Here is a 72,089-nt window from a genome sequence, read left to right on the forward strand (position 1 = left end):
GAAGAATAAGGTGAAGATAATTCCTGGCAGTCGAGCTGAGCTCACATTCTGAACCCTTTCCAGAGTCTGATTCCTTGAGATAACCAATGACGTCCCATGTGTTCCATTGGTACCTATGCCATCCCAAGAGCATAACATCCCATATCCCATAATAGCAACAAGCATCATAGCTAACATTTATATATGGTCCTACTGTGTGCCAGAAACTATGCTCAGTGCTTTGCAGATATCTCATTAGATCCTTACAACAACCCTGGGAGATAAATGCTATTGCTGTCCTTATGGGACAGATAAGGAAACAGGCAAATAGAGCATTATTCTGAGCATTATTTATGTTTATTTTTGTGAAGGCATTTTTGATGAAGTAGGTGGATCCCTGCATACATATACATCAGTGGGTTTAGGAATCTAAGCTAGAGGAGGCAGTTGAAAAATTTATAAAAATGTATATGCACAAGCAGGTACATTGGTTCAATGCTCCCGTAGCTCAATACCAAATCGAGCAATTGGAAACATCTCAGTCCCAAAAATAATTACTTTAGATACTCGGGGACTAAGTAAAGGTAGTCTTTATGGGAAGTTTTTTCATGCTTTTAAAAAAAATTTATTTAATCTGCTTTGGGTAAGAGTGTGGCTATTCTCCTTTACCCTTCTTCCCCCACCCTGATAGCTTGGATGATTTTTTAGCTTTAGCAATACCCAAGGATTGGGTAGCAAATTCTTGGTCTACACAGAAACTGAGACTGGTGAAAATTGGTGGTTCCATATCTCTCTCTCTCTCTCTCTCTCTCTCTCTCTCTCTCTCTGTTTGTCTGTCTGTCTGTCTGTCTGTCTCTCTCTCTCTCTCTGTCTCTCTCTCTGTGTCTGTCTGTCTGTCTGTCTGTCTGTCTCTCTCTCTCTCTCTCTCTGTCTCTCTCTCTCTGTATATATGTATATATATATATATATATGTATATATACATATATATAAAACAAGTTCATTTTATAAAGTGCTTTGGGATTTGAGAAGCCCTTTGTCATCAAGAATTTAAAGACTTGTATTTTCAAGTTTAATAATGTCCCATTTTTGTGGTTTCCAAAGTTGGAAACTTGAAAAAAAATAGCGGTTACTCACTGAAAATAGACAGCATTTGCAATAAAAGACAATTGGGGTGGAGAAACGTCCCCCCTCCACCAGATCCATGGAATCCATCACTCCCTGGGGAGAGACTCCTTACTTAGGTGGTGCTTCTGATTTGGAGGCCCCCTGCTGATCTACTCCCAGCCGTGCACTCAGCTTTGGTTGAATCCTCAAAACAAATTTTCTACTATCTGAGAACTTAATTGAAGGAGCAGGATCAATCCTACACAAAATTGCACCTACCTATTTCCCCTATTTTCATATGACAATAATAGTGAATAACATGATAATAATTAATTTTTGAGCTTTACCAACAAAACAAAACAAAACATGATTTAGTGAAAAATTGTACCCATGAATGACACACAGGTCATTTCAAATATAAAATGAATTGTTTGGATTAAGTCCCTCTGAGAAATAACATTAAGACATTTGAAATTAGGTTGGGCTTCAGGTAGAGGTCATAGGATCTTAGGGTCATAGAGCTTAAATGGGAAGAGACCCCAAAGATCACAAAGTTAACCCCCCTCGTTTAACAAATTAAAGGATGTCTAAGGGATGTTAAGATATTTGCTTAATGTCACACCTGTAGTAAGCATCAGTGGTGGGATGGCAACCAGATCCCTTGATTTCAAAATTACTCTGTTCAAAAGAATTAAAATCACAACTTACACTAAATGTAAAATAAAAGATTTATCAATATTTTAAAAGAAAACATTTATTAAAATCATTGAAAAGAAGGAAAGAAATAAGCATTTATAAAGTGTTGCTATGTGCTAAGCCCTATTTTACAAATATTATTTAGTTTGAACCTCACTACAATCCTGAAAATGAAGTATCATTCAGGGAAACTGATGACTTGGATTAAATCTTATAATAATTTAGATAATCTAAATATGCTATAGATTAATATAATTCAATGGTAACACAACTACCTTCCTGTCTCTATCGTCATGGAAGAAAGCTCTGGGAAAAGATAGAAAATTTTATTTGTTTTTGTGAATCCCAAGAGTGTCAGAGTTAGAATGGACCTTCTATCAGGAGCATTCCTAATTTTACCCACTACAAATACATACATATACAAAAATGCAGTGGATAACCTCAGCAGGGTCCTCTCTGTTACTTGCTGATCCTATTCTTCTTTGTTAATTTTCTATCTCATACTCCAGTGATTCTTCCAAATCTTGTCCTCTTTCACAGATTCCCAAACAGATCCCTTCTCAACACAAAACATAGGCATAATTCTAAGGTTCCTGGCTTTATGGATTGTAAAGATTGCTATCATCAATAGGAAGTCAGTTCCATCAATTCCTTACTCTAAAGACTTTTCTGCATTATCTCTCCATCTTGTTAGTGACAGAAATATCCCTATTCTGTAATATGCCTAATTTAATAACTTTAAATAAGTTTCTGATCCTGTTTGTTCTAGAATCTTTCATAATCTTGTTCCATCAATCTTCCTCCTTGTCATTTAAAGCTCTTTTATAACCTAGTCTCGTTTACTTTTCCACAGATATCTTAAATTCAGAACTGAATTTGTAATCTTTCATCCCAAGACCTCCTCTCTTCTACATGTCCCTGTTGATGTTAAAAATACCATCATCCTTCCAGTCACCTAGGCTCGAAACATAAATTTAATAGGTTAGATAGAGCATTGGGCTAGATCTATAAAGATGGCATCTTTTCAATGATTTTAATAAATGTTTTCTTTTAAAATAATGATAAATCTTTTATTTTACATTTAGTGTAAGCTGTGATTTTAATTCTTTTGAACAGAGTAATTTTGAAATCAAGGGATCTGCCATCCCACCACTGATGCTTACTACAGGTGTGACATTAAAGGTGTAGTTATATACCTAATGTCAAAAAAAGTTAATTTTACAATTAGAATATGGGGAGACATTGTTAAATAGCAGTTTGTCCACAAAGACCCTAGAGGATACAGTGAACTAAAAGTAAAATAGGAATTAACTGGAAACCAATTATTGAATTATCAAATAGGAATTATTTTGGAAGATAAAACCTGAGGCTACATCAAGAGAAGGCCAATGACCAGAACTAGGCAGATAATAGACCTATTGTGCACTCTGACTTGGTTGAATCACATTTGGATTATCGCGTTTGATTATGGGTATCACAGCAGCAAATCAGAGAGTAAATCAGCTTGGGAAGAGGTTCAATCACAGGTCAAGCCATGATGATTGGAAGGAACCAAGGACCTTTAACCTAGAAAAATGTAGTTTTATGAGGGACATGATAGCTATCTTTAAGTCTACAAAGGCCTTTCATGTGGAAAAGTCAATTAGAGTTGCTCTTCCAGGGCCCAGAGGGCAAGAAGTAAAAGCAATGCATTCAAGTTGGGCAGATGGAAATTGGGGGCTGATGCAAGAGCTTCCCAACAATAGGACCTGTCCATATAGGAGATCGGACATCCCTCCTAACTGGAGATCTTTTAGTAAGGGTCAGGTGGCCACAAAGCCAGCATCAAGTTCAAGTCCTGTTTGGACTGCCAAGCTTCCTTCAAGGCTCAGCCTTTCAGAAATTCAACCCATACTTTAAGTACAAATTTCCTTCCCAAGATCCTTTGCAAGTGATCATCCAGCCTCTACTTGAATATTTTCAGTACTAAGAAACTCACTATCTCACAATGCAACCCATTTGGACAACTTGAATTGTTAGAAAGTTTTGCCTTTGTTCAGAAATTGGCCTTTCTGTAACTTCCACCTCTTATTTCCAGTTCTACCTTTTGGAGTCATGTAGAATAAATCTAAGCCAGCTTTGATATGATAGCCTTTCAGACATTTGAAAAAACTCCTCTTGTCTCCTACTGGTCTTTGTTTCTCCAGGCTAAATATTCTAGTCTAATGAGTGAGCCTTCAGGGCCCTTCATCATTCCAGTCACCCAGTAGGTGGTAGGATCATTTTCTCCAAGATCTACTAGGAGCATATGGCAACAATTTCCCCAAAACTCTAAAAAAATAACTACTGGTCTCTTGAAATAGCATTGAAGTTTTAAAAGAAAAAAGTTATACATATATGTATATACAAATATATATATATATATAGGTGTATGCATATATGTGTACAGGTATATGTATATATGTGCATATAAGTACACACAAATACATATATATTTATATATTTCTAACTATATACACACATATTTGTAGGGCTTTGGTAGAAGGTAAGGATGAAAGGAAAACAATAGAAAAAAACTAAGTTCTTTATACTCATTTTACAAAAGAGGTCTAAAATAATGGTAAAATATTACTTCTAAACCATCCCCATTCACTCGTTTATTCATTCAACAAACTATTCAACCAGCATTTATTAAGGTCCTACTGTATGCTAGGCACTAGGGAAACACACCAAACCCCAAGGAGCTGACATTGTCATGAGGGATTCAACATATGATCCAGCTGATATCAGTGAACAGCAGCAAGAATGTAATCGAAGTTTAATATAAATATTACGGATCCACTTTTATTACCTTATTTCTCTCCAGATACCTTTCTAATTTTCCCGGAAATTCTACCTATTTTTTGCTTCCTCAATACCCTGCTCTAACAACACTTCTCTAGTATTATTTCCTCTTGCTGCTCAGTAAGATTTCCCACTCAAGGTCTTCCCATCTAAAGATTTCTCATCTTCCACCACTGTCCCCATCCTCCAGAAGGCCCTTCCCCTCCTCCTTCTGTGTAGTCCCTTTCACACATCAGGTCTGAAATCGAATTTCCAATTGTCCTTTAAGAATCCTGAGCAGTGATTCTCTGCTTGCTGCTCCCAGAAGTAGGTGGGGCCAATTCCCAGCACCCCAGCCGGAGGAGGACTCACAACTGCTGTGTTCAGCCAGGTTGTGCAAAGTCCATGTGGTTATGGGGAATCGTGGCTCCCTGTTGTTTAGTTTGCTCTCTACTCTGCAAAGGGTCTCCCAGGCTTTTTCTCCTATACTGTTGACAATCACTGAGCTGTAAAAAATGTATTTTCACATCTGAAATCTTGTCAGCATTTTAGGACCTTTCAACACAAACAGAGTGATAAAAATTCAGCCTCCTCATGGCTTACTTGCCTTGATAGTTATTGTACTTTGGACAGGCAGGGCCTTGATGATAATTAGTCTTTAATTAGTCATGGTAAAACTCTTCTACAATATTGGAGTGCAAAGAGTAGCAGTAGATAGGCTGTTTCCTCCTCCTACCATATTGCTATCCCATCTCTATGCACAAACCACTCTGAATTCTAATTATAGTTCCAATATCTACTAACTAGAGTACATTTTGTATTATAAAATATAATATATATATATATATATATAAACTGCTGGAAGGATAGAATTTTTCCTTTTTTGTCTTTTTATTTCAATAGTTCACATTTAATGTGTGCCCTTTGAACTGAAAAACTTCTACATTTTCCTAGATCATTAAATGGAGCAACATGGAATTTTCCTTGGCCAGATCACCATGTTCTATTTATTGGTCAACCAGGAGTGAACTTCACATTCTGCCTATCGCTTCTTCCTGGACTTTGTTATTTTTTTCATTTTGGGTCTCTTCCAAATACCAATACTATCTATTCTTTTCAGTTCCTGGTCACTGTCTTATCCTTGCGCTCATACTATGATTCTACTTGGTTGGCTCCAGAGTATTATAGCTGAAAATTCTATTTATTCTTCTCCCACTATGGGAAAGTCATTATTGTAGAACCTGATCAGCCACATTCAGGTTTAAGTCTTAAAGCTGGCTGTACCCAGGTTTTTCCACATGAACTGTTGCCTAACTTTATTAAGGATAGCCCATGTTCCAGAACCCAAAGCATTTAACCCTGTGTGGGTTAACTCTTAAGAGAGTTTCAAAAGCTTTCTTTTTGACTCATGTCCCAAGGGTTTCCCAAATCTCAGAATCTTTCTCTTTCCCCCCAAACCCAGATTTCTCCTGGGAATATTAGAATTTTTTGCTCATGTCTAAATCTTTATGATTCAGGAGTATATTAAAGGATTTTCTGTTTTGATGAAAGCACTTAAGCTAATGCACACACACACACACACACACACAGAGGGACACACACACACACACACACACATACACACATGATACAAAATGATTTTACTTCACCCCATGGATCATATAAAACACAAAGGATGCATTAGAGTTCATCAATAGCTGAGTCAAAAATTTGTTTCCTTTTGATGAAGCCAGCTTTCTTCCTAGGAACCTACTCTCCCACCATGTATTTGTACAATTGACATTTTGAAAACAAGTATAAGATTTATACTTATCCTTATTAAATTTCATCTTACAGGCAGGTGGTAAACTGGATAGAGTGCTGAAACTTGTCAGGAAGATAAGTTCCAATCCTGCCTAAGACAATTAGACCCTGGGCAAATCTCTTAAACTCTGTCTACCTCAGTTTCCTCATTTGTAAAATGGTGAGGAAAGTATTAATAGTCTTTACCTCCTAGGATTGTTGTGAGATTAGGATGATAATATTTGTGAGAAACTTTGTGAACATTAAAATGCCAAATAAATGTTGACTATTATCAATAATAATTGATGTGAACTCTAACCAGGCCATCCTATTTCCAATGTCAGGGATGATGTGAACCCTAACCATTGTCAAACTTATCACACACAAAGGGAGGCCAAATTCCTGGGACCTTTTTTATCTTGTCAACATGACTAAGACTTGTTCAACTCACCAAATCAGAAAGGATCTTGCAGATAAAGGACCCATCCCACCCTGAGCAGGCACGTTGGAGATATTATTGCCCTACAAATGACTTTTGTTACCAAAACACCTTCATTATTCAGTATTAGCATACCCCCACTTTTTGATGCCCTATCATCACACAGTTGTTGACATGGATGCCATGTACTTACGGAAGTTTGTTCTCAACTGGGACCCTCCCTAACTCTCTAGAACCTGCCCTTACTTCCTTTCTTCCTCTTCCCTCTGATCTTAAAATGGCATGCCTGCACTCAGAGCCTACTGCTAGATCAATTTTATCAGCCCATTTTGTCCTTCTTATGACAATAAAAGGGACTCCTTGTGGCTGTGATAATGCGTTTTGTGAGTTTTTCACATTCCGACCCACTCTCCCAGAACCTAGTGCTTCATCAATAATTACATTTGTTCCATTGTACTTGTACATGAATTGCTACAGTATTTCCATATTGTGCTAAGGTATAGTGATATACTATTTTTATCTTCATGGTTACTGTTATTTAAATGTGTTATTTTTATGAAAGACCCATCTGATTACAGATTTAAAGACAGTTGACATTTACAAAAAAAAAAAAAAAAACTTTTACATAGCTCTTTGGATCTTCTCTGTAAGAGAAATAGTATAATTCTCTCCATCCTTTCCACCCATTTTCCATGCTCCATTTTGCAGATAAGAAAAGAAGGAGAAAACAGTGCTTTGCATATAAGTTAATAATGAAGGATTAGTGGTTGTGGTTTTGTCAGCATGAGCTACTACCTGAATTGGAATTCTTTCCACTGACTTATCTGTGACTTAGTAACATATAAGCCCCAGGAAGAGGTTCAATGACTTGCTGACAGTCCTGCAGCTAGTAAGGGCATGAGAAGTGAGATTTGAACTCTGGTCTTCCTTATTTCCTAGCTTTATACCTTACACAAATGTATGTGCTTAATAAATACTTATTGAATTACAAACAGAGAAGTTGACAATAACATTTATGTTATGCTTTAAGATTTGCAAAGAAATTATCTCATTTTAACCTCATAAAAACACTACAAGGTAGGTAATTTATTATTATCCCCATTTTACAGTTGTAGAAAGTAAAACAGATCAAAATGAAGTAGTTGCCTAGGCTTATACAATTAGTAAATATTTGAGGCACAATTGAAACTCAGATCTTCCTGACTCCAGATCCAGTAGTTTATCAACTATAGCACTTAATTAGCCTAAAGTTAAAGTAGACTGCCATTAATAAGCCAATATGCATTTATTAATCTCTTACAACTTGCCAGGTATTGCATCAGGTATTGGGGCACACATCAGGGTGTGGAGATGAGTGAAAATTTTTTTTCCTTTCTTCAAAGAGCTTATATTCCACTGAAGGAGACAATACATATGTTACTAAATATATACACAGTAATTAATATCAGGGAAAAATACTAACAGTTGGGATGGGGGCCAGGAAAAGCATCTTGTAGAAAGTCTCCTGTAAGTAGAATTGGGAAGGAAACGAGGGATTCTAGAAGGATGAAATTAGGTGGAAGTGTTTGCTAGATAGTGGGAGAGCCAATACGAAGTAGGTGGGAGGGTTAGGATCAAAGCTACATATTTTGCTTAGAAACACAATTCTTCCCACACTAAACTGCCTAAGAATTAAAGGACAAATGGATGGTAAGAATCCCAGTCTCACCTGCTGGCCTTTCTCACCACTTTGCTCAGTGACTGCCCAGACACGAATAAACTCTTTGGAGCTAGATTTTCTGGAATGATGGTAGAAACACTGTTAGTGTTCCTGTCCATCAGGGGGCTAAATGTGCATTTTGAGTCACCCTAGGTCTCACAGCATGCCTGATTCTTATTTGAATCATTCCCCTCAGACTTGTTGGATTCAAAGAGAAGTTGTCCAACTTTTCATTTTCCCCTTTTGCTGTAAGGTCTCTTTTATTTGGGATTATGAATCTTAGGACTGTGGTATGAGAAGGGATCTTGTTCAATTGTGTCCAACTCTTTGTGATCCCAAGTGGGATTTTCTTGGCAGAAATACTGAAGTGGTTTGCCATTTCCTCCCCCAGCTCTTTTGACAGATGAGAAAACTGAGGTAAACAGGGTTAAGTGACTTGCCCAGTATCACACAGCTAATAAGTGACTAAGGCCAGATCTGGCACTCTATCCATTGAATCACCTAGCTGCCTCTAGAAGAGATCTCAGGGATCATCTATTCTCGCTAGAGAGCTAGATGGAAATTTTTTTTCCTGATGGAAAAATTCTCCCTGATGTTTCAGACATCACGTGACCTTGTCATGAACACTTTCAGTGTTTGCAGTGTTCCATTCCCATAGTCCTCCACCTCTCAAAACAACCCATTCCATCTTTGGATAGTTCAAATTATTAAGAATTTTTTCCTTACAATCAGTGTAAACTTGCCTCTTTACAATGTTCATCCATTGCTTCTAATTTCCTTCTGGGATCAAGCAAAACTCTTCTATGACAGATGCTCACCACCTCCCTGGCAAATCTTCTGTTTTTCAGACTAAACATCACCATTTCCGCCAGTTAATCCTGATTCAATATGAACTCTACTCCTCCCTCTGTAACTCTCTCTTACCCACTGCTGACATTGTTACCTGTGTTCCTAGCCTTCCCCAGCCGTCCCCTCTCTCAGCCTTTACCATCTGCCTGTCTAAACACCTGGTTCCAGCCAGCCTGGTTTCTTTCCTTCCCTCAAAACATGCCTTTCATATTCCTAACTCTATTCACATTCCTCCGACTTCAATCAAAACCCCTCTTCACCTTCTCTTTGGCTTTTAAGTCTCATTTTAGACCTCCCTCCCTCCAGGAAGCCATTTCTAACCCATCCTCTTTTCCCATCATTGTCTTCTCCTTCCTTCACACGCCCCCTAGCATTTACTGCTAATTTTATATGATTAAATTCTCTGAATCTATTAGTCATCTCTTTATGCCAGATTATATTCCATTTCCCAAATTAAAAATATAAGGCTTGGGCAATACACATGATGATTATAGTGCTCATATTTAAATATTGTTCTATGGGCTATGACTTTGGGCTTTGTTTAGCTCAATGGGCAGTATTTATACCACAATAGAATGATACCAAATGTGAGGTTGAGATATTAATAATCATCTCCAATAGGGATTCTTAATCATTTTGGGATTATGAACTCCACTGAGAAGAAGTTTATTCCTTTCTAGAACAATGTTTTTTTTTTTTTTTAATTTATTTTTTTTTATTTTTATATATATATATATATATATATTTTATAATATTATCCCTTGTATTCATTTTTCCAATTTACCCCCCCTCCCTCTATTCCCTCCCCCCGACAACAGGCAATACCATACATTTTACATGTGTTACAATATAGTCTAGGTACAATACATGTGTGCGAATATCATTTTCTTGTTGCACAATAAACATTAGAATCCGAAGGTACATGCAACCTGGGCAGACAGATATTAGTGCTAACAATTTTCATTCCCCTCCCAGTGTTTCTTCTCTGGGTGCAGCTACCTCTGTCCATCATTGATCAACTGGAAGTGAGTTGGATCTTCTTTATGTTGAAGATCTCCACTTCCATCAGAATACATCCTCATACAGTATTGTTGTTGAAGTGTACAGTGATCTTCTGGTTCTGCTCATTTCACTCAGCATCAGTTGATTTAAGTCTCTCCAGGCCTCTCTATATTCCTCCTGCTGGTCATTTCTTACCGAGCAATAATATTCCATAACCTTCATATACCACAATTTACCCAACCATTCTCCAACTGATGGACATCCATTCATCCTCCAGTTTCTAGCTACAACAAAAAGAGCTGCCACAAACATTTTGGCACATATATGTCTCTTTCCGCTCTTTAGTATTTCTTTGGGATATAATCCCAGTAGTAGCACTGCTGGGTCAAAGGGTATGCACAGTTTGATAACTTTTTGGGCATAATTCCAGATTGCTCTCCAGAATGGCTGGATTCTTTCACAACTCCACCAGCAATGTATTAGTGTCCCAGTTTCCCCACATCCCCTCCAACATTTGTCATTATTTGTTCCTGTCATCTTAGCCAATCTGACAGGTGTGTAGTGGTGTCTCAGAGTGGTCTTAATTTGCATTTCTCTGATCAGTAGTGATTTGGAACACTCTTTCATGTGAGTGGATATAGTTTCAATTTCTTCCTCTGAGAATTGTCTGTTCATATCCTTTGACCATTTATCAATTGGAGAATGGTTCGGTTTCTTATAAATTAGGGTCAGTTCTCTATATATTTTGGAAATGAGACCTTTGTCAGAACCTTTGTTTTTAAAAATATTTTCCCAATTTGTTACTTCCCTTCTAATCTTGTTTGCATTAGTATTATTTGTACAGAAACTTTTTAGTTTGATGTAATCAAAATCTTCTATTTTGTGATCAATAATGATCTCTAGTTCTCCTCTGGTCATAAATTCCTTCCTCCTCCACAAGTCTGAGAGGTAGATTATCCTCTGTTCCTCTAATCTATTTATTATCTCCCTCTTTATGCCTAAATCATGGACCCATTTTGATCTTATCTTGGTATATGGTGTTAAGTGTGGATCCATATCTAATTTCTGCCATACTAATTTCCAGTTTTCCCAACAGTTTTTTCCGAATAATGAATTTTTATCCCTAATGTTGGAATCTTTGGGTTTGTCAAAGATTAGATTGCTATAGATGTACCCTTTTTTGTCCTTTGTATCTAATCTGTTCCACTGATCTACAGGTCTATTTCGTAGCCAATACCAAATGGTTTTGGTGACTGCTGCTATATAATATAGCTTTAGATCAGGTACACTTAGACCACCTTCCTCTGAGTTTTTTTTCATTATAGAACAATGTTTTTAAAGACACAAAATCAAAATATATAGAAAACCAATTTTATTAAAATACAATTATCAAAAAGTTTTTAAAAAGCAAATTCATGGACCCCAAAATTAAGAATGTCCCGATATGGGGCTTTTGCTTTGGAAGGTGAATACTAAAGGATAGGGCCGAATTACAGAAGGAGTTGAGGCAGGCTTCAGTAGCTGGGCCTTGAGAACAGCAGTGGTTAGTATCAGTATCTGTGTCAGGAATGGAAGATAGTCTAGATCCACCAAGGACAGGCATCTAGCTATAGGACAGCAACCCTTAGAGTCTAGCAGAGACTTAAAGGGAATTTCATGGACTCCTCAAAGGGAGAAGAAAATTTTAATAATCAGGAATTACATGTGCTTTCTATTTTTCAATTTATTTATTTATTAGTAATTTATTGTATTTTCAACTCAGGACAAAACAGGCATTTCCATCACACAGTACAAAAAAAAAAGGTGATTGTACACAAAACTTCAAATTTATCATGTCCAACTTGCTATTTCCTCTAAATATATAAAAGTTATCATGTACATTTCTTTTTTTTTTAATTTTTTCTCTCTTCCTCCCTCCTCCCAGACGGCTACCATTAGATATAAAATCACAGTACTCTCTATGCTTGAGTCAATTCTCCCCATAGATCTTTGTGGAAGAGGAGAGTATGTCCCAAACTTTGGGAGGGATCTTTTTTGTATTAATTGTTCTTATTATATTATCTCAGTAAATATGACCTTTCTAAAAGCTAACTAATTCTAGCCAATTATTGCATAATCAATGGGAGGAGCCACCATTTGGGAGTCCATGAGCAGCAGAGCTAGAAAAGCCCTTAATACTGAGGAGAACATTAGGCAACCATTTCCAGGGCTTCAGTCCTCCTATGTGAATGAGAATTAGGAGAATGAATCCAGAAGGGGTCTTATCTTCAGAAAAAATGGAATTATTTTAAAGATGGACAAAAGCAGAACAACAGAGAACTAGAGCAAGAAATACCATATGAGGTTAAAAAAATTTGTTTTAAAGAACTCAAAGCATCAGCTCTAGATCTATGAGCCTAGGAGCTATATCACTATTAATGCTTCTATCCAGTACCCTCATTTTCACCACTTCCCCATCCCACTTAGCAGGTCAGACACAATTAGTCCAAGAAACCTTGAAGGCTTTGGCTTCAGTCTGCTTGTTCGAAGTTCCGAAGGCGCTCCATGTCAGTGACTCAGCCTGAATGCCTTCCATCCACCATCACCCTCATAATAGAGAGGAGACATTAATTATATCCAATCATAAGCAAAAGAGATGATAGGGTGATTGAAGTGGGCAGAGGACGTGGGCACAAAATAGAGCTGCAGGCCAAAAGGGAAAGGGTGTCTGTGCCTCAAAGAAAGGGACCTGGAAACTCAACAGGCACCAGCACTCATTGCCCACAGAAAACTCTGGGCAGAGAGCCAGGCCAGCTCCATGAGGAAGCGGAGGATATATGGCCTTGCATGGTTCTATGCAGCCTTGGGTGAGGGAGGAGGAAGCAAAGCAGGGAGGAGGAAAAGCAGAGGTAAGGTATTGACAAAATGAATCAAAAATTCATGAAAGAAAACCTGAATAAAAATCTGGCTCATATGCAGATAAACTAACAGAATAATAGAGACAGCAGGAAGGATGACTAAAACCTCAAAGAAAAGCCAGAACATCATAAATAAGCATTATATTAAGAAGGAAAATGAATCAAAATTCCCTGCTGAAAAAGAAATACTGCAGACTCCCAAGAGATCATGAAACAACAACAAAAACTCTGAGTGATTCAAATGAGAAATAAAATGGTTAAGAGAAGATCTGGCAAATGAAATTAGTTCAGAAATTGGAGCTCTCTGGGCAGAATTGGGAAAAAAAAACATATACACAAATAATAGAATTATTTTTTTAATGAACAAATAGTAGGGAAGTTCTCCCCCCCCCAAAAGGGGATATGTTCTGATAGAATAATAAATTCAGTACATAGAAATAATCAAATGGAAGAAAAATTGGCAGAAGAAAAACAAAAGGCAATAAAGTCAAAAGGATATATGCAATTCAACGTATTTTATTTTAAAGATGAATACACTGCTGATGGAATTGTGAACTGGTTCAGTCATTCTAAGAAACAATTTGGAATAATAATTTTAAATAACTAAAATGTTCAATGATCTTTTAGACTTCCACATATAATCCCCACAAATGGGTTCTTCTTGCATGATCTCTGTGTATACTCACTCTCCAAAATGATGGTGTATTGATTTGTGAAAGAGTGCCCTCTATATTTATGAAGGAAATATTCTATTGCAAATATGCTTTCTATCCCATTAAATATATTTTCTTTAAGACATTAGATTGCAAGCTCCTTGAGGGCAGGGACCTTTTTGCTTTGCTTCTTTTTGAATCATCAATGCTTAGCATAATGCCTTCACATAGTAGATGCCTAATCAACACTTATTAATTATTTTAATCTAATGATGTTCTCTGGTCAGTTAGAGAGAAAGTAAATACATCAGTGGGAGCTTGTGAACTAATTTTTTTTTGTTTTAAATAAACTTATAGAGTCATTTGAAACTGAGGATGAAAGATAGTAATAAATGATGTATTAATAATAATAATAACAAAAACAATAGTGTAAAATAGGCATCTTCCCCCAACTTTTCTTCAAAGGAGACTTTGATTTCTTCCAGGAGGGGAAGCAAGAGATTGGAGACTAAAGGTTTGATATTCTGCTCTCCTCAGAGGGGCACCAGGCTACAATTATAACTATCTGTTCCCTTAAATATTGTTAATCTAGGGGAAATGACAGTGTCAGATAAAGCTCTTGATGACTAACTATTCAAAATTCAAAGCTTTTAAAATTATCTTCTCACCAAACACCCATTCTACTTGGACACACATAGAAAATAACCCCCCCCCCCAAAAAAGCGCCAAAACAAAAACCAAAAAGCAAACAAATCCTGATTTATCCAAGTTGGCAGCAAAACAAAAATCAGAGAAGGTATGTATGAGAATACATGGGCAATACTGATGGAAGGGCTTATCTCATGGAGAGCAAGATATTTTGGCTCATTCAAGACAGAATCTTAGATCTCGCCAAAGGGGAAAATTCCCCAAAGTCTCCAGTGTAGAAAACTTAGGTTTGGGACATGATGGAGGTTTCAGCTGCTTTCATGTCAGCCTTTTCCTAGAATCTTTCTCCCTTTTCTGACCTGAAGAGAAATTGACACTACACATCTTTCCCTCTTCCTCCTCCTCCTTCTCTTCCTTCTTCTTCTCCTCCTTTTCCTCCTCCTTTTTCTCCTCCTCCTTCTCTCTCTCTCTTCCTGTCTCCCTCTCCCTTCCTTCTTTTCCCTCCCTCTTTACCTTTTTCTCCCTCTCCCTTCCTCCCTCTGTCTCGCTCTCTCCCTCTGTGTCTTTCTCTTTCCCTATCTCTCTCTCCTTCTCTCTGTCTCTCTCTGTGTCTTTCTGTTTCTCAGTCCTTCCTTCTTCCTTTCCTCCCTCCCTTCCTATCTGTCTTTCTTCCTTCCTCTTCCTTTCTCTTCCTCCTTTCCTCCTTCCTTCTGTCCGTTCCTCCTTCTGTCTCTCCCTCAGAACCTAAAAGGAACCTGCATCTCTCTCCTTTTTCATTCTCCAACTTGCCCTTCCTGTAGAAGAGGGGCATTGTTCTTTATCAATGAAGAGAGAAACCTATACAATTGCTTTTTTGAGCTAGGGCTACTAGAGTGACTGTAAAATCCTACATAATGAGCTTTGAAATTAATACTGATTAGGTTAGTTTGCTAGCTACTGTGACAAAATTCCTATGAATTTGCCAATTATAAATTAAGCATTTAGTTACTTTTTAGGAAGCATTCGTAGCTTGTATTATTAAAAGAAACTTATTCACACCTATAAGAAAACAATATTGGATGAGAAAACAATTGGTTAAGAAGCAAAAATATGTGCCAAAAATTCCCAGGAGTATGAAAAGCAATTTAATATCTATTTGGCAATTATTGAACAAGCTGCCCCAAAGCACTATAATATTTAGACTGTCTCTGTTGAGCTTCTTTAATAGAATGATCCCATACTACAACGAATCCCCATACTACAAAAGCAACTTCCTTAATAAACTGTACTCGAACCAGAGCTAACTCTAGACACAACAGTATCTGGGACACAACATTTCTCCATAAAAACTTAAGAACCGTGTTTCTAATAGCTGTCTCCATACCAAATGCTCACAATTTCTAAACCATATGGAATTAAATGTTCTCAAATACTAAACTTAGTCAAGGAGATCAAAATCATGGGGGATAAGGATGAGGTACATACCATTACCTATTGTCCTGAAGGCTTTGGAGTTTTACCGGATGCTTTCCCTGAATCTACAGAGCATGAGTAGGTATCCTCATGTATTAAACGACAAAAAGTGTTGTTGTTTTTTTAATCCATCTGTAAAAGTACATAGAACATAGATTTTTAAAAAAATAGCAGAGTAATGAGGCAGTTTTTACCTGAATTCACAGGTAATTAAAAAAATATATATGAAGTGAACATTGGGGTGGGGGGGAGGGAATTCCATCTTTATTTTCATTCATCTTTGGTTTTCTTTGTAATCTTGTTTTATCATTTAAGAACATCATTCTGAGAAGGGGTTTATAAGCTTCTACCAGGCTGCCAAAGGGGTCCATGATATAAAAAAGTTAAGAACCCCTGCTCTAAGAGATGGGTCTCAGTCAGGACTGCTTGAGTTCCCCAGATATTTCTTACATGTCTCATTTCAACTAGAAGGTAAAATCCTCAGGAGCAAAGAGTATCTTCACTGTGCCTAACACACAGTAGGTATTTAATGAGTGTTTAAATTTAGAGCTAGAAGAAATCTCAGAGATCAGCCACTAATGTCCTTGGTCTAAATGTCAAAAAATAGACATCCAAAGGAGCAAAATGAATTGGTCATTTAGAGGAAGAGCAGAGTGAGATCCCAGCTTGGCTTGGTTCTTTTCCCCAGAACTATACTGCTTCCCCACTAGGACAGTACTAGAACATGAAATAACTTGTTTAAAATTTACAGGCAGTAGACTTAAATCCAAATCTGGGTCTTTGTGTGCTCCTCTTTCCGTCTCTCCACAAAGTATGGGTGAGCTGAGTCCACCTGGTTCCTTATTTCTATTCATTTCAGTCACTCAAAGCTCCAGGGACTGCTCTTTCTTCACAGAAGCCCTGCTGGTTTGACCCCATCAAGTTATACTTACCCAAGTGTTATACAACCCTCCCTTTAATTACACACTCAATCAGTTCCTCCCAAGCTCAGCAATTTGTAGTTCCCAGCTCCCCCTGGGCTCCTCTGTTAGAGAGAGGGAGGCTCCAAGTCTTTGCCACGGCCACAGAAGCCCTTGCTGGGATTTTCAGGCTATATTGCATAGGCTCGCTGCTATTTCATACTCTATTTCCTTCCAAATGAATCCTCTGATGAATCTTGTCCTATGGCAGTGATTCACTGCAGGCTGATTTCACACATTATTCCCTTACCTTTAAGACCTCACATCTCTCTTGAAACTAGACTGATCTAACTAAGAGCAGTCCAAGTTTTCTTCCAATATAAAGTGTTACCAAAACAAGTAATCCATTTGTTCATTCACTCAAAAAGCTACTACTTCAATGTGATAAATTGCTGAACACCTGTTATTCTTGTCAAGAAGCCCTGGAATCTTAATAGCCAGAACCAGATCTAAATAGCCCAAGGTGGGGGCATGAAGCAAAACAAAAATAAAAACCTGTAAATTCGAAAGCCTGAAATAATCAGTTAATTTAATCACAGAATGCTAGAGCTAAATCCGCAGTGAGGTGGTGTAGTGAATGGAGAACCAGGTCTAAAGCCAGGAGGACCTTGATTTTAAATCCAGATTCAGACACTTTTTGGATGTGTGATCCTGAGGAAGTCACTTCATCCTGTTTGTCTTCGTTTCTAAATCTGTAAAATGAGTTGGAAATGGAAATGGCAGACCATTCTTATTTCTTTGTCAAGAATAGCTCAACTGGGATCATGAGGAATCAGACATGATTGACCAAGGGAAATGAGGAAGGAAGGAAGAGAGGAGAGAAGGAAAAGAGGAGTGAAGGAACGGAAGAAGAAAGGAAGAAAGGAAAGAAAGAAGGAAGAATGAAAGGAAGAAGGGAAAGAATGGAAAGAAAGGAAAGGGGGAAGGAAGGAAGAAAGGAAAAGAAGGGGAAGGAAAGAAGAAAGGAAGGAAGGAAATAAGGAATTTTCTCTTGGAGGAGACAATATGCACATACACAAAACATAAATAAATATAAGCACTAATATCATGTGGCTAAAGAGGGAATGCACGAGAAGTCTGCAGCAGGAGAATTAGGGACAGAGAACCTGGACCCTTGCTTCAGTGTCTGGCAGTGATATTTAAACATAATTACAGAAATCCATACTGGATGGTGTCTTTGTAGCACTCACTCTGTGCTACTCTTTCAATTTGTATTTACCCACAGGTTGGGTCCTAAGAACAATACTTAGCATTGATATAGTGCTTTATATTTTCAAAGCACTTTATTAATATCTCATTTTCTTCTTATAACAAGAACAATAGTAGCTATAGTGCTTACTGTAGGACACTTTATAATGATTTCATTTAATCTTCACAACAACTCTGGGAGGTAGGTGCTATTATCTCTCTTTTACAGAAAACTGAGGTAGATGAAATGATTTTTCCAGTCACACAGCTAATAAATATCTGGGGCTTTTAGCCAAATTTGAGCTTGAATTCTCCTGAGTCAACAGAGGAAGGGAACTATCATTAAGGGGAAAACTTGTAGAAACTAAAGCTTTAGCTGGCACTTGAAAGCCAAGAGGCGAGGATGAGAAGAGGAGGGGAGAGTATCCTAGGCAGGGGGATTGCTGGGGAAAATGACCAGGGTAAGAAAATGGAGTGTCTTGTATGAGGAACAGTAAGGAGACCAATGCAACTAGATTGTGAGGTACTTAGGGGCTGGAGGATGTAAAGTATAAGAAGATTGGAGAGATGAAAAGATCCCGATTGCGAAGGACTTGGAATGTCAGAGAATTGTATTTGATCCTAGAGATGACAGGGAGCCATTGAAATTTGTTGAAGAGGGGGTGACATGGTCATATTTGTATTTTAGGAAGATTCATCTGAGAGCCGAGTGGGGATTGGACTGGGATGGGGAGAGAGTTGAAGCAGGGAGACCAAGCAGCAGGCTTTTCAAATAGTTGGGGAATGAGGGGATAAGGACCACCTTGAGGTGGTGACAGAGTCCTGGAGAGATGTTACAAAGGTAAATTCTACAGCTGTGGGCAATAGATTGGAGATGAGAGAGTGAGGTTGTGGGGGAAGGGGTGGTTATGGTGCCCTTGACAGTAACAGGGAAGTTTAGAAGGTGGGGGGCTTTAGAAGGAGATAGAGTTCAGTTGTGGTTGTATTGAGCTGAACATCTACGTGGGTCACCTATGTACAGGACTGCCACTTTATTGTGAGGTTTACAATAATAATAGCTAATGGCAAGTATTTATATAGCACTTATGTGCTAGCCACTACGCTAAGTGCTTTCCAATGACCATTTACAAGACTTTATGTTGTACCATGTTGCCTCTTTATGTGGTAACTTGCCAGGGTCTTTCCTGAAATGTGGTGTCCAGAAGTGAACACAATATTCCCAAAGCCATCTATTCCATAAGGTTTTAATGATCCCAGTGGTTTCCAAGGCTTTCCCAACTCCTCCTAAATTTTTTGTATGTATTTCATGTCATCCTTCATAACTATGCAGTTTCCTCTAGCTAGATGGGGAAACTCTTCAAGAACAGGGATGGATTTCACTTTTATCTCTGCATCCTTATTCTCCAGCTTGGAGTCCACTCACATATCAGGTGCTTATTTGCTTATTAATCGATTGATCAGCTATTTGACTAATGACAATAATCCTGTTTCCACTAAGTAGATGGTTCTTAACCCAATGTCTATGAACTTTAAAAAAGTATATATTTTGAGGGGCAACTAGGTGGCATAATAGACAAAGCATAGCGCCGAAAAGACCTGAATTCAAATCCAGCTGAAGAAATTTACTGTGACCCTGATATTATCAAAACACTTTAAAAAGAGAATATTTCAATATCATTGAGTTTTCTTTGTAACTATCAGTTTTATTTTATGCATTTATTTTTCTATGAAAAGGTTTATAGGTTTTGCCAGATTGTTCGATACTTCGTAGGTGAGATATTATTTGAGGTAGACCTTGGAAGGTAGAAGTGGTTTCCCCAGGCAGAAATGAAATCCACAATGGAGGGAGTAGTTATTATAAGCACCGAGTCTCCTATGAGCCAATGCAGGGAGAGAGTGGTGGATGTGCTTGGAAGATGGGGAATAATCCAATTTGGATGGAAAATAGGATTCAAAAAAGGAAGAGCCATAGAGCTGATTTCACTGGAATGGCACAGCAGCCTCCAGAGTTTAAAGAGGTCTCCAGAATATAGGAAATGCAAAAAGTTCTGCAGGAGGAAGAGACAGGAGCATGGTCACCAGCTTTTCTTTGAGGTCTTTGGACCTAACCACAGAATATTAGAACTAGTAGCAACCTTAGAGATCATCTTCCAGTCCAGTGATTCTCAAGTGTTAGCTAAGGACCCTTGGATCTCAGGAGACATTCATGAGGTCCTCAAGATCAAAACTATTTTCATAATAATACTAATGTGTTGTTTGCTTATTAGAGTGCTCCTCCTTTTCCAACTACACATCTGTGTGAAGGCAGATTTTCTTCATATGCTTCAACCAAAACAACATATCACAGCAGATTGAATGCAGAAGCAGATATGAGAATTCAACTGTCTTCTACTGAGCTGGGTGTTAAAGACATTTGCAAAAACATGCCAGACAAGGCTGCTCTTCTGGCTGATTTTTTATTTTTGAAAAAAAATATAGTCATTTTCCTCCCCATAAAATATGATATTTTGTTAACAGGTGTAACTGTTATTTTGATTTATTATTTTTATTTTAAATTAATTAAAATTAAATTATTTTAAATTTAAAATACTTTAAATTGTATCAGTTTTAATTAACCCATAGAAATATGGATAGATATGACCCACATAAACAAAATATCGTTGGGGTTCTCAAAAATTTTAAAGAATATAAAGGAGTTCTGAGACCAAAAAGTTTGAGAATTGCTGATCGAATCCCAATTCCTACCCCCTCCTTTTTTTTTTTTTTTTTTAATTATTATGTAGGGAAATTGAGATCCTGAGAAGTAATCTGCCCAAAGTCACAAGAGTATTGAGCCAGGATTCAAGTCCAAGCTTGTTGGTTGTTCTTTTGTGCTACTTTTAGACTCTGTACAAAAAATACACGCCACAGGGGGGAAAAACCCAATTCCCACCTTCCACCTTTCTCTATAAACAAATAAATAAATGAATAAATAAACTTACCAGCTTCTCCCAAGGAGTTCTCTCAGTATCTTTTTCTGCAAATTATGGTCTCAAAGAGTTACCTGGACTAGCACCCAGGGTGGAATGGACCGGCCCGAGTGGCCAGGTGTACAAGTGTCTGCACTAAGCCTAATTCCCAAGCCCATCCTCTATCCATCTACCCCACAGCTTCTCCTTGAAAGATCCTGCCTTCTTTTAGAAGTTTGGCTTTATGAGGAAACTTGTACAATGAGCCACTTAAACAGATAAACATCCCAGCTTAGTCCCTTCTCCACTCACTCCTAACTCCTCCTCCCGGAAGGACTTTCTGGCTCTCCTTCCCTCCCTCCCCAAGAACTATGGGAAAGTTAGGTTCCTGGAAGCTTCATTATAAGGTTTTGAATGAAAATGGTCTTGGCGCCTCCACCAAGACCTCACTGGGTTCTTGCTTAGCCATTTCCTGAAGGAGATCAGCCAAAGCTCCATTTGGTTCTTCTTGGACACATCCCAAATGCCAGCTGTGTGTTTGGCATTGTTAATAGCGAACCTCAACTCCGTGATTAATATATTTTGTATTTGAGAGACAATGTGAGGTAGTAAATAGGATCCTTAGAGCCAGGAAAAGCCAAGTTCAAATCCAGCCTATGACTATTTGGGAAAAGCACCTCACTTCTGGAGGCACTGGGACATTTGTTCTCAAAGTATGGTCTGGAGCATCCTGGGAGTCCCCGATATCCAAAATTAGTTTTAATTTCTACTTTGATAAATGTCTATAAAATATATAGAATGGCTATAATATACATATATATGTATATAGTTATAAAATAAAATAATCCACATAAATAACTGTTTGGATAGATCCTCAATTTTTTGTTTTGTTTTGTGGGGTCATCGGAGATCACACAAATAGTGTTGTGTCTGGGGCCAAATTTGAACTCAGTTCCTCCTGACTTCAGGGCTGGTACTCTATTCATGCACCATCTAGCCACCCCAATAGTATTAAGAGACTGAGAACAAAAGTTTTAGAACCACTGCTCTAGACAATTCTCTAAGACCATAAATTGCTAAGAAGAAAAGTGTCAATCCACATTAATAGAGGAAGTTTCGTCATCTGAGTATTTCAGCATATACTAGGGAAATCACAGTTCAATCAATCAATTGATCAATCAATAAACATTTATTAAGCACCTATTGTGTTCTGGGCACTTTTACTAAGCATTGGATCTAGTCCCTCCTTTTATTTTGTGTTTAAGAGGGGGCAATTTCAGCTTCAATATAGGGGCCAATCTTGGAATCACCAAAACTTGAATTCAAATCCTACCTCTGAGAAATCCCAGCGATCTAACTATGAGCAAGTGACTTAACTTGTTGATGCTCCACACAACTGGCTAAGATTCTAAGTTACAGAAAGTTACCAACGTGCATCAATGGAGTGCATCAGTGTGCATCTGTAAGAGGAGCTCCCCACACTGAAAATCACAGGTCCCTAGTATATATATGATATAGTATAATACACAATATATTAATGTGCATCAATGGAGGGCATTTCTGTAAGAGTAGTTCCCCATGCAGATAAAATCACAGGTCCATAGTTTATATAGTACGTGGTATAATACACCATATGTTAATAGTAAAATACTATACTACAACCTATATGAATAACATACATTATATATGTAAAAATTACATTATAAAACTCCCTTACGGCTAGAACCCTCAGCAGAGTGCTAGTGAATAACCTGCACTGGGAACCCAGTTATTCAGTGGAAGAAGAAATGGAGGCACAATCCCAGGGGGTGTTGTGTACATGTGAGCCCCTAGGTACTTTCCCAGTACAATATAGGTTCTTGAGGGTAGAATCCCATCATCCTCTTTTTGGGGGGTGGGAGAGAGAAGGAAGTGTCACTGTCAGTCAATATGCATTTATTAAACCCTTACTATGGACCAAGTTCTGTGTTAACAGATCAGAAAACACAAAAAATAAAATAAATAAAAAACACAAAGTTCACATATGCTCAAGAATTGTACATTCTGATGGAGAACATGTTAAGTCGGTATGTACATACAGATTCTATGAAGGTAATGTGAAAGAAGACAGAGGAGCCCCAGACAAGTCTCCTGCAGAAGGTGATATCTGAATTGTCTTTTAGTCAGTCAGGGAAATGAAAAATGGAGGTGAAGGGACAGTATTCTGGACACAAAAATACCATATTTGAGAAAATGAAAGCAGGTCAGCATTGCTGGATTATAGAATGGGAGTAGGGAAGGTCCAAAGAGGCTGGAAAAGGAGGAAGCCAGTATGAAGATCTTTTATGAAGGTTAAGAAGAGCTTTAAACTTCAATTAGAGCGGTTTAAATTGGATCCTAGAGGTAATAGGAGTCACCTGAGGCGGTGATATGGTTATCCCTGAGCTTTAAATTGTCTTGGAAGCTGGGTTGAATGGGGAGAGAGAGAAGGCAGGGAGACCAGGTGGAAGGATGTTGCTGTAGTCCAGGGAGAGGCAAGGAGAGCCAGAAATGGGGTGATGGCCAAGGGGAGAGCAGGGGATTTTGCGACACAACGGACTGGGTATGTGGAGGGAGGAACCAGTGACGACATCTCAGCTGTGCCCAGCATCTTGGGGGCCCAAAGTTAGCACCTGATGAGGGCTTGGGAACGTGTGCACGTGGAAGGTGGTCTCCCCTGCCTGGGCGCCTGCCAGCAGCTTGTGGGGCTGCCAGAATTTTAGGATTTAGGGCCAGGGGGACCTCAGAAATCACTGACCCAACCTATCACAGAGATGAGGAGATCCAGAAGTACTAAGTGGGAGAGCCCAGACCTGCAGCTGGCTCCCTGAAGCCTTTGGCACTAGGTACCAGGCAAGCGTCCCCTCCACTCTCAGTACCTTATTGTGCCGTAAAGGAAGACCTCAGGCTCCCAGTGGTTGGCAGGTCCAACCAAGCCAGGCGGCTGGGGAGGTTTGGTGCTGCGGGACCTGCTCTCTGAAGGGTGGGGAGCTCCACGGGATCAGGTTGTTGGGGGGCCCAGCTTTCTTCCAAGTACAGAGGGCTCACCTCCTTGAAGTCTGCTCCCAAGGAAGGCGAAGTCTCCCGAGTCTGGGTCCCACCTCCCGAGGTCAGGGGTACCTCTTGGCCCCATCCTCCAAGCTCTGCCCAGGAGACACGTTCCCTCCTCCCCACACAAGACCTGCGTGACCCCCTCACACACGCACAGAGCCCCGGATGTTTATGCCAACAGGTGTTTATTTAAAAATGGGCCCCGGGGGATCACTGGTCCTGCCCAACGCCTACGTCTGCCGGCTGGGAGCACAGGGCCGTGTATTCTTCTGGGCTCACAGTGTAAGTTGACAGTATGTTCAAAAACTCTTCCAGGGGACAAAACTCCGCCGGGCACCCTTTCAACACTTGTGCCTGTAGAGAAGAAAGAACCAGGCCAGAGTGCCGAGGGCCACGGCGGCTCCAATGTTCTCGGCACCTCCCCCCCAACATCCAGGCTCACAACTGGCCGCAGCTCCGTGGCCTTCCCTTTGCCCACTCCTCAGCACCAGCCAAGGGTCCCATTATTGGTGACCCTCTGGGGGCCAGGAGTCACGGGAGAGGCTGGGTGAGCCGTGTGAAGTCACAAGCGTGGGGGACAAAAGGGAGCAATCTTGGGATCTCGGCCTCCTGATTCTGCCCCCAATCGCCTCCCCCCTTCCCAAGCTTTCTCCTCCAAGATGAATTCAGGAGCCTGGCTGCACAGACGGAGCAGACCCCTCGGGCCGCCCAAAGGGGCTTACCTCGCCATTGTAAGAAAGTCGCACGAACCAATCCTTGGACTCCTGGTGCTGGTAGAGTTCCAGGATCAGGTTTGCAGCGTAGGGGGGCCACTTATGGTCAAAAATCCCCAGTGTTATTAGGAGGGGCATGAGGGTCACATCGTGGGTGGCGTAGAGGTAGAGCTTTCTGGAAGAGTTTTTGAAGAAACATCTCTAATGTTCTTTTTTAAAAAATTTTTTTATTAAAGCTTTTTATTTTTGAAACATATGCAAGGATAATTTTTCACCACTGAACCTTGCAAAGCCTTGTGTTCCAATTTCACCCCTTTCCCCCACCATCTCTGATGTTCTTTACCCAAGGACCCTGCAGAACTCCATTAGAAGGATTTCTGGTCCAGATCTGGGGAATCCAAGGGAACCAGGAGCCAGGGGTAGTCAGGAGACAGGCTGCAAGCTCCGGCCCACCTTAGAGGGACCGAAGGCTGGTGCTCTGCGCGCTGGGCCCCTCCCGGCACTATGCTCCCAAACTTCCTTCCTCCTGCTCTGCCGTCCCCTCCGCCCCCACCCCTAGGCTGGGGCGCCAGTGTCTCAGAGTTATGAGGTACCTGATGTTTCCGGGTGGCGTAGAAGGGTTCGCTGCTTCTAGCATGTTGTTCTGTAGGACGTAGAGCATGGGACCGACTGACATCTGAAGTCCTTCCCTAGGGAGGAGGCAAGTTCATAAAATCTGCGTGCTTATGTGCCTAATGCTGCATGTACCTGCCTGGGAAATACATGCGTATTTATGGAAGCAGCAACTGCTTTCCTCCACAAACACGCAAAAAGTCAGACGGGGCCTGGAGAGAGCCGCGCAGTAATTTCTGCGATGGAAAGGAACGGCGGACGCTTCTCCTATTGCACTCCTGTGCAAAGTGCCGGTTCCAGGCCTACGAACAAGGCTTAGGAGCAGAGCCAGGGGAGAGGAGGCGGCCCAGAGCAGGAGGGCCTGGGCCCAGACCGTGAGAAATGGCGAAGAGGAAGGAGGCTCATTCACGAATGATTTATTGCAAGCTCAACGAAGGGTTTCGTCCAGGGGAGGGAGATGCAGGAGGAATACGCTACAGTCACCTGGCTAGGGACACTACACTGGACATTTAAAAAAACATGCAAAAAATAGTTCCAAACAAACAAAAAACCAAAAACCAGTGTATGGGTAAGTGCAAAGCGTGGTGACTAGCTGCACCCGAGTTCCCCGGAAGGCTCTGGAGACAACCAAACGTGGGACTTCTGGGGTCTCGCCAAAACCAAATATTCCAGGAGTCTCAGAAATGAAATCCAGATGTGCCGAAGGGACACGGAGCAAAGGCAGGATTGCGGAGGGAGGGAGGACCTCCGAGCCGGCCCTTAAAGGTGAACACATCGAGGGCCACGGGCGGGCAAAGCAGGGAGAGGAGGAGGGCCCCAGCTCCATGAGCAAAGGCGTGCGAGCCCAGAGCAGAGCAAGAGGAAATCCTGTGAAGTGTTCGGGTCTGGGAGAACACAGGGGGACACGCTGCTCCCGAGGAGGAGGAAATGCATTTGATTGCTATTATTTTTCTGCAACAGACCATGATGCTTCCTAAAACCTTAAATCTTATGCTTCTCTTCCCATTGATCTTTCACACAGCAGCTCCCACTGCTTTCCTGATGACCCACAACCCGAGACTCTTTATGGGGGAGACAAGTCGATATTTTTACTGTCAGGAGCGGGCCACTCGCTAACGAGGCTGGCACATGGGATGACAGGGGGCAATGGGCTAAATCTAATCAGGATAAATGTAAAATCTTATGCTTGGGTAAAAAAATCAACCATTTTGGATGAAGGCGACAGTGAGACGGCGGCTCCCGGGAGGGGGATCGGAGGCTTTCAGCGTGCTACAGGCTCGATCCACAGCAACAGGTCGTGGCCACCAAAAGCTAATTAAACCCTGGGTCGCATGGTCAGGCACTGTCTGCAGAACTAGGGAAGCCCCCGGGACTCCACATCTTGGATCCGGCCGGCCCCACAGCCCGTTTGGAGAAGGACACTGAGAAAGTCAGGGAAAAGGGGCTCAGGAGGGACCTCGTAGCCCCTCGCCTCGGGGGGCCAGCAGGTGCAGTAAAGCTGCTTATGATAAAGGCTCTGACAGAGAGAAGGGGTAAGGATCCTGTTCCACTCAGCCCATGACAGCAGGCAGAAGCCATAGGAACAGACAAGTGGAAGAAGTCCAAAAGGAGCACCGTTCCCAAGAGGTCCAGGCCGCTTCTGTAGGGAACGAGTTCCCCAACTGTAGAAGAAGTCTTTGGGCAGGGGCCGGAGGACCATGGGTCCCAGGAGGGGAGTCTCAGACAGCCCAAGACTCCCCATCCCCAACATGGAAACCCCGGGGGGGGGGGGGGGGTCGTCACAAGAACCTCTGTCTGTCAAAACTTCAGACTAAGAAAAGTTGATGGGCAGCAGAAGCTCATGGACCAGGCTCCCCATGACACCTGACATTTGCGGGCCACCCCCAAGCTCACCAGGCTCGAAGCCGGACTCCCGGGAGCCCACTTGTGCCAGCCAGCACGTCGCCAGCATGGAGCAGCCGGGGGGCGGGCCTGGTGGGTCAGGAGGTGTGTTCCCCCCCCTCCCGGGTCTCAGGACGCTAAGGTGCGGATGCCTCACCTGTCTCTACTCCCCAGGATAAAAAGGGCCGTGTCAACAGCTCTCTGCTCAATCATCTGGGTGAACTTCTTTAGCGTGGGGGAGCTGGGGAGCCCGTGAACCTGAAAGGGCCGTGAATGAGTTAGGAAAGGCCTGGGTCTCCAGGCAGGACCCACCCAACAATGCCCAAGGTCCTTCACCTGTCCTCCCTCCCCGCCCCTGCCATCCCAAGCAGCCCGAACGCGCCCCCGGGCTGGCTTAGCTCTGCTGCCCTCCCTTGTGCCTCCCTCCCCTGCCCAGTCTCACTTGCAGTTTTCTGGATAATAAGATTACAGACACTTAGAGCGGTGAGGGACCTCAGAGGCCGTTAGTCTGGCCCACGTCCTCTTACAGGGGAGGAGCCCGTAAGGGCTAAGTGAGCTCCCCGAGGCCCGAGAGGAATCACGTGTCAGAGACAGGATCTGAGCCGCGGCTGGTCCGGCCAGCTCCTCCCACCGCAGTCACTGTATCCCCCAGTTCCGAGTTCCTCCAAATCGACAAACATTTATTAAGTGACTACATGCCAAACACTGTGCTCAGCACTAAAGGACACCCTGAAGATCTTCTGGTCCATCTGTTTATATTTATTTATAGGAGGAGGGAGCTGAGGCACAGAAAGGCAAAGTGCCAGTGCCATGCCATACGGCATGTCCAGGACCAAACAGAAATCTCCCAGGCCCTGGCCCGGGAGGCTCCCCCAGCACCCAGGACACCCGTCCCCCCTGAATGGGCAGGAGCCTTCCTGGGCGCCCCAGCAGAGTCTTGGTCTCGGGCTCTCGGCAGTCACAGGGCCCGTGCTCCTTTTTCTAGGACACTGTGTTAGGCACAGGGAGGGGAGAGCTACAGAGCCAAGAGTAGGACTTGGGCCCCCTGTGCCCATGGGGCTCGCCTTCCAGGGCATGCACAGAGATACCCTGTACTAGCCCATATCCTAGTTAAGGGGATGAGAGAGGTGAGGAAAAGGGGGAATCTGAGGGGGAAGCCTGGTCAGGGGCCAGGGAGGAAAGCAGTGGCGAGGGACCAGATTCTACATCTGCCTCTGGAAGAGCAGGAAGGAGCAGCTCTGGGACCAGCCACACGAGCTGGGCAGCTAACATGGGGAGCTCCCGCGGTCCCTCATGCCTTCTCCAGGACATTAAGGCAAACAGGAGTGTCTCGCTGGGGATCCTGCAGCTAGAGCCTGAGGGTGGATTTGAACTCGGTTCTTTCTGAATCCAGACCTCTTTCCGCCCACTGACCACTCGCTGCCCCACAAGGAGAGCCAGCTGCCAGGACACGAGTCTCGCTCTGTTGTGTTAGCCTGGCCCAGGCCCCGCTTTATTTCAACTCTGAAATGTCCCTCCACGGCCTCCTGTCCTCGGGACCCTCCTGTGCTCCTGAAGGGGAGGCTCCTCCTCCGTGAGAGGAATTCCCAGGGTGGGGGATGCTAAAAACAAGAGGAAGGCCTGAAAGGGAGGGCCCAGATCCCCACGGGCCTCCAAGCTGCCCTTTGTTCCCATTATACCCACTATGATCCACGAAGGACTGGCCGGCTCCCGCCCCATCTCCACTGACACTAAGGGGACCAAAGCTCTTCTCCCGACCACAGAGAGCGAAGTGGGGAGCCTGGGGCTGCGGGCAATCCTGACTTTTCAGGGCGATATTTGTAGGCTCCCCGAGGGCAGATGCTTCATTTCTCTCCCCACACCGCGAGGGCGCGCTGTGTCTGACACATAGCAAACACTGCGCCGGCTTCACTTTATCTGCAAGGTGGAAATCAGCCCGGGTTTCTAAAGTTTTTGCAACAAAAGTCAAGCCTGGAACGTAAACTCCTTCAGCTTTGGGCTCCAGCCTCTCTCCTGACCCCCAAACCAGGGCCAGGTGCACTGGTTAGCTCCCTCCAAGGGAAGGGAAGAACTGGGGGGCCCCATTCAAAAAGGGGGTGCAGAGCACTGAGACTATCACCAGAAAAATTCCAGAGGCTGAGCTCTCAAAGCCAACGGGACACGGCTGAAGAATTTTCGGAAAACTAGAATCAAACAGTGCCTTGTAAAAGCAGCAAGCTGCCGGGGGTCCTGCAACGGACGAGGACGGGCCAGCCCTTCCAGGGGGTGCCGCCCGGCGGGAAGCCCGCACTCACCTTTTCCGCCAGCGCGTTGTCCAGCAGGATGAAGAAGTCCACTTCTTGGTGCTGATCCAGGCCCATCTCTTCCTGTACCATCTTCAAATCCTCCGAGATCCCAGGCTGCAGAGAGGCCATCAGTCTCCTGATCCTGGGGAGGAAAGGAGAGAGCCATCGCGCCTTCTCCCCCTGGGAGGGGAAAGCCAGTCCCTACGAGGCCCCGTCCCCTGCACAGCACAGGGCGGGAGTGGAAGCTGAGCCGCCATTACTAGAGCAAACAGGTGAGAATGGGCAAAAAGTACCTGGAATGGAGTCTGAGAAAAACCGGGTCCTACTTCTGGACCTGCTCTCTGACCATCTCTGGCCCCTCGGTGCCCTGCTTTGCACCATGGGATGGTGCTGAGGGTCCAGGGCAGAGCTAAGGGCCATCTCTAGCTTTCGGTGGGACTCTCAGAACAACACGGGCCAGGAGGCAGGAGCCCGGGACCCAGGCCAGGGTCTGACATCACCCACTCTTCAGGCCTTAGGCTTCTGCTCCGTGAACCAGACACCAAGGTCCCTCCCTGCGTCAGAGGTTTTCCCAGAAGAAATGAGAGGAGGCAGGAAAAATTTTTAAAGTAAATCTACACAAAGCACACAGCCTTATGCTTGGAAGCACTGCTCAGTTCTTAAGGAGCCTTCAAATGCATAATCTCCAAAAAGATGCTTTGACGTGAATAAGAAAAGGCGCCGACGAGGGGCGAGTTTCGAGGACGGCAGCGTCCGCAAGGCCAGCGTCAGAAGCGGGCTCTCCCGCCCGCGGCGCCTCCTAACGCGCTGGCTCGGACAGCCCGGACAACTTTGGCTTCTTTTCCCATCCGCCTACGACAAATCCGTGAGGAATCCCCAAGGAGGGGGAGTCCGGTGTGTGGCAGAGAACATGGATCCAGAGGCAGAGAAGTCTGGGGTAAAGTGACGGTCCTAACACTCCGGATTGGAGCAAAGGTCTGGGCTCCGGAGAGCTCTGGGATCGAGTCCCCCTCAGATGCCGAGTGCGGCGTGACCCCGGGCAAGCCCCCCACCCTGTGGAATGAGCACACTAGGGTCGCCCCAAAGTCTCTGCCACCTCTATGATCCCACGGCTGAGTGTCCGGGTGATCGGGGGCACCTTCTGAAACCGCAGCTCTCACTCAATACTCACTTTAGTAAATGATAACCACGAGCTGGGTACCAGAGCACACACTGAGGACAGAAAGGGGGGAAAATGTCCCCAGCCGACCCCCCAGGCTCAGATGGGAGAAGTGCCGTGTGGCAGGTGCCCAGAGCGCCGGGTGTGGGCTGTGACCCTGGCTAAGCTCTGGAGCTCCGTTTCCTTATCTACAGAATGAAGGGAAGGACTCCCCACAGCATCAGGCCCCGTCCAACTCTGGGTCCATGAGCCCGTGACCCGACGACTTAAGCCGTTATCACCCTGTCCACTTCCTACGGGATTTAGCCTTGTAAACAATTTCCACGATGTGGAAAGCGCCAGAGCAAACCACTTCCTCCTATGATGGAATAAAGTAGTCTGAGATCACGCTCGACGCTTCCATCCCCTCCGGCTTGCTTCTGGTCGGCTACACTGCAGCTGTCCCTTTTCAGGCCCTCCTCTCTCCTTGACCACAGTGGCTTAGTGCTGTCGCACGGTCTCGAGAGCCAGAGGTTCTTAGGTTCGAATTCCAGAACCCTGAGCAAGACGCAGTTTCCTCATTATAGAATGGGAACATTAGCCACATAGAACATACAAGGAGATATCTCTAATTCCTGCAATATGTTCTGTGTGTATCCTATGTCACTTGTCAAGTTGAGGAAAACTTTATGCAAAGTTTTAAGAACACTGGAGAAACGAGTCATCGTCGTTAAACTGTTTAAATAGCCTTTGAGGAGAGAGAGTGAGCCTGGGTCCGAGTTGGACCTCTGAGGGCCAGGAGTCCTGGCAGCTCCCTAAGACCACCGGTTACCCTGGGAGAAGGAGCATCCTTACCCAGGAGTGCTCTGTACTCATGAAGCCAGAGGTCAGGCTCCAGCTAGTTTTCCTGCCCCATAACCCTCTCTCCATGTCTCACTGCTGGAGAAATCTTCCTAGAGACTATTCTAGGATCTCTAAAATTCTCATTGCCCCCCAAATAGAGGAGACCCTCCTGGCATTCAAAGTCTCTCCCGATACAATCTCTCCCGGCGCTCCCCTTAACGTTCTCCACGTGGCCCCTCTGCTCATTACTAGGACTCGGCCCACACTGGCTTCCCCATTTCTGTCCTTCCCTTCCATGCTGCTTCTTCCGGGAAGCCTTTCCTGATCCTCCGTAGGCAAATTCAATCACATTTGACAAATACTGATTCAAGCCATCTCTCCGACAGTCTCAGAGCCCCGCGCCCGGACCTCTCCTTTGTCCTTCCTCCTCTAAGGGCGCCTGGCCCTTTCCTAGGGCTCCGTGCTCCGGAGCTAAGACCGTCACGGGGATGGTCTGTGCCGTTATCTCTGCATCGCTAGGCCCCGCACTGGGCGAGCCCTCGGCTGCTGGCGGGTTCCAATCCAGCCTCTGACACTCTCTGTGGCCAACACTGGCCAAGTCACTTCATCTCCCGGGTCGACGGTTCCATGATCCCATGATCCCATGCTCCTTCTCCATCTTTCTGGCAAGAGAAACTTCTCAGTTCTCATCCAGCTGTTTTAAAAGCTATCAGGACCTCTATTCCCCATCAGGTGTGCAACGGTCTCTTTAAAACTTACTGTGGCAGTCTTTCACATAGTATAAGCCTAAGGGGTTCTCCACTGCTCCCCATCGGGAAGTTTTATATCATTATGTATACAATCACACAGGTATATGGACTTGATTTCTGTATCTCTAGGTAAGTATATGATAATATACATAAACACAGATTAAATATGTATAAATAAATATATATAAATGCACACACACACACACATATATATGCACACGTACCCATCTACAGGTATAGTTATTTGCTATATGCTATACTCCTATTGTAAGACACACCTATATACCATATACATCTCTAGACACAAATAAAAATATATACAGACTTATCTACACACATGGAAATGCATATGATTCACACACATATACATGTATACCTTCTGACAGAAAATGAACTCTTTAAAGACATTTTCATTCTCATCCTCATCTCTGGATCTGTAGCACATAGCCCGTTACACAATGCCCGACCCATGGCAAACATTAAATAAACACCTGTTAATTGATTACTCAACACCGAGTGCCGGGGGAAGGCTGGAGGAAGACATCATCCTTAGAGGAGAGGGCATTCAGAAGGAGCAAAAGCCCGGGGCGGGAAGGAGGGGGCCGTACCTGACCATCTGTCTCAGGGAGTGGCAGTTTTGGTAGTTGGGGTACAGGATTTCCGAGTTCGCTTCATCAGTGAGGATGGTGACCGGTCCTAGAGGAACAGGTAGGAGAAGACTTCAGCATCATGCCTTCCCTTCTTGCCCAGGGACAACAAGTGCTCTCATCCTTTTGGCAGTCTGCGAGCCTTTTCCTCCCAGGAGGTCCAGGCGGAGAATGATCCCAGACTAGAAAGGATTGCCTGAATCCCCATCCCGCACATGCAGGACCTAACAAGAGAAAGCGACCCACAGCTGCCCAGTTCATCTCACCCACTGTGGGCCTCGTGTGGAATTAGAAAGGACTAGCCCGCTATAGCAGAATGAGCTGTGGGCTTGGGGCCCAAGGGGGTTATGTGGGCTACCCACAGGGCTCCTCATGTATAAAATGGCACTGACACAGGTTACTATTCATTCCATGCCCCTCACTTGCTCTTCTCATTCTGAGGGCATCAACTACAGACTCCCCTGACTCTGCACCATCTGCCCTGCCCTCTGCAAAGCCAGACCCACGGACGGCATCATGACTCATTCACCACAAGCAAACAAAGTCTACCACGCCCCATGAACCCAGGAGGCGGAAGGCCCATCAGATTCCTAGCCAAACTCTTAGCACAAGAATATCACACATTTTGGACAGCAGATAGTGTCCAGTCAAAGGGTGGATGGGTCACACTGCCAATGACCAAAGGCTATACCCAATCCCCTTAATACCCATAATCCCCAAGCACAAGTCTCCCTACATGGCAGAGGAAGGGACCCAGGGCAACAAAGTCAAGAGCCCTTTGGAAGGCATGACAAAGCTGGGGACACAAACAGAAAAACAATATGAAATCACCCTATTGACATTTTGGCTCTTGCACTTGTAACTCAGCCCATGACCAAGACTTTTGGGAGCTTCCTGGCATTTATCACACAATGAAACCAACCCAGCAATAATGGAGAGAGCACCATCTCCCCACCATGGAACCGGGTGCTTAGACCCGAGGAGATCTCTGGTCAGAACAGAACCTCCCAGGCCCAACACTGTTTCTAGCACTTCTGAGAAGAGACTACTTATGTATTAAAACCTCGATTAAGTACCAAGCTGTACTCTAGAAGCAGCTCTCGGAGATATGTGCTCTCAAAAAGAAGTGTGTAGAACAGAAGTGCTGGCTCTGGAGCCAGATGTCCCGGGATCTTGGGCAAGCCACAAACTCCGGCCTGTCCCTAGATGATCTTAACTGCAAAACGAGGGTGGCTTCATATCCTTAGCACAGTGTCTGGCATAGAAATGCTTTACCATTCAGCCCATGGCAACTGTTATACATGAGCCTTCTTTCTCAAGGGGCTCACCCACTGGGGGCTTCAATATTCACCTAATTTTAACGATATATGTTTACTAATAATAGCAGTTGCCACTTAGATCATGCTTTATGTACAATGATGGGAGCTACTATCTCCCCTGTTAGAATGTAAGCTTCTTGTGAGTATGGATTGTTCATCCTTTTCATCTATATCCTGCTATGTAGTAGGTGCTTAATAAATGCCTGTCCTTGTTATACCATCTAGACTCCATCTCCCCAGTCCTTAAGGAGTCTTGAGTCAGCTCATTCCACTCTTGGACAGTTCAAATTCTTAGAAGCCCAACTCTGCCTTAGCTTAGTTCTGTGCTCTGGGGCCAAGGAGGGTCCGATTTTCCCTTTCTGTGTCAGCCCCTCCAGTTTCGGAGGGTCCCTGAAAAGTCGGGGACACATCTAGAGGAGGGTCATTAAGATGGCAAGCAGACCAGTGCCACGTGAGGATCAAGTGAGTTAAAGGGAGATGTTCGGTCAAAGGGAGATGTTCGGTCAAAAGAAGACCGAGGCGAGACACAATTAGCCGTCTTCAATTACATAAAGGGCTGTCACATAATGAAGTGTTCAGACTTCCTTGCATGACCCAAGAAGGCAGAGGCAGATACAGGTCTCGGCCCCACAGAGAAGAAACCATATTAACAAGTAGCACTGCCTTGAGAGGGCGTGAATTCCCCATCCCCAAGTCTCTGGGCACTTGTCAGATGTATTATCGGGAGGATTCCTGGCCCAGTTTGTTCCCTTCAGGGACCCCTGGAACCCTGTCCAGTGCTGAGATTCTATGATGAGCAGCTGTGGTGGATTTACTTCCTAGCTTTAGTGAATCAGAATCTTGGACCCAGAGATTAAAGGTTCTACACCTTCTGCCATATTTTACTTGCATTCAAACTTCATTTCATTCACTTAAACAACATGAACTGTCGTCTCCTGAGCTTTCCTCAACAGGCCCAGCCAGCCCCAAGGCAGCACTGCGGGCCCGATGGGCCGTCCCTCCATCCTCTGCCACCCTTGCCCACTGCAGGCTTTCTGGGAAGCGCTGATTGCTGCTGAAGAACCCAAGGAGGGAAACCACGGCAGGCATCCCGGAGGGTACCAGTGTTCCCTTGACTCCATGACCAGGAGAAGGGGAGTGCATGAAGGTAAAGCTGAGGGCTCTAAGAGCTTGAGAAGCAGGACCTTCATCAGTTAAGAGGCTCGGACTCTAACCTTCTTTCTGGCGTTGGAAAAGTCCTGCGAGCAAACACCGAGAAGACTCCAGATTCCGAAATATATTAGTAGAGCGAACACTGAGGAGGAAAAAAAAGCCCCTCAGGAGGGTGAAACTGGGAAGACCCACTTATTTCTTGGCAGGCTGACTGGAGACTTGTTTTCAAGGGGCTGTCTTCCCTGTCATGGCTCCTGTCCCATATGGCCATGTCCCCATAAGCCATTCTAGAGGAGTCAGGGGTTGCCCATGAAGGGTGAGCATCAAGGGTCCTACCACATAGGGAAAGGGCCATATGGGATCTCACAGGCTTAAGACCTTTAGAAAGGCACAACTTTGCAAGGGACTCACGTGACCTCCAAAGGCTTGAACGTTGGGGAGAGGAAGGGGATGTCTTCTACGTAGTTCCTTCTCAGCTGCTCTCCCAGAGCGAACATTTGCTGCATTCCCAAGTTGGTCAGCTGTCCTGCAAACACGCCACCCTGGTACAGAGTAGGGATGGGGGAAGAGAGAAGGAAAGAGAAGGCAGAAGGCAAGGCTAGGGTCAGCACAAGGAGGCTGGGAGCTTCTCAGGCCAGCTCTCCCGGGTCTAGGAAATATGGCTCACCTTCAGGATGGTCTGCTGGTATTGCCTGTCATAGACAGAGAGGGGTCTTGGTCCACCATCAAGGTTAGTGACTTCGTAATCAAACAGAGTTTTGTCAGGGATCTCCATCAGGGTGGGATTCCACTCTACCTGTCATAATATTGAAAACCACCATGCTGTGAAAAGGACTGTTTATCAGTACGGCATTTACACCTTCCAATTAACTCCAAGCACTCAACAGGGACTGTGTGTGACTGCAACTTTTCAGTGCTGAGATTCTTCCTCAGACGGAAGAGATAAAGGACATTTGGGGCAGAGAAAGAAAGCACTTAGTCCAGTCCTCCTGACTATGAGCCATTCTTCACTCTGACAGCAAGGCACTTTAAAGGACAGAGAGCAGCAGGATTTTCAGGCAAATCAAAACTCCAGCCAAGACCTCAACAGCACCACCCCTGAGACCTGGATGGAGAGAGCCAGGACCCCGAAGTCAAGAGTTTTGAGAATATCCTGAGGTTCTGTTTTCAGGCTGGGCTATAGAGTCGCTCAGGGGAACAGGCACTGTCCAGTGGCTCGATATTAGAAATGGATGTGACTTTATCAGCAGAAATGACACTAAAGGACTCATGATGGAAAATGCTGACCACATCCAGAGAAAGAACTATAGAGTTTGAATGCAGGTCCGAGCATGCCATTTTCATTCTTTTTTTCCCTTTCTAGGGGTTTTTCTCTTTTTTTCCTGAGTCTTCTTTTATAAAATGACTAATATGGAAATGTGCTCAACATGACTACACATGTATAACTTAGAATGGATTGTTTGCCAACTTGGGGAGGGGTCGAGGAAAAGAGAAAAATTTGGAGCTCAAAATCTTATAAAGATGAATGTTGAAAACCATCTTTACATGTAACTGTAAAGTAAATACTATTGAGTAATAAATAAATAAATATATTTTTTAAAGTTTTTAATAAAAGAAATGGCACAAAAAAATGTATCACTATGTTGCCATTGCACCCTAAGGTCCTTGGGATCTTTCCATCAGACTTGCTGTTAAAATCTCCTAGATTTGTTACCTGTGAGCATGAGAGCTCCTATTGCATTTTTGTTTGTAACTTTGGTAGTTAGCACAGTGCTTTTGCATAAAGCAAGCCCTTAAATGCCTTCTTTTCCCCTTCCACCCTCTTCATTCATTCATTCATAAATAAATAGCTGGGCAAGTTTCAATAAGTCACTTCATTCTTGTGTTTTATCATCCGAGGTCTTTTACAGTACTAAACCTAATCATCTATGAATTATATACTGAAACCACTAAGTGGAACAAGCATTTTTTCCAAATTTTTTCCAAGTTCTCACTGGGAAATGCCTTTCTGAGAACTTCCCATCTGCAATCACAACTTGATAGAAAAATATAGTACAACGTACAGCACAAAGACTGGATTTGAATTTGAATCCTACTGTGCTGCTTGTTGCACTCAGGGGCTTAATTCCTCACCCTTAGTACTAACTCTGAAGAGCCTTCCAACTCCAAATCTAAGCACCAAGGACATTCTTCCTGCCATGCCCTGCCACCTTCTGCAACTTGTTTTTTTCCTCCCTCTCAATCAACTTTTATTGAACAAGTAGTTTCCATTTGTTACTCCCATTTATTCATCACGTAGACCTTTAGTCTCCCACACTCTGGTTCCTGCCCGTCTTCTCTTAAAGGTGAACAATGACCTCTTTTCCCCAAACAAATCCAGTGGCTCTACTCTTCCCCCCCTTTCTTTCTCATACTTTTTAAGCTTTTAGAATCCTTTAGCTCAATGTGTCACCCCTCCCTTCCCTTGATCACTAAGATAGGACTTCATCCTATTTCTCTTGTTTCTGACCAAATCTTTTCCTTTTTCATCAATTCCTTCTTCCCCAATCCTTAAAGAAGACCAACAGTATTTGAACTTATCTCACATTGTCTCTGCTCCGTGGAGAACGCATCTATTTTTTACAGCTTTAATGACCCCCTCCATGAAAACAGTCCCCCAAAGTTATATCTCCAGAATCATCCTCTAACAACAGTTTCCTTGACTCATTCATTTAAAATAGCTATGTTTAAGTGGTACAATGCTAAGCACTTTGGGAATATAAGCAAGGAAGAAGAGGTGACTTTTGCCATTGTGGAATTCACAACAGAACAATCTACCTTCTAATGGAAAAGTAGTAAAAACTCAAAGGCACAGAATGGGACATTTTCTTTTTTACACATAATCACTCCTGGACTATGCATATTTGTTCCAAGGACTTTATTTTTGCCTTTTTTTTTTTTTAAGAAAACTAAATAGCAACACAAACCACACAAAAATCAAATATTAAACAAGAAGTTAAATAACTATATTTGTCACATAGCACAATGAAAATAACACTGGATTTGGAGTCAGAGGATCTGGTTTCAAATCCTAATTTTGTTATTTCCTATTCATGTGAGTTTAGGTCACTGTTCAAATTTAGGTCCTCGTTTCCTCATTTATAAAATGGGAAGGAGATATTCTACATGAGCTCCAAAGTTCATTCCATATTTAAATCCTATGTTACCTGTGACTCAGCACCAAATGAGTAATGAAGGTTAATACCTGTGAGTGGTGAAAGGGAAAAGCTTGCTGGTCAAGGTTAGTAAGTGGCCTTGAAGAATAAAACAGGAATTAGGTAAAAAGCAGGAAAAGGATATTTAAAGCAAAAAGGCTGTTAAGGATGGAAACAGACATATGGTGCTAAGGAGACAGCAAAGAGCGAAGTACGGCTGGAGTAATCGATTTGTTTAGAAGAGTAGGAGATATTTGAGGTTAGACCTCAGCACCATAGACCTACCTGTGAGACCTCTCTATTTGGCTGTCATCCGCTATTCCTTCACTTAACATGTCTAAAACCAAACCTTCAATCTAGTCCACCACCCAGTCCCCGCTCCCAAAGGCATCATCAGTCACCCAGGCTCAGAATCCTGACATTATCTTAAGTCTCATCCCTTACCATTATCTCCAGCATCTAGTTCAATACCCTGATCTTGTCATCAGGACAGATCTGAAATCCATTCCTCCCTTTCCATTCCCTCTGCAAACTCCATGATTTATCTTCCCATCAGTTTTACCAACTCTGGCTGCCCCAGTGATTTTTTGTCCAATGACCACAAGAACTACGTCCACAACCAGCTAAGTAGAAGATTAAGAAGGCAGAATAGGGGAAAAAAAAAAAAATCAGTGGATTCCTGAAAAGAAATCAGGAGCTTGAGGTTCTAGTTTTGGTCACCTTGGTGCAAATTACTAGATGTCACAAAATTTAATGTCCTTTATCCCTCCTTTATCCAAGCCACAGTTCTCGTGGAAACTAATTGTGGTATCCAGTGCCTAAAGACAGAACTATACTATACGACAGTCTTAACTCAGAAGTCAATTTCAATCAATTCAAAACCCAATAGTTACTGGGTATCTACAAACATGATGTCACATTATGGCCTTTCCCTTCAGATGAAATTCCCATTCACAGACTAGATCACAACCCCTTTGCACCAAACCAAAGGGCAAGCCTTTAGGATTCTCTGAAGGAAAAGCAAAGAAAAAGAGAAGCCACAGAAAAATAAAGCAAATGGAATTCACTCACCTATAATGGTTCTAAGGCTATTTGCTTTTACTTAAAGAGTTCTGGATACAGGTTTGGAAAGTTTGAGACGGGAATCCATCTGCCCAACAGAGGGGTACAGAGAATGACAAATTAGTCTCAAGAGCAGTGGAGGAAATAATTTACTTTTTGGATGCTAGACCATCATAGGCCCTTTCTCAGTGCTAACTGGAGATAAAACTCTGAAGTATAAGAACAATAATGAAGAAACAGGTCAAAGTTGGATCCTTAGAAACTGGTGATTTTCCAGAATTACCCAACAGGAACACAAGTCTTTCAACTCCAGGCATGTCTCCTCTGATAATAAAAATCCCTGTCATTTGCATAAGACTTTAGCTTGAAGTATTTTCACATGAATCTCTTGATATCTTTCATGATAACCTTATGAAGCAGACAATGCAAGTGTTTATCATACCCAGTCTGATAAATTAAAAAAAAAAAAATGATTCCTAGAGATTGCTATTTGCTCTATAATTAAGCTGAGCAAGCTTTCAGTTTTCATAAAAATAATGTTGATTTTTAAAATTGCCAATCCTTTAAAAATGTCTTTCCTTTCTTTAAAAGTTTTTTTTTTTTTTTTAAATTTAATTAAATTGGTGATTTCACTGTTACCGGGAATTCCCAGGTGAGGAAACTCCTCCCCCTCCCCTCCCCCAAGGCTGGCTCTCTTTAGTTTCAGAGAGTTTAAAGGAATTCTCCAGAATAATGAGCTAGTGTGTGTTCCAGAAATCAGAACTTGAACCAGACCTGTCCTATTTCTGAAGCCACAGGTCAAGCCAACAATATTTTCTGTTGTTCCTTTCTAAATAAAGTTCCTATTCATCAATTTCCAATAATAAAAAAAATTTCCAAAGGTGTTTTCTGTCCTCCAGCTCCCTCAAGCTAGTCACTCCCTCCCTTATTACACATCTCCTCCCCTCCCCCCCCTTTTCATGTCACAGTATGTAAGGTTTTTCTGCCTTCCTGGCTTTGGCTCTTCTTCGTTTTCCACTCTTTAAAGAGAAACAAATTCAGCAAAGCTCATTTCTTGTTTCTCTGTCCCATCACGAGTGGTTTACACACATCTCCAATTACAATTTTTGGAAGGCGACTCCCAAATCTCTAGTAATCTCCCTTAGAACTTAGGAAATTTCTAACTTTTCCGGTCTTACCGACTGGAAATCCCACTGCAACCTCAAACTGATCAATTTCAAAAATGAATATCACACCTTACCCCTCAAACTTGCCCCTTGCTCAGCTTTAGCTCTGTGGATGATATCACCATTTCCTCAAACAAGCTTACGATCTTAGAGACGTTTTATCATTTTCCTCCCTGTCAAATTCGTCAGTTGCCGAATCCCGTCGGTTCTGGCTCTGCAATGCCTCTGGCCTGCGTCCTACCTCCTTTCGGCTGCCCCGGTGCTCAGCCTCATCTTTTACACACCTGGAGACGCCTCTTCCTGGTTATTCCCTTCTCCCAGCTCTCTTCACACTACTGTCTACCAGCGGTCCTCAAACTTGTTAAATAGGGGCCAGTTCACTGTCCCTCAGACTGTGGGAGGCCGGACTAGAGTAAAAACAAAACCTCACATTCTGTCTCCGCCCTCAGCCCGTTTGCCATAACCCGGGGGGCGCATAAACGTCCTCAGCGGGCCACAGTTTGAGAATCCCGGGTAGACGAATGATCTACCTTTCTAATGCACCCCCGATGTCAACCCTTTCCTCAAAACGTTCAGCGCTTCCTCCCCGACTCCCTCCCAGTGCCGCCACAGCTCAGGATTCTGGCATTCGGGGTATTTCACCGGCTGATTCCAGGTCGCTCTGCCAGCCTTTTCTCATAGGGCAGTTTGCCCTTTGCATCCTCACGCTTTGCTCACACCTCCCTGGCAATACCCCGTAATTCAACGTTCTCATTTTAGGGTAAGGAAACTGAGGCGCAGGGAGTAGTAAGTGTCCTGCCCAGGATCACCCGGGAGGTTTGTCCTCCGGGTCTTTTCCCAGTTTTGCCACGTTCTCTCTCCTACAAGCTTTAAAACACTACTTACCCACTGGAATTAATTTGGGTGGAAAGAGTAAAGCGAAGTTGGAGGAGAGGGAGGATGCAGAGAGGCATCCCCGGGGTAGCAAGCAGCGGCAGGGGGCCGCTCTTGACTTCCAGGTTCAGGGAGGCCGCCTCTGTCATCCCCCTGGCAAACGCTCACATCCCCAGGCCGCTGGCGGCAGCCCAGGGTCCGGAGGGCCCGGCGTGCACAGGCGTGCGAAGGCGAGCGCGTGCCAAGCGCGTGGGACGCTCCGCCGGGGCTCCGGGGAGGGGCCCGGCCGGGAGTCCCGTCCCCTCCGAGGAGCCGCCGCGGGAAGCGCAGGTCGGGCCGACCGGCCTCCCCCCTCGCCCCAGCCGCTCACCTGCACCTCCTGCGGGAGCTGCTTGAGGGGCGTCCGCGCGCCGTGGCGGAACACCACCTGCACCATCTTCAGCTGCAGCTGCTTGGGGTTAGCGACGGGCGGTCGTCGGTCCGCGCGCAGCTCGGCCAGGGCTACCTTGCGCTGGTGAAAGCAATAGGCCAGTGAGGTCAGGACGCCCACGGGCGCCCACACGCGCACGCTGAAGAGCCTGGGAAGCATGGTGCCCGAGCTCTGGCGGGGAGCGGGGCAAGCTGGCGGACGCGGGGCTCGCGGCCGGACGGCTCGCGGGGCTCAGCGGCACCAGCAGCTGCGGCTCCCGAGAGCCGGCATTCGCTCGAGGCCCCCTGCCGTGCACCCTCACAGCCCTGTGAGGACTGACGCTCGAGCCGTCCCGCCGCGGCGCGCAGCCCGCCGCTCCCCCGCTGTCCAGCTGCCTGGGTGCTCCCCGCGCCCCACGGCCGCCACCAGGGAGCCCGTGAACGCCAAAACAGCGGCGAATATCCCGGGACTGCACTTTCTAATAGGAGGGCGCCGACGCCCACGCCAATAAACCGGCGGGGCGGGGGCGGGGGCGACCCACGCGCGGCCCGACGGGAGATGGAGTCCCAAGGCGGACCCCAAATCGGCAACTCCTGCGGTGGAATGAACTGCAACTCCCAGCAGGAAGCGCGTCCAGCCTGGCCTGACACGCGGAGTTCTCCCCCCCACCCCCCAGCTTACACTTGGCTCCACCCCTTGATTTGTCCTATGGGACTTTCCCCTACAAGCTCCGCCCACTCCCCTTGATGTTTCTATCCAATGGCCTGCCACGGGATGAGAAAGGAGACTCATTATCCAAGTGAAGGAGAGATTGATGTCCCGGACTTCAGCCAATAAGAAGTCACCCCTGATGGAGCGCTGGGGAAGGAGAGGAGCGAGCAAACTTCTCAGCGCTCAGCCCTTCCTAGAGATCAAAGGAGAAAAGCGCTCCGATACAATACAGCCATTAATTGCCTATTTGTAAACAATACACTAGGGATGCTGAGATAAAACCAGACTCGCTCCCCGGCACTCTAGAAGGTCACAGTGCGTTGGGGGAGGGGGAGGCCGCGAAACAAATCCGCCAATATTTATAATGCAAATTATATCTGGATAAATGGAAGGGGTTCGAGGAGAAAAAAACAAAACAAAACACCTTTTCAGCTGGAAATGCGTGTGTATGTGTGTGTGTGGGGGGAAACAGTGCCTGGTTCAGATTGGCTCGATTAATAAGGGAGACAGCTAGAACAATTTGTGAGGGCTTTAAATGCCAAACAAAGGAGCACAGGGGATCTAAGCTATCCATAATGAGATACACATTAGCGTGTTTTAATTGCAATGCGTGATACAGTTCTCTTGTGTATTGGTCAGTTTCTTATTTCTTTCAGTGTCACTTCCGTTTCTCCATCCCTTGACTTTCCGTTTTAGCGCATGTTCGAGTACTGCAGGGTAAAGTGATTCACTCAGTCACACAGCTGGTGTCCAGTGTTCGAATCAGGAAGTTCAAATCCAGCCTCAGATACGTAGTGGTTTATAACCCTAGGCGAGTCACTTAACCTTGACTGTCTATTATTAAAAAAAAAAAAAAAAAAAAAAAAAAAAGGAAAGGAAGGAGACGAACCTCTTTTATAGATTTGTATCTCCTACAAAACCTGGGGTGGAATAGGAGACCAATAAATATCTGTTGAAGGAACGGGACCTTGGAGTAAAAGCACACAACCCCAGGGGGAGCAGTCCTGCTCCCAGGGCAATTTCTCAGAGGCCGGTCGCCTCACCAACCGCCAACCAACTGTCACCTCCAGAGCAGGCCGACAGGCCTAGCGGGGCCCGGGGCCGGGAGATCAGGCTGCACCAACCACCCTGACCCTGGCAGAGACCGCTCAAGAACCGCGGGGATGGCAGAGCTCAGCCTCACAATCATCATTTTTACCACTTTTCCAGGGACAAAAATGTTGGTAATTTCACATTAAAATGCTGGTCATTCTATATCTAAGAATGATGCGGAGTAAAGTATGGTTATAAAAGAGTTAAATCCAGATCCTACCCACCCCCCTGAAGCTTCTGGTCTTTGGTGGAACATGAGATTGTAAAGTCAGCCCTTCCACAGCTGGTGGACATCAGGGACCAGGTCAGCAGGGCTGTGTTTTACAAGCTGGTATCTCCACATCTGTTTAGGTATCTCCAAAGCTATTAAATCATCTTCCTTATTTAATAAACGACTTTGTAAAACTGTACCGTGCTGTTTGAATTGTTTTTGTTATTTATTCCTATATTGTGAACAGGAAACTGCCTGTGATATGTGTGTGTATATACACATGCATGTAAGTATACATAGCCATAAATGCATCCATACATATATGCATGCATATTTGCACATATGTCTATGTACGTGTTATCTAAGGAACTTGGTATGCAGCCAAGAATAACTTACCCAGCAAAAACAGCATCACTTTCCAGGGAAGAAGATGGACATTTAATGAAATAAATGAATTCCATCTATTCTTGATGAAAAAACCAGATCTACACAAAAGGTTTGATCTTCAAATACAGAAGGAAAGAGATCTCTAAAAATGTAAAAAGAAATCTTGAGAACTATATTTCTGCCATAAAGATATGTAAAGAACACATGTATAATTTGTCCTAGAAACTAGAGGTGGAAAGGAAATTATATCATAAAAAAGGGTAAAGTTGTGGCACTACATCTCATGAAGAGGCAAAGGTAACCTAGTATATCTGAGAGAAAGAAAGGAGGGGGATGAACATAGTGTGTATCAATAGACATATTTGATTTATGGTGAAACTTCTTCCACTTCATTGAAAAGTGAGAGGGAAGGAGTAAGCTAAGGGGAAGGGAATACAGAAATTGTGAGGAAAAGGGTAAAACAGGGGGAGGAACTTTAAGGTGAGGGAGAGATACTAAAAAGGGAGGGCTGTGAAAACCAAGTGGTGTTCACAAGCTTAATACTGGGTAGGGGGGCAAGAGGGAAGGAAAGGAGAAAAGCATAAGCAGAGGTTAACAAGATGGCAAGCAATATAGAATTAGTCATTCTAACCATAAATGTGAATGGGGTAAACTCCCTCAAAAAGAGGAAGCAGTTAGCAAACTGGATTAAAAGTCAGAATCCTACTATATGTAGTTTACAGGAAACACACCTGAAACAGGGTGATACATTCAAACTAAAAATAAAAGGGTGGAGCAGAATCTACTATGCTTCAGGTGAAGCCAAAAAAGCAGGGGTAGCCATCCTTATCTCAGATCAAGCAAAAACAAAAATTGATCTAATTAAAAGAGATAAGGAAGGGCTTTATATCCTGCTAAAGGGTAGGATAGATAATGAAGCAGTATCAATATTAAACATATATGCACCAAGTGGTGCAGCATCTAAATTCTTAAAAGAGAAATTAAGAGAGCTGCAAAAAGAAATAGACAGCAAAACTATAATAGTGGGAGATCTCAACCTTGCACTCTCAGAATTAGATAAATCAAACACAAAATAAATAAGAAAGAAGTCAAAGAGGTAAATAGAATACTAGAAAAGTTTGATATGATAGATCTCTGGCAAAAGCTAAATGGAGACAGAAAGGAGTACACTTTCTTCTCAGCAGTTCATGGAAGCTATACAAAAATTGATCATATACTAGGACATATAAACCTCAAAATCAAATGCAGTAAGGCAGAAATAGTAAATGCGTCCTTTTCAGACCACAATGCAATTAAAATTACATTTAATAAAAATCCAGGGGAAAATATACCAAAAAATAATTGGAAACTAAATAATCTTATACTAAAGAATGATTGGGTAAAACAGCAAATCATAGACATAATTAATAACTTCACCCAAGAAAATGACAATAATGAGACATCATACCAAAATGTGTGGGATACAGCCAAAGCAGTAATAAGGGGAAGTTTTATATCTCTAGAGGCATACTTGCATAAAATAGAGAAAGAGAGGGTCAACGAATTGGGCTCACAACTAAAATTGCTATAAAAAGAACAAATTAAAAATCCCCAGACAAACACAAAACTTGAAATTCTAAAAATAAAAGGTGAGATTAATAAAATTGAAAGTAAAAAACTATTGAATTAACTAATAAAACTAAGAGTTGGTTCTATGAAAAAACCAACAAAATAGACCAAACCCTTAGCAAATCTGATTTAAAAAAGGAAAGAGAAAAAGCAAATTGTTAGCCTTGAAAATGAAAAGGGAGAACTCATCACTAATGAAGAGGAAATTAGAACAATAGTTAGGAGCTACTTTGCTCAACTTTATGCCAATAAATTCGATAACTTAAATGAAATGGAAGAATACCTTCAAAAATATAGCTTGCCCAGATTAACAGAGGAAGAAGTAAGTAGTCTAAATAGTCCCATTTCAGAAAAAGAAATAGAACAAGCTATTAACCAACTCCCTAAGAAAAAATCCCCAGGACCAGATGGATTTACATGTGAATTCTACCAAACATTTAAAGAACTAACTCCAATGCTATATAAACTATTTGAAAAGATAGGGATTAAAGGAGTCCTGCCAAATTCCTTTTCTGACACAGACATGGTACTGAAAACTAAACCAGGTAGATTGAAAGCTGAGAAAGAAAACTATAGACCAATCTCCTTAATGAATATTGATGCTAAAATCTTAAATAAGATATTAGCAAAAAGACTTCAGAAAATTATCCCCAGGATAATACACTATGATCAACTAGAATTTATACCAGGAATGCAGGGCTGATTTAATATTAGGAAAACTATTAGTATAATTGACTATATTAATAATCAAATTAATAAAAACCATATGATCATCTCAATAGATGCAGAAAAAGCATTTGATAAAATCCAACATCCATTCCTACTAAAAACGCTTGAGAGTATAAGAATAAATGGACTATTCCTTAAAATAATAAGGAGCATATATTTAAAACCTTCAGTAAACATCATATGTAATGGCAATAAACTGGAACCTTTCCCTGTAAGATCAGGAGTGAAACAAGGTTGCCCACTATTACCATCACTATTCAATATAGTACTAGAAACCCTAGCCTTGGCAATAAGAGCTGAGAAAGAGATTCAAGGAATTAGAGTAGGAAATGAGGAAATCAAATTATCACTCTTTGCAGATGACATGATGGTATACTTAGAGAACCCCAAAGACTCTGCTAAAAAGCTATTAGAAATAATTCAGAACTTTAGCAAAGTTGCAGGATACAAAATAAATCCACATAAATCCTCAGCATTTTTATACATTACCAACACAATCCAAGAGCAAGAGATACAAAGAGAAATTCTATTCCAAACAAATGTTGAGAGTATAAAATATTTGGGAATCCATCTACCAAAGAAAAGTCAGGAATTATATGAGAAAAATTACAAAACACTTGCACAAAAATAAAGTCAGATTTAAATAATTGGAAAGCCATTGAGTGCTCTTGGATAGGCCGAGCGAATATAATAAAGATGACAATACTCTCTAAACTAATCTATTTATTTAGTGCTATGCCAATCAGACTCCCAAGAAACTATTTTAATGACCTAGAAAAAATAACAACAGAATTCATATGGAACAACAAAAGGTTGAGAATTTCAAGGGAAGTTGTAACTGCTGTTGTCTCCAGAAGCTGCTGATCACTCTCTGGGAAGAGATCTGCGTGTCAACTCAAATCTCTCGGACAGATTCTTCTTCCTGTAGAGAACCGTTGTCTCCAGACAGTTGCTGTTAACTCTCATCCAGAGAAGTGACTTCCCTTCCTGCAGAGAGCCGCGTCAAGCCTGTCTAGAGCAGAGACTCTCTATCTCTGGAGTGCTGCCCTCTTTATCCAACCAGAGAATGGGCATGGGATAAGGCAAGGGCTTCTGGGAAGAATTACTTCAACCAATGAGCTTGCTCCTCCTAAGCATGCAAGCTCTTCCCCAGGAAAGGCTGGAACTAGAGAATTGTCAAGTACCAACTTAGCACTTAGTAAGAACCTAACATAATGAAAAAAAAATTAAAATGAAGGTGGTCTAGCTGTACCTGATCTAGAACTATATTATAAAGCAACAATCAACAAAACCATTTGGTATTGGCTAAGAAATAGACTAGTTGATCAGTGGAATAGGTTAGGTTCACAGGGCAAGACAGGGAATAAAAATAGCAATCAAGTGTTTGACAAACCCAAAGATCCCAACTTTTGGGATAAGAATTCATTATTTGACAAAAACTGCTGGGAAAACTGGAAATTAGTATGGCAGAAACTAGGCATGGACCCACATTTAACACCACACACTAAGATAAGATCAAAATGGGTCCAAGATTTAGGCATAATGAACGAGATCATCAATAAATTAGAGGAAGATAGGATAGTTACCTCTCAGACTTGTGGAGGAGGAAGGAATTTGTGTCCAAAGGAGAACTAGAGACCATTATTGATCACAAAATAGAAAATTTTGATTACATCAAATTAAAAATTTTTTGCACAAACAAAACTAATGCAAACAAGATTAGAAAGGAAGTAACAAATTGGGAAAACATTTTTACGGTTAAAGGTTCTGATAAAGGCCTCATCTCCAAAATATACAGAGAATTGACTTTAATTTATAAGAAATCAAGCCATTATCCAATTGAAAAATGGTCAAAGGATATGAACAGACAATTATCAGATGATGAAATTAAAACTATTTCCATTCATATGAAAGAGTGTTCCAAATCACTATTGATCAGAGAAATGCAAATTAAGACAACTCTGAGATACCACTGCACACCTGTCAGATTGGCTAAGATGACAGGAACAAATAACGATGAATGTTGGAGGGGCTGTGGGAAAACTGGGACACTGATACATTGTTGGTGGAGTTGTGAAAGAATCCAACCATTCTGGAGAGCAATCTGGAATTATGCCCAAAAAGTTAACAAAATGTGCATACCCTTTGACCTAGCAGTGCTACTACTGGGCTTATATCCCAAGGAAATACTAAAGAAGGGAAAAGGACCTGTATGTGCCAAAATGTTTGTGGCAGCTCTTTTCATAGTGGCTAGAAACTGGAAAATGAATGGATGTCCATCAATTGGAGAATAGTTTGGTAAATTATGGTATATGAATGTTATGGAATATTATTGCTCTGTAAGAAATGACCAGCAGGATGAATACAGAGAGGCTTGGAGAGACTTACATCAACTGATGCTGAGTGAAACGAGCAGAACTAGGAGATCATTATACACTTCAACAATGATGCTGTATGAGGATGTATTCTGATGGAAGTGGATATCTTCAACATAAAGAAGAGCTAATTCAATTCCAATTGATCAATTTTGGACAGAATCAGCTACACCCAGAAAAGGAACACTGGGAAATGAGTGTAAATTGTGAGCATTTTTGTTTGTTTGTTTTTCTTCCCAGATTATTTTTACCTTCCGAATACAATTATTCCTTTGCAACAACAACAACAAAATTCAGTTCTGCACATATATATATTGTATTAAGCATATGCTATAAGATATTTAATATGTATGGAAATACCTGCCATCTAGGGGAGGGGATGGAGGGAAGGAGAGGAAAAATTTGGAACAGAAGGGAGTACAAGGGATTATGTTGTTAAAAAAATTATCTATTCATATGTACTGTCAAAAAATGTTAAAAATTATAAAATTAATTTTAAAAATGTAAAAAAAAGAAGGGAAAGGGACTTGTATGTGCAAGAATGTTTGTGGCAGCCCTCTGTGTCAAGAAACTGGAAACTGAGTGGATGCCCCTCAATTGGAGAATGGCTGAATAAGTTGTGGTATATGGATGTTATGGAATATTACTGTTCTGTAAGAAACGACCAGCAGGATGATTTCAGAAAGGCCTGGAGAGACTTACATGAACTGATGCTGAGTGAAATGAGCAGAACCAGCAGATCACTGTACACAGCAACAATAAGATTATATGATGATCAATTCTGATGGGCGTGGCTCTTTTCAGCAGTGAGATGATTGGTGCCACTTCCAATGATCTTGTGATGAAGAGAGACATCTATACCCAGAAAGAATTCTATGGGAATTGAATGTGGATCACAAAGAGCATTTTTACTCTTTTTGGCTTTTTGTTTGCATTTTATTTTCTTTCTCTTTTTTTCTTTTTTGATTTGATTTTTCTTTTTAAATTTTTTATTAAAGCTTTTTATTTACAAAACATATGCATGGGTAATTTTTCAACATTGACCCTTGCAAAGCCTTCTGTTCCAAATTATCCCCTTCTTCCCCTCACCCCTTCCTCTAGATGGCAGATAGTCCAATACATGTTAAATGTTAAAATATATGTTAAATTCAACATATGTAAACATATTTATACAGTTATCTTGCTGCATAAGAAAAATCCAATCAAGAAGGTAAAATAAAACTGGGAAAGAAAACAAAATGCAAGCAAAGAACCACAGAAAGAGTGAGGATTCTATGTTGTGGTCCACACTCAGCTCCCACAGGCCTCTCTGGGTGTAGCTGGCTCTCTTCATCACTGAACAATTGGAATTGGTTTGAATCCTCTCATTGTTGCAAAGAGCCACATCCATCAGAATTGATTTGATTTAATTTTTTTGTGCAGCAAGATAATTGTATAAATATATATGCATATATTGAATTTAACACATTCTTACCATGTTTAATATATATTGGATTACTTGCTTTCCAGGGGAAGGAATGGAAAAGGGGAGGGGGGATTGGACACAGGGTGTTACAAGGATTAATGCTGAAAAATTACCCATGCATATCTTTTGAAAATTAAAAAGCTTTAATAAAAAAAACAGCAACCAAAGCTCTTTAATATAAAAAGGCGGCTCTAAGGTAGAACCTTTGAATGTGGCCAAGTGGGCATGATATTGATGTAGGTTTATGATAGGTGACTAAGGAATGGTCATATAGGCTGAAGGAGAACCTGAAAAGTGTCAGGGAAAACCTAAAGAAGAAAGATTATATAGAAGAAGATGGTGATCAACATTGTTATAGGCTGCAGAGAGGTCAAGAAGTTTGAGTATTAAGAAAGGGTCATTAGGTTTGTCAACCAAGAGCTCATTGGTAACTCTGGACAGAGCAGTTTAAATTGAATGATGAGATTAGAAACCAGATTAGAGAGGGTTGAGAAACAAGTGAGAAGACAGGAAGTGTTAGACACCTAAAGTAAAGTTTAGCTGAGTAGGGGAAGAGTCTTTGGACTAAAGGAGGACTTGAGGAACTTCAGAGAACTGAAACATTTGGATTTCTTATCAGTACTCTGGAAGCCTCCCCAGGACAGCACTAGTTGGCAGTGTTAGCCTTGGGAGCTAAGGATGAACTAGGCCACCTGAGGAAAGATAGCTTTAAGACTCCATCCTCTGTTTAAGGAGATCTTCATGAATAATCAATGAACAAAGAAAAGGACTTTTGGCAATCAGAAGCATTGAGTTGCCCTATTTGCCACATGGGCTGTAATCCAGAGCTACTTTCCTCTGGACTGTGTGTGCTGTGGGAGAAGGCATCATGGTCTTTTGAGAGTATGTTTAGTACAAACCATTCTTACTATATCTTCTTAGTAAATAGCCCTATCTAAAAAACTCACCAATACTACCCAAAACAGGTCATTCTAGAGTTTGCACACTGGTGGGGGTTATAAATTAGAGTATTAGACAAACATCTAGGATAACTACAAAGTCATGGGGAGAGGAGACAATGGCTATTCTCTGGGGCTCTGACCTGCCAGTGCAAATAGGAGTCAAGAGAGCAAGTTCAGAGACAAAAAGTAAGAGAATTGCTTCTTGAAATTTTTGTGCCAATACTAGCACTTTATATGTCTCTACTTGCACAAGTTGCAGAAATAAGCAGTTAAAGAAAGGCTTGGAGATGAAGGCACAAGTAAAACAGAAATTACCAGGATCCAATATCCTGGGAGAGGAAGAGTGTAAGAGAGACAAGAGTCAGAGACAGAGAGAAGCAGAGTCAGAACATGAACACCACCTAATTAAGGCACTTCTTCAGTGATAGTTTGTGATCCACTGAAAGAATGCTTCTCTCCTTCCTTGGCATTGTCATGTGAATTCTGAACTCTCCAGAGTTCCTTTCTTGAGTTTTCAATGCCAGCATGCTGGGCTCAGTATCCCCTGGCATGCTCTGCCCATTAAGGAGCGCCTTTATTCCACTAGGCGGCATTAGCTGCTCCACTTCTTGGGGGAGAGGGCAGGGTACATCAGTTTTTGGCAAGAGCTTATAAATCAGGCAACAATTCAGCAGTTATCCATGCAGCAGGATCTCAATTTCTGGACCCTCTGCATCTCTCCTTCTCAAAAAGCTCATGATGTCCCCTCCCCATTTTGTCTCTCTGTTGGTAGTTAATGGACACAGAGAGGAAGGGTTGAAAATGCTTCTTTGGTGGCCACAGGGTCAGGGAGAATTTTCTGCCTACCTCCCCCCCCCATCCCTACCCATGCAATGGCCAGTTCATGGCCACTGGCTCTGCAGAGGGTGTAGGCAGCAATGAGTGTCACCCTGCTTTTATGAGTAATCACATTTCACAATGCACAGCCCAGCATACACTGTTTGGAGGAGTAGTTTAACCATTGAGGGTTTTTTTTTTTATAAGAACTCCTAGTTCAAAACAAAAAGAGAGAAGGAAAAGAATGCCGAGAGAGAAAGATTTATGAGGGAAAGAGAAGCATACACACACAAAAAGGAAATTAGAAATCAAGCAAGCAGAATATTAAAAAAGACAGTCACATACTATGCATAATAATAAAGTTTCCATGACTTCTCTTGGCTCAGGTTGGTTTCTTTAATAATTTATATGTCAAGTTTCCTGCCCTATTACTTAAGAGGTAGATTGAAAGATTCTGAGAATTTTTTATTAAAGCTTTTTATTTTCAAAACATATGCATGGATAATTTTTCAGCATTGACCCTCACAAAACCTTGTGTTCCAATTTTCCCTCTTTCCCCCCCACTCCCTCCCCTAGATGGCAAGTAATCCAATATATGTTAAACAGGATAAAAGATATGTTAAATCCATATATGTTTATAGATATGTTTATACAATTACCTTGCTACACAAGAAAAATCAAATCAAAAAGGAAAAAATGAGAAAGAAAATAAAATTAAAGCAAACAACAACAAAAAGAGTGAAAATGCTATGCTGTGATCCACACTCAGTTCCCACAGTACTCTCTCTGGTGGAGATGGTTCTCTCCAACACAAAATTATCCTCTCTCTGTTGAAGAGAGCCACGTCCTTATTGATCACCTTATAATCTTGTTGCCATGTACAATGATCTCCTGGTTCTGCTCACTTCACTCAACATCAGGTCATGTAAGTCTCTCCAGGCTTCTTTGAAATCTGCTGATCTTTTCTTACAGAACAATAATATTTCATAACCTTCATATACCATAATTTACCCAACCATTCTCCTACTTATGCACATTCACTCCATTTCTAGTTTCTATGAGTGTTTTTTTTTCTTCCTCTTTGCACACTCTCTGCGAACCAGGGAAGCTGGTTCTACACTTTCCCCCCTAAGTCACAAGTTGGGAAAAGAGGCACATTGGGTTTAAGCTACTGGCATAAGATAATAGAGAGCAAAATAGCAGCAAAAATGAGATAAGACCATTGACCTCTGGCTTTGGTGAGGTTGGCAAACAGGCTGCTGGGACATATTCAGATAGACGGTCATTGGAATAAAGGCAAGTTCTCATTGTCATTCCTGGACACCATTCAGAGATGACATGATATTCTTTTTTGGTTGAGTTTCAGACACGTCTCACTGCCTCCTATTGCAATCCATTCCACACACCGTCACCAAAGCCATTTTCTTAAAACACTCTTTTGAGCACATAAAAAACCTTCAGTCTCTTCCCATTGCTTAGAAAGAATTATAGCATGTTTTTTCATTTTGGCCTTCAAGGAACTCTATACTGTCTCTTACCTACATTCATTCAACAATCTTACTAAAGTGCTAGGAGTGTAGAGGAGGTTCAGATTTTGATAAGGGATGCTCCTTACCTGATCTAGTCTACAATCCCAGCAGGAAGATAAGACACAAATACAAATACATAAAAAACATATTGTAACCTAATGAGTACATTGGTGAGTTGCAAGGTAAAGTGCCACTGTACCTTAGAGGGAGGCAGTCATTTCCAAACTGGGAATCAATAAAAAAGGATGGTGACATTTGAATTGGGATCTGAAGGATCTGCTGGGAGAGGCAGGGAGTAGTAGGGGTTAGAATTCCAATCTTGCTTCTTATACAAACTTCCTGTGTGGTTCTAGACAAGCTGCTTGACTTTTCCATCCCCCAAGCAATTCTTTAAAATGGTAAATTATCGAGAGACTTGGATCTGCTTGGCAAGCCGACACTCCTTCCCAGGAGCTCATTACATTACTGAAATCACAGATCTGGTTCTTGCTCAAAATAGGCTTGCTCTGCTTGGCCCTAGAGGGCATAACAAGAAGCAACAGGTAGAAGTTGCAATTTGACAAACTGAGGCTAAAAGCCAGAAAATCTTTCCGATATATCACATGTTCTCAAATATACTTGACTGTTCCTTGAAGACAGAAACCATTTCTTATATTTCTCTCTTTTCTGTCTTCCAAACATCTGCATCTGGCACAGTACAGTATCAAGAAAATTTGGCAATGTTCATAAATTTAGCAATGTGCTTAAGTGAGCACAGACTTCCATTTTAAGATTTACACACATACTTTTTTTTTTAAGGTAAAAAGAACAAATACTACTTATTGAGGGGGAAATGGATGAAGAAAAATCTGAGAACAACTTCAGATGCCAAGAGAAAATACTTAGAATGCATGCTCATGCTCAAGGGTGTGCTGTTAAATGTTTAGTAGCTGAGTTCTCCAGGAAAAGAATACTGCTCTCACACTTTTAAGTTTATTCTGCATTAACACTTTCTTAGGTCTACTCAATCAACAAAACAATGAATCGAGCCCTAATTTGTAGTCTCCAATTTCTGATGTTCACCCTGAAAACATAACAATGGGATCCTATAAACTGGTAAGAGCTGACTCCAGAACAACTCATTCCATAATATCCTAATGGCTACCATCATTTTACTATTCCATCTAGTGAGTGAAGTTACCTAGCTGGAGGCAGACATTTTAGTTCCATTAACCTTTACTGCCTAAGGGTAGCTTTAAAAACATCTCTGACTATTAAAAAAACAAACAAATAAACAACTCACTAACCTTAAAGATCACAAATTAGAATTAGATTTTTCTTAGAATGTGAAAGTTTGGGGGACAAACTTGTAAGTAAAATCTATAAAGATTGGGTTAGGTCCATGTACATGAATAGACCACTCATTTGTAGGTTATATAATTCAGTTCAGTAAATATTGAAGTACTTAATAAGTGCTTAACTGTTTAACAATTCTGGAATATTAACCAGATCCTATGAATTGTTAGGTGCTAGGATATAAAGACAAAAAACCTTATATTCTACTGAGGAATATATATATATATAATATATGCATACAGACACATATATATATTTATATGTTTATACACACATGTATGTTTGTATATAGGCATATATTTATTTAGGTGTATATGTGTATATAACAATATACACACATATACCCATGACTTGATGGTCTATTAAGAAATATCATACATATATGTGTATATGACCTTATAGTCTACTGAGAAATAATATATATATAATACATATATATTTATATATTCAAGTGAAACCAAAGCCTACATAAAAATAATACAAAGTTATTTTAGTATTCATACCCAAAGACCCCTGCAAAAGAACAGAGGGGGAGTATCTTTTCATATCTCTTCTTTGGGAGCAAGCTTGTTCTTCATAATTTTGTAGTAATTAGTTCAGATTGTCTTGTGGTTTTTCTTTCCACCTACAGTGTTGAAGTCATGGGTATTGTTCTTTTGGTTCTGTTTATTTAACTTTGCATCCATTTAACATGACTCCCATGCTTCTCTTGTGTTCATCATGTTTGTTGTTTCTCACATTACAACAATCTTTTCCATTATATTCACGTATCACAATTTGCTTAGCCATTCTCCAGTTTTTTGTGATCTCAGAAAGGGCTGGTATAAATATTTTGGAGCCTTTCTTCTTGCCAATGACCTTCTTGGTGTATATACCTAACAATGGAGTCTCTGTGTCAAAAAATATAGCCATTTTTGCTCACTTAATTTTTTTTGGCAAGACAATTGGGGTTAAATGACTTGATCAGAGTCACATAGCTAAGTGCCTGAGCCGGATTTGATTTCAAGGCTGACATTTTATCCACTTGACCACTTAGCTGTTCCCCCTTTCATTTTCATCATTACAAATTACTTCCCAGAATAGTTGTAATAATTCACAGCTTCACTAACAATGAATTTATATGACTGCCATTTCACAATCCCTCTGACACTGATTATTTCTGTCTTTGGTCATCTTTGTCAATTTTCTGGGTATGAGTCAAAACCTTAAGGTTATTTTGATTTACATTTCTGCTATTATTGATGAATTGGACATTCTTTTAAATGGTTTACAATTTTTCTTTGTGAACTACTTTGATCACTTTTCTTTTTGTTGTTGTTTAGTCATATCTGATTCCTTATCACCCCATTCTTGGGGTTTTAGACACTGGAGCGGCTAGCCACCTCCTTCTCCAGATCATTTTACAGATGAGGAAACTGAGGTGAAGTGACTTGCCCAGGGTCACACTAATAAGTCTCCGTGGCTAGACTGGAAAATGGGTCTTTATAAATCTTGTAGTTATTTTGAATGTGACTTCCCTTTCTATTATGGCCTCCAATATTTTGTTATTTACAATTAGGTGACCAGTGGGTAAAGCAGTATGCTTAGAGTCAGAAAGATTCCTCTTCCTGAATTGAAATCTGGCCTCAAACACTTCCTAATTGTGTGACTTTGGGCCAGTCTATTTGCCTCAATTTTCTCATCTGTCAAATGAGCTGGAAAAGGAAATAACAAACCACTCCAGTATTTTTGTCAAAAAAATTCTAAATGGGGTCATGAAAGATCAGATATGACTGAAATGACTCAACAAAAATCTGTTATTATTACATAGAAATGCTAACATTTTATCATCATACTTTAATCTGAAAATTGGCTCTTTGAATGTGAGATCCTCATCCGATGATCCACAAGTGGATATAATGTTGGAGGTTCTGAATCATATCAGTCTTGACATTCTTTCTTTAAAAGAACTGGAAGAAAGAAGAAAGTTGCAGTTATATGAAAAGATGAATCACAGGTATTTATATCAAAGAAAGGAGTTGGAAAAATAACTTTTATTATAAAGCTGAAGGCAAAAAAAATCCCACATTATTTTGCAAGATATTTGCTCATCACATATTTCAATATAAATGATAACTTTAGAGAAAGACCACTATGGAAATAATTGCTGTGTATTTACTAGTAGAAAAATAGTAGTGAAATCCTCCAAATTAAATCAATATACACTCTGCATCTTGGCGACTTTAATGAAAAGGTAGGAAAACGTCAGAAAGAAAGCATAAGAAAGTACAGATTCTGATTATATTGAAGCCTCATGCAACTATATTGTGAACATTTGCTTCAGGAAAATACAAGACTCTGGACAAGACCAACACCAAATAACACCATAAAAACAAAATATATTTTATTTTGCAGCTTATGCCCTGAAACTATTCTCCCAAACCTTCAATGATACTCTTTACTATTAGTAAGTGTATTAAAAGTGTAACTTAGAAGAACTAGGGAATGGTTCCTAGAGTTCTTTGATCATGGCTCTCTTTGATTATCAATTGATATCAATTAGTCAGCCAGATTTATTTAGCTCTTAAACAGGGGTTATAGTAATAGCAATAGGTACCAAATGTCTTCCTAAAAGTTTGTGACATCCTCTAAGTGTGGGCGTGGAGGGGGAAATGGACTTAAGCTTAGATCCCTGAGCAATTTGGCAAAGGGGCAATGACAGTTCCTAGAAGTCTTCTTACTGAGTCCTTTACGTGTCCTCTGACAAATGGTATAGTTTTCAGCTGGCCTTTGTAGCCTATTGGCATCAATTTCAAATAGAAATGGGGGCCACTAAACTATATATAAGGATCCCAGATATTGACTAAGAAAACCACACATTATCTATATTCTATTCTATTTTTATTTATTTTGTTAGATATTTCCCAATTATATTTTAATCTAGGTCATGAGATGAGTTATATTCTTTTTCAATCTTCTGGAATCATGGTTAATCATTTCATTGATCAGAGTTAAGTCTTTCACAAGAGTTTATTTGTATAATATTAATTTTATGGTATTTGTTCTCTTGGTTCTGCTAGTATCACTCTGTAACAATTCATCTATATCTTTCCAGGTTTCTTTGAAACCATCTTCTTCTTCATTTCTTACAGCACAATAACATGTCATTACATTCATATAACATGATTGTTCACTTACTTTTAAAAAATGTTTATTCTAAGTCATGTGGAGAGATCAAAGAGCGTCCCAAGCAGAAAATAACCATCGTCATACTGAAGAATTACTAATTCCACTAATGAAAAACAAAGCACTCTTTTGAGTAAACTTGTCAAACATTAAAAACCTTACAAACATCATACTGTGTTTATGATAATGCTCATTTGTTTTATCAATTGTTCTAGCTATAATAATAATAATAGCCAATAACAATATTTACTTGAGTTGTATGTACATAAAATTTTGCTATTTTTAAAACTGAATAGAACAAGTATTAGAAAATAGACTCAACAAAGAAGACTTACATGGCTTCAGACTTAGAAGATCAAAAATTCCAACATAATTAAAGGTCTCAGAGCAAAAGATAAAACCCTAGAGAGATTAATGATTTTGTGTTTCTAAATTATAACTAGAATTTATGGTTGTGACATTGTGACTTTGTGGTAGAGCAAGAAGAAAAACTCCAGTGAGATATTAATGATATGTTATTTCTAAATTATAACCAAACCTATGGCTAAGATATTATGACAAAGTTGTCATATGGGGTCACTAGTTGCTCCCCTCTTCTTCTATTCTTTTTGTTTTCTTGTAACTTCTCCCAGTCTTCAGGTAATTTGCACACCTAACCCTAGGGGAGGATGATGGATTTTGGAAAAGCAATTGAAAAAGTGTATAAATGATCTAACCTGTTAGAAAATATAAAATACCGTGGGAAGTGTTGACTATGTAGGGAGAACTCTATCTGAGTCCTGAAATAAAGAAGGGAGTGAGTGGTGGTTGTAGCTCCTACTTGAAGAGAACCAAATGACATCACTAAAAAAGATAGGGAGAAGATATCTGTAAATGCAATAATATCTGTAAATGCAATAAATAAAACAGCAGGAGGATTGATGCTCTTTAGATAAATCCAAAAGAAGATTTTTACTTTCCTTTCTGAGTTGGTCAAGACCGGTTTTAGCAGTTGTAGGCATCTTGGAGTTTACTTTGCAAAAGATCAGTGGTATGTCAAACAGCCCTGGACACCAGAAGTCCTCCTGATTGGCTAGTTATTATGCTACTCCATTGTCCAACTACCCCGTGAAAAAAGGGAGCTCTGGCATATTTAATCACTTTGTGCAAGCATTACAGAGCCCTTGTTTACATAAGCAAGGAATTGGACAAGCCAGTAAAAGCACAAATCCGGAACTTGTTCTTCATTGGCACTGAGTTATGTGGAATGTTAATTAATATTCTCTTTTTATTTTTTTCCTATTGGGGGAAAGTGTCAACTCCATAACAACATTTTAGGTGTGGTATAACTACACCAATCTGCAGGTAAGACCAATCAAAAGGAAATGTTTTCTTTCTGTGCATTTCTGTGGATGAATGCAAGCACTGATCCTTTCTGCAGTCTTTGTTCTGTTTCATGCCTTTTTAGCCTGGATTGATTGCAGAAGAAGTTAACACTTGTATGCCAATTCTAGACACAAATTCAGCTATTTCCAGATCTTAGCCCTGAGTAGGAACAAAAGGAGTAATATAGATCATTTTTAAAGAGGAAAAAGCTTCATAATAAAACCCAGCTTTTCATCTTCCTTCTTCCCTTCCCCCCATCTTCCCATCTTCTTAGCTTTTTCCTCAGAGAATGGGAGTGTAGGAAGATTTTAACTTTGGTTACAAATTTATGTGGGAGTATTCAAAATTTTACTTTCTTTTTAAGTGAAAAGTAATAATAATTACTCACATTTGCATAATGTTTGAGGTTTGCAAAGCATTTTAGGTTTCAAGCTGGAAAGAGTCATGTAGGCCATTCTTCTCATTTTACAAATAAAAAAATTAAAATCTGGTTATGTCTTCTACCAACAGATATTATCCCCCATCTAAACTTCAGCGGGGGCCATGTTTCCATTAGGCAAATTGCTCTTAAATATGAGCATTTCAAATATAAATTTTAGCCATCTAGGTTTCATATTGGCATCTTAAACTCAAACATTAATATACCATCTTTCCCCCCAAATCTGTCTTTCCTCCAAACTTTTCTCTTTTGATAATGTTATCTTTTATCTCAATTAGCTAACTTAGAACTAGATCTTTGGCTTTTCCACTTCCTCACCAGTAGGTCATTTCCTCAGACTCCAAGTCCGGTCAATTCTACCTCCATGCTGTCTGTTCTATTTGTGACCCTCCACTTTGTCAACTCCTTTCTGTCACCATTGCCTCCACCCTAGCTCAGGAAGCAATTTCCACTCATTCTTCTTTTCTGACTATTCTTTTTCATGAATTCCAGTTCCTTTCAAAATTCCCTAAACTCATCCAGAGTCCTTATTTTTCAGTACCTCTGCTCACATTGTTTACCATGCTGAAAATGTATTCCTCTTACTTCTTTTACCTTTTTTTGTCAATCTTATTAAAACCCCATCTATCCTTCCAATTTCCAGAAGGTGTGATATCTTATCTTCTATGAAACTAGAAATTATCTCTCCTTCCTCTGACCTCTTCTGATTCTGGCTAGGACCTTTCCTCTATTCTTATCATAAGCTAATTTCTATTAGAGTTAGTTGTGACTTTATCTTTTCTTCCCCAAAGCATAGTTAGTTAGAATAACTGAAACTTGGAATAGATAATGTTTAATAGCCTCTATTCTCCTTTATATGGCAAAAACATTTCAGTAATAATCATGAAATGAGTAGAAATAATGGCTAAAAAATACAGACAATAAAAATTTTATTTTCTTAATGTATATCCTCATGTCAATAAAACCGTTTAAAATATAAATATTATGGTATTTAAAAGAAAAAGCAATGGATAAATACTTTTATTTATATTAATATATTTTGGAAAAAAAGGGAAAATCTTATTTATGTATTGCTCACAAAAGTAACAAGACTAGTTTCTATTTTTAAGAATTTAACTTTTAAACATTATTAATGATTTCATCAAAATGAATATTTACAAAGTTATGTTCAATATAACAATATAACCAGATTTGTTAATCTATCTCAATTGATCAAAGAATATTGTTCATTTTAATTTTGAAAAGTTTTTTATAGCAAAAGTTTCTTTTATATAAGAAAGTTTCTTACATATGAAACAAAAGATATAAAAGTAGAAAAAAACCTTAAACATAAGGCTTTGCCAAAGACTCATTAAAAACTCTTTTCATAAACAAATCTTAATAAAACCAAAACATCTGCAAAAGGAATAATTTAGACTACTGCTAAATCATGCCACTGATTCAAGGTTTTATTTTCTTGATTTGTTTTTCAGTTTTAAAACAATCAATTAAAAAAAAGAATAAATTTCCTTTTTAAAAGATATTCAAATTCCATGAAATATTTCGTATTTGAACTGAAATTTGCCCTTATCAAACAAAAATATTACACTCCACAGTTTGTGCTATTTCACCATTTTCCATTTTAAACACAAATAAAAACTTCAAGTGATTACGCAGAATGAAAAAACAGTAAAAGAAATGAAATTTTCTATTTCTTCTTTGCAATCATTGTATTTTCACTGTTTGTCTAGACTTTACTATTTATATATAGGGATATGTATTACCATAGATTTTGAAGACATAAATAGGGCCTGACATAAGTTTCACCCATTAGGAATAGTTTGGAACTTATTCCTTAAACCAAAACTTCTTAAACTGTGAGTTGAGACCCCCATACAGGATCATCCCATAGGGGGGGATTACAAAATTATGATTTATTATCACTAAATGTTTGATTTGTATATCCATTTTATACACCCAGAGTCACATAAAAATTTCTTGCCTCAAAAAGGGTCACTAATGGAAAAAATTTAAGAAGTCCTGCCCTAAACTATGGTGGGCAGATGAATCTTTGTGCAATTAGACACATAGCAATTGTTTAAAACTTAGATCAACATTTTTTTTTCCAGGATGAACATTTTATACTGACTTTATGTAGAATTGCCAAAGCATGATGCTAATAAAAAGGAGAATTAATTTTAGCTAATTTTAGTAATGTTTTATTTAAATTCTCTACAGAAAATGCACCCTCTTATTGATACTCATTTCTTTACATTTCTTCTTCCTGGTTTGGCTCAAAGGCTTTCTCTCCTCTTCAGCTGCAACCCTCATACTAGGGTTGCTTCAACATACATGCAGACACTCCCTGAACCCTCTAATTTCACAGTTTCTCAGTTTACTTGTTTCAGATGACCTAGTCCTTCACCCCACCGTGGCCACATGCAAAAGATGGCCATGACTCTGGCCATTTGACCATCACCTGCAATGGCACTGCTTCTATCTTTATGACCTATGAAACTCCCTTATTTGACTATGATCTATTATCATTCCATCTCTTCCTCTACTTTGAAATCCCATACTTAATTTTTACGGCACATCAGGGCTTTCAGTCCCTCAATCCCTTAGCTCTTTTCTGGCCATCACCCCCTCCATTAGCTACACTCTCCCTCTCTTTCCTATTCTGATCTTCTAGGGATTCAACCCTAAACTTTCCTGTTCTCTTGAGTCCTTTATTCCTTATGTTTTTACCATTCTTTGCCAAGACCCAGCCTTGGGTCACTCCTACAATTCACTGCCTTAACTTCTCCATACATCCTACTGAATGAAGCTGGAGAAAATCATGAAATCATGCTGACTGAATTCATTACAAATTTATGGTACATAACTTCAACTGAAGACTCACTGCTGCAAGGCAATCCTTTTATATCTCCCTAATTAATTCACTGTTGCAATACCACAGAGGCTTTTCCAAAACTTTTCATCTTTCCTCAAATCTCCCATGGCTCCTCTCAGCTGAGAGCCTTGCCTCATATTTTATTGAAAAAAAAAATTAGACCATTCACTGAGAACTCCTTTTTATGCCATGCAATACCCAGATGCTTTTTGTCACTGTCTCCTTTCTCACACAATGAGGTGGCTCTTGCCAAGGCAAACCTTCTCCCTGCAGAAATGATTCCATTCCATCCTGTCTTCTCCAGCAGATCGCTCCCTCTATCAACTCTTCTCTCTCACATCTCCAAGCTCTCTCCCCGTGGTAACTGCTTCTCTTCCAACTACAGATAAGCCCTATGTCTCCCCCATTCTCAAAAAAACTCTCCCTTGAGTCATCCATCCCTGTTGGTTATTGCTCCATAGCTCTCCTTTTGTGGCTAAACTTTTTGCGAAGCCTATTTTTTCTCTTTGTGCTGATTTCTAATCTTTTCATTCAACTAATATACTCTGTCTAAGGCTGGTAACAATCTGTTAATCGCCAAATCTAATGGTCTTTTCTAAATCCTCATCTTTCTGGACATCTCTACAGCTTGTGAACCCCCCTTCCTCCTTGATTCTCTCTTCTCCGTAAGTTTTTGGGACACTACTTTTCCTAGTTCTTCTCCTACCTATATGAATACTCAGTCTCCTTTGCTGGATATTCATCCAGGCCATGCTCACTAACATGGGTATCCCATAGGGTCCTGGCCAGACCTCTCTTCCTTTCTCCCTCTAAATTCTTCCACTAAATTTGTTAGCTCTAGTGGAGTCAATTATAACCTCTATGTTGATGAGTCTTAAATTTATTTATCTAGCTGCAACCTCTTTACTGATCTTCAGATTCACATCTCCATTAAATAAATGAATTAATAAATGAAAATTAAATAAATCAGGTGATAGACATTTAACCACACTATTATCTTCCCCCCCAAAATCCCCTCTTCCTATTATTATTGAGGGTACCAACATCCTCCTGGTCATTCAGATTCTCACAACCTAGTTATCATCTCTCCCATCCCCTACCTAATCTGTTGCCACGTCATATCACTTTCATATGCCCCCTTCTATCATCTATCACTATCCTGGTACAGACACTCATCAGTTTATGACAGAACTATTGCAATAGCCTGCTTGTTGATCTCAAATTCAATGGATTCTCCACCTAGCTATCAAAATGACTCTCCTAAAGCTCAACTCCAATTGAAACACTCCTCTATTTAATAAACTCCAGAGGTTCCCTATCACCTTCAGGATCAACTCTAAAATCCTCTGTCTGGCATTCAAATTCTCTATTAACCTATCCCCCTCTCACCTTTTCAGTCTTCTTATACCTTGAATTCCTATATTCTGTAATTCAGTATCACTGACCTTTTTCCTCATACAAAATGCCCTTCTATCTCATCTCTACCTCCTAACTTCCCTGACTATTTTCAAATTCTAAAATTCCACCTTCTACAAAACCTCTTAATTCTAATTCCTTTCCTCTGTTTTATTTTCAATTAATCCTGCTTAGAGCTCATTTGGTATTGATTGCATGCTGTCTCACTCATTAAACTCTGAACTCCTTGAGAACAAGAATTGTCTTTTATTTTGTGTTTCTAGCACTTAATGCAGTGTTTGGCACATAGTATGGCTAACTGACGATATCTGGGCAGATCTTTTCCCACTGACTCACCCTTGGAACATCATAGTTCTCCCCAGTGAGTTTGTATCATTCTTGAGAGCAGACACTATTCCTTATTTACCTTTGTCATCCTTAGCTCTTTTCATATCGTAATTGCCTAAGGAATATTTGTTGAAGGAATGAATTAATAACACTATCTCAATCTAGCCATTGCTTCATATCTTGATTACTGTAATAGCTACCAGTATCTTGGTGTCTAACCTTCCTCCATCTCCAGTTTGATCTTCTTAACTTAAATCATCTCACTTTTGACTCAAAACATAGTGACTCACTACTGCCTTTATTTGGGAGTCTTGTTTCTCATTCACAGAGATGGAGCATCAAGCAGAAGGAGGGGGCAGCCTGCAAGGTGACGTCTCAGAAAACGGTTCACTCCTTCCTTAGATCTATATTACTTTGGTTCACCTCCTTCCTGAAAAAATTCAGTTTCCCACTCTAGACCTGACTCAATTCTCCTAAGTGCCCATTCTGCCTCTTGAATCCTCTTAGAGACAAACAACACTTGAATGCCTTGCATTTGCCTCTGGTTACTCTTGCCTGCTTTTACTCATTGCTTTCTAGCACATGATTCCTGAAATTTGAACCCTAAGTTATTGTTTGCTAGATCCCAACCAACTTTGTTTCTTTATATGCCTCAGCTTACTCCTGGTGCTAATGTGGACTGGACATGACAGGACACTAGAAGATAGGATCCAAATTCTCAATCTGGTATTCCTCTGCAATTTGGTCCCATTTTATCTACCTAAGCACATATCCTAACATACATACATAGGAGAAAGCATCCTAGCCCTAGATGATATAATAAACATGCTAGATTGGGAAATCTAAGAAGAAACCATAATGGATCATCTTTCCAACCCCAGATCACAAATTCAGCTCAAAGACATCTGACCAGGACTGGAACTATGGAATAGGAGTGGCCAGGATCTTAGTCACAGATTTTGGGTCCAGAACAAGGCCCTTTGTTATATCTTTCAGACCTAGAGAAGGAATGAGGACAAATTTATTTCCTGCTACTTCCTAACAATGGCTACCCCATGGTGTGCACTTAATATATGTTTGCTGAGTTAAAATGTACCCAGAGCTGTCAGGATCTGCTGGCTGTAGTGAATTGTTGCATAGTAGAATTCTATGGTCACATCTTGGGAAACTAGTCACTGGTTGGTGCTAGGACAAAGAAATTAAAGAAAGCTTTCCTTGTCTTAGTCTCAGGCTCCTACACATTGTGCCTTCCTGCTTACTTGAGTTGTATCTACTTTCTCAGTGCCACAAGGGCTGTGACTGAATAGGGTCCATGGTAATGATTGAACCCTCTCTGGTTTGGGGATTGCAGGGACAGGAAGTTGCAACTAAAACATCATTTTTCATACTCTAAGGGTGAGTGTATATCCAGTGGTGTGTGGACCTCCACACTCGCAAGCCTCAGTTTCTTCTGTAGCTTTGACTGTGCTTGTGACTCTTTCTGGGTTTTATCAACTTGTCTCAGCTGCTTTCTCAAGCCAGAACATTCCTCCATCATTCTAGCCCCCTTCTTCATTAATGAGCTTCTTCTAAAGACCCTTCCTTTTTTATTAAAGCTTTTTATTTTTCAAAACAGTGGACAATTCTTCAACATCAGTCCTTGCAAAACCCTGTGTTCCAATTTTCCCCTTCCCCCATGCCTTCCCCTAGATGGCAAGTACTCCAAAATATGTTAAACATGGTAGAAAGATATGTTAAATCCAATATATGTATACACATTTATACAATTATCATGCCACACAAGAAAAAAAGAGAAGCAAAATAAAATGCAAGCAAACAACAACAGAAAAAGTGAGAATGCTATATTGTGAATCACACTCGGTTCTCTCAGTCCTCTCGGCATCCATCAGATTTGATCATTGTATAATCTTGTTGTTTCTGTGTATAATGATCTCCTGGTTCTGCTCACTTTACTTAGCATCAGTTCATGTCTCTCCAAGCTTCTCTGAAATCATCCTGTCAGTTGCTTTTTACAGAACAATAATATTCTATTACCTTCATATACCATAATTTATTCGGTCATTCTCCAACTGATGGGCATCCACTCAGTTTCCAGTTTCTAGCCACTACAAAAAGGGCTGCCACAAACACTTTTGCACATGTGGAAGACCCTTCCTTTTGGAGAGAAGCTTGAGCCATCACCATGCTTCCTTCCTCTCCTGACTGTGTTTCTGCCTTTCTGGATTTTTTGCTGTGCCTTCTCCTTTTTGCCCCCCAATGCAAACAAGTTAAGCTTCCTTTTATGTGATGTTTTCCCTTATTAGAATATTAGCTCTTTGAGGACAGGGACTTTGTTTTTGCTTCCCTTTGTATCCCCAGCACTTAGCATAGTACCTGTCACATAATAAGATTATGGCTTCTCTGTGGATGCCCATCAATTGGAGAACGGCTGAATAAATTGTGGTATATGAATGTTATGGAATATTATTGTTCTGTAAAAAACAACCAGCAGGATGAATACAGAGAGACCTGAAGAGACTTACACGAACTGATGCTGAGTGAAATGAGCAGGACCAGGAGATCATTATATACTTCAACAACAATACTATATGATGATCAATTCTGATGAACTTGGCTCTCTTCAACAATGAGATGAACCTAATCAGTTCCAGTAGAGCAGTAATGAACTGAAACCAGCTACACCCAGTAAAAGAACTCTGGGAGATGAGTATGAACCTCTACATAGAATTCCCAATCCCTCTAATTTCGTCCGCCTGCATTTTGGATTTCCTTCACAGGCTAATTGTACACTATTTCAAAGTCCGATTCTTCTTGTTCAGCAAAACAACTGTTTGGTCATGTATACATATATTGTATTTAATTTATACTTTAATATATTTAATATGTATTGGTCAACCTGCCATCTGGGGGAAGGGGAAGGAGGGGAAAAATTAGAACAAAAGGTTTGGAAATTGTCAATGTTGTAAAATTACCCATGCATATATCTGGTAAATAAAAACTATTTAAAAATAAATTATGGCTTCTCTAGAGAGCTCCTAATGACAGCACCCTTGTCATTCTCTATGGGAACACTTCAGTCCAAGGAATGCTGAACAAATTTGACTTTCACTTTTATATTTCTCTCTGACTTCTTTACTATCCTTATTTTTGGCTGTTTTATCTTGCCTTGGACCTACTGCTCTATCTTGGGGCCGAACCATTCCCTTCATGTCCCTGCTCCCTTGCTTCATTCTCAGCTTTTACTATAGTTCTTCAATCTTGCCATTTCTTCCTTGCTAAGCTCACACTGTTTGTATCCTTCAATTTGGTCAGACTGATCTCTTCCTTATTTTTTGGAACTATGATGCTCATTACTACTGGAATACCTTTGCTCATACATTACAGAATGCCTTCTCCTCTCTACCAACCTTACCAGTTCTTCAAGGACCAGCTCCATGGTTGCTTCCTTACCTACTCCAACCCACATGCTACTCTGTCTTTTTTATGTTGACATGCTATAGCCCTTAATGACTGCATCACATGTTTGATTATATTCCATATTGTCTTGTTCTTCCATAATGTCATGTTTATCTTGTCTAATGAATTTTTAGATTTGCTAAGGACAGTAACTACATTGCCTATGTGTTCATATAACATATCACAATGCCTTATATGTTATAAGTGCTTAATATATATTTTTAAAAATCATATCAAGTTAAAACAAATGGAGGAACATGAAAAGAGTAAACCTCATCTATTGGGTCATTAGACTGTATTCTTTAGATGTGACATATATTTTCAAGGTCCACTGTACATTTCTCTCCTAATCTCTTCTTCCCTTTACCAGAAAGCAGACTTTAAGAACGTATTAAAGCATCTTCTCCCCAATCCCTTAAGTCCAATAAAAAATGTTAAATATATAAAAGCCATATTTTCACTTTAACACTTCAAATTTTAACTTCGGAGCTTTAAGTAATGAACAATTGTTACTATAATAAAGACTGCTTTTTTTTTCTTTTTTAAGTAAAAAGGAGTATTTTGTGTTTGAATAAAAAGCATACACATACAGAGAGGAAAACCTTATTGTGAAGAAAATTATTCTTTATTGTAGAACAATTCACAAACATGAGTAAAACACACTCCCTCTCTCTGCCAACCTCCCCCACTCACCTCCTTGGGGTACTCGAAAACAATTCAAGTGTCAAACAGGTCTTTTAAGATAAATCAGTGGGTTATCCAACTATTCTTGGATTTTTTTTTAAACAGAGTACAGGTTTCTCTTCCTTCTTTTATAAAGCACAGGTATATGTCAGTGAATAGTCTAGAACTAAAGCTACTTTATAATGAGGTAAGGCATTAACTTTTTAAAATAATTGTAATAGATAGAATCTACTATTGGAATCCAATATGTAGAAAATATGGTTATTAATATATTTAACATTTTTATTGAACTTATGAAAGGGGAAAGATGCTACAAATTATTGTGTTGTGGATTTTTTTGTCAATTAACATTTTCTTTTTTTTTCCTTTTCTTTCTTTTTTTCCCTGAGGCAATTGAGGTTAAGTGACTTCCCAGGGTCACATAGCTATGAAGTGTTAAGTGTCTGAGGTCAGATTTGAACTTAAATTCTCCTGACTTCAGGGCTGGTGCTCTAACCACTGTACCACTTAGCTGCCCCTCTTTTCTTTTTTCTTAAGCTATATTAACTATTGCCTTTCCTTGAAATATTCACCTTCTGTCTTCAGGAAGGCTTGAAAAACTTGAGAAAAAGGGAAGTTTTGCACAATAATTATTAGGCCTTTCCTACATCTACCAATTCTTCAAATTCATCTAGGTGTATATCACTGGGCATGAAAAATGTCCATCAATAATAGACTCTTTGCCAAAAGTGCTTTAATACCTTATAACGGGTGGTCATTCTGTTTATATTATGCCATCTATTATTCCTAGCTCATCCATATTCAGTAGAAAAGAAGTGATCAGTGTCATATATGCATTTCTTGAGATACAATCATTTTAAACATATTTCCATATTAGTCATGCTGTGAAAGAAAAATCTGACTTTTTAAGAAAGAAGCACCTTGTTCAATCACCAAAGGATTGTAAACCAACCCTCATTAGCTGCCTTCAAAGTATCACATCTCTCTTCTCTCTTTCACTGCAAAATTGAGAGGCAGTGCAGTACAATGGATAGAGCTAGACTGGACTCTAAATCCTGCTTCAAACCATGTGACCCTGAGCATCTTATCTCAGTATTCTAACACTCAGCTTCCACATTTGTAAAGTGTATTATTGCATGTAAGATATATAGTATTTACCTAATGGAATTTAATGGGAAGAGTGCTAGATCTGTAGAGAGAAGACCTAGATTTGAATCTCAGCTCTTTTGCTTGGTAACTGTTAATTAATTCCTCTGCACGCCAGTTTCTTCAGTTCTCAAACGTATGTTAAGCAGCCATGACATATAAGATATAAAGCTAGATTCTTGGGCTACAGACTCTAAAATTAATCTCACACACAGTTCCTGCTCTTGGATGACTTATAGTCCACTAAGCCTACAGAAGTTATAAGAATCAGGTGGCAGCAAAAGAGCTCTGGACCTTTTTGCTTCAGGGAAATGTGAATACTCTCAGATGCAGATGTCAGAATGGAGGAGTGCTTCTCCTCAGATGGGATGCCTGTGGTCAACCTAGAAGGAAAAGAGCTTTAGGAAGATCAAAGATGAGCAGGGTGGAGATTTCAAATATGGCAGACAGTCAGGCTAGGTGACCACCTTGTAGCCCAGGGCATAGAACATGGACTGCACAAAGGGGAGAAATATGAATTAAGGTGGGAAGGCAAGGTTGAAAACAGATTGCGGAGGTCTGCAAAGGCCAAGTTACCAAATATATATATGTTATTTTACTGGAAGGAAAGTTTTTCACAAGAGGGTACCATTGTGAGATTCTAAATTTAGAAAAATTATTTTGTAACTGTATAGACATGTATAAATATATTGTATTTAACTTATACTTTAACATATTTAACATGTATTGGTCAACCTGGAGGGAAAAAGTTGGAACAAAAGGTTTTGCAATTGTCAATGCTAAAAAATTATCCATGCATATATCTTGTAAATAAAAAGCTATTTAAAAAACTATACAGTCTGTATTCATAAGAAAAAAAAATAAAAATTCTTTTGTCAGTTGAGTAAAGGATGGATTAGAGCTAGGAGTAAGTAGGAACGGGGAAGGATTTCCTAATTTCAAATGCCTGGGCTATTGCAATAGTTTATGGAAGAATAGCTAGCATTTATATAATGCTTTAAGGTGTGTAAAGTATTTTGCATATGTTATCTTATTTGATCCTTACTACAATCCTATGGGACACTAACTAGTTGTGTGACTGTACACAAATCACATCACTCCTATCCACAAATCACATCATTCCTAAACACATCCATTTCTTCATCCTACAGGTGAGGATCATAATAACCCCCACCTTCCAGGGTATTGTGGAGATCAGATGAAACATGTGCTATCCCAGTGGTCCTCAAACTTTTTAAATAGGGGCCAGTTCACTGTCCCTCAGACTGTGGGAGGGCCAGACTACAGTAAAAACAAAACTTCACACTGTCTCTGCCTCTCAGCCCATTTGCCATAACCCTGCGGGCCCCATAAATGTCCTCAGTGGGCCACATCTGGCCCGAGGGCCTTAGTTTGAGAACCCCTGCTTAAAACCATCATTATCATTACTATTATTATTATTATTATTATGCCTATTTTACAGATAAGAAAACTGAGGTTGAGAAAGTTACTTGCCTAGGGTCACACTGCTATTAAATGTTTATGATAAGACCTGAATTCCACTCTTCTTAGCTCCAAGCCTGGCACTCATTCCACTGATAAAAGTGAAAAGGGGCTAGTGAAGTGAGAAGAGATAGATGGGAAAGAAGAGAAAGGATGAAATCAATGACTTCAGTTTATTGGACATAGGGGAATGATACCCGCACTACCTACCTCATTAGACTATTGTGAGGAATGGACTTTGTACAATCTTTAGAAGTGTCCGTTATTAGCAACATTCTGTGTGACCATCTATGAAGGATTTAGCTCTTCTCAGCAATACAGTGATCTG

At 40.9% G+C, this 72,089-nt stretch overlaps 1 protein-coding gene across 2 annotated transcripts; it reads right to left on the minus strand.

The window, feature by feature from the left end:
• Nucleotides 1-24,335: 24,335 nt before the first annotated feature.
• Nucleotides 24,336-54,294, minus strand: ACP6 (acid phosphatase 6, lysophosphatidic). 2 transcript variants are annotated; one of them, XM_074263272.1, is made up of 10 exons: nt 54,274-54,294; nt 36,174-36,302; nt 35,918-36,048; nt 35,569-35,648; nt 32,997-33,084; nt 29,668-29,800; nt 27,531-27,631; nt 25,474-25,569; nt 24,890-25,055; nt 24,336-24,521 (listed from the first exon to the last, which is right to left on the minus strand). In XM_074263272.1, the coding sequence occupies exons 2-10, from the start codon at nt 36,279-36,281 to the stop codon at nt 24,378-24,380; spliced, it is 1,047 nt and encodes a 348-aa protein (XP_074119373.1). In that variant the 5' UTR covers nt 36,282-36,302; nt 54,274-54,294; the 3' UTR covers nt 24,336-24,377. The 2 variants fall into 2 exon arrangements, with proteins under 2 accessions (XP_074119373.1, XP_074119372.1); XM_074263271.1 differs by lacking the exon at nt 54,274-54,294 and adding an exon at nt 42,172-42,883.
• Nucleotides 54,295-72,089: the final 17,795 nt, after the last annotated feature.

The sequence above is a fragment of the Sminthopsis crassicaudata genome, chromosome 4 (assembly GCF_048593235.1).
Source record: "Sminthopsis crassicaudata isolate SCR6 chromosome 4, ASM4859323v1, whole genome shotgun sequence".
NCBI classification, from domain to species: Eukaryota; Metazoa; Chordata; class Mammalia; order Dasyuromorphia; family Dasyuridae; genus Sminthopsis; species Sminthopsis crassicaudata.

Excerpts from the sequence above, each read along its gene's own strand:
- ACP6 (XM_074263271.1), bottom strand. The coding sequence starts at position 42,390 with ATGCTTCCCAGGCTCTTCAGCGTGCGCGTGTGGGCGCCCGTGGGCGTC. Across the intron at positions 25,570-27,530 it reads ATCCTGGGGAGTAGAGACAG|GGAAGGACTTCAGATGTCAG; the intron begins GTGAGGCATCCG and ends CCTCCTCCCTAG. Across the intron at positions 25,056-25,473 it reads ACGCCACCCGGAAACATCAG|AAAGCTCTACCTCTACGCCA; the intron begins GTACCTCATAAC and ends AAACTCTTCCAG.